Source organism: Cynocephalus volans, chromosome 7, assembly GCF_027409185.1.
Source record: "Cynocephalus volans isolate mCynVol1 chromosome 7, mCynVol1.pri, whole genome shotgun sequence".
In the NCBI taxonomy this organism is placed as follows: Eukaryota; Metazoa; Chordata; class Mammalia; order Dermoptera; family Cynocephalidae; genus Cynocephalus; species Cynocephalus volans.
This window is the reverse complement of record NC_084466.1, coordinates 159,021,939-159,094,027: the sequence shown is the minus strand read 5'-3', so window position 1 is coordinate 159,094,027 and position 72,089 is coordinate 159,021,939. Positions and strand designations below refer to the sequence as shown.

At 45.1% G+C, this 72,089-nt stretch overlaps 1 protein-coding gene and 1 pseudogene across 1 annotated transcript; both read right to left on the bottom strand.

The window, feature by feature from the left end:
• Positions 1 to 35,480: 35,480 nt before the first annotated feature.
• GLRX3 (glutaredoxin 3) lies at positions 35,481 to 69,432 on the bottom strand. Its single transcript, XM_063102825.1, has 11 exons — positions 69,332 to 69,432; positions 62,323 to 62,431; positions 53,153 to 53,227; positions 52,206 to 52,407; positions 46,953 to 47,125; positions 46,655 to 46,716; positions 44,277 to 44,334; positions 42,357 to 42,409; positions 39,652 to 39,691; positions 39,466 to 39,558; positions 35,481 to 35,732 (listed from the first exon to the last, which is right to left on the bottom strand). The coding sequence occupies exons 1-11, from the start codon at positions 69,421 to 69,423 to the stop codon at positions 35,682 to 35,684; spliced, it is 1,008 nt and encodes a 335-aa protein (XP_062958895.1). The 5' UTR covers positions 69,424 to 69,432; the 3' UTR covers positions 35,481 to 35,681.
• LOC134382887 (5S ribosomal RNA) lies at positions 45,939 to 46,056 on the bottom strand (annotated as a pseudogene).
• Positions 69,433 to 72,089: the final 2,657 nt, after the last annotated feature.

Here is a 72,089-nt window from a genome sequence, read left to right as displayed (position 1 = left end):
AGATAAAAAGGGCCAGATGAGAGAATCCTGTCTGGCAGCACTACCCAGCCAACCCGCTGAACCTCAAGAAATATAAAAGCATTGTTTCTTCCAAATGAATGAAGGACATCATGATTGAGGACCCCAGTAAGGCTGGGAGCCCTGTGAGACCAGCTGAGTGGCCCCAGGGCTGTCCCTTACAGAGCACCCTACAGATGCTGATATTCACCAGGGCATCCTCTATTTCAACCTGGGCTGATCCTGGGCATGCAACACGGACCCTGGCACAGGCCCAGGCTCACAAGGGCCCCCCACTGGGTTTCATTCTCTATCTTTACATTGTCAACAGTTTTTGAAAAGAGGGCTCCACATTTCCATTTTGCACTGGGCCCCACACACTAAGGAGCCAATCCTGATCTGATAATAACGCTCTGTGGTGGGCAGGGTGGCAGCCCCAGGAGCACAGAAAAGCCACTACAGGCTGCTACCACACTGGCTACTGGTCCCCGAGGTCCAAGAGACCTTGATCCATAAGCCATAACCAAGTGCCACCTACCCTAGGCCTAGCCCAGGCCTAGACAAACGTCTGCTGCGTAAGTGCCACTAAGCAAACACGAGGTAGAAGTGTGCATTCCTTTCAGGCCGTGTCGAGGCAGACTTGTTTCAGACTAGTGAATGTGGAGTATACATAAAGCAAATGTACTTCACAGGGCCTGGTTTTCCAAAGCCTTGCAGTTTCAAATATTGACCTTGCAAAGGACAGGAAGTTTTCCCCAGGCTATAGTCTCTGTTGTAAGATAAAGAATTGTAACACAGCAAGGTTGCTGGCTCAAAGACAGACAGGTGACTGATTGATATGTAAAGATACTGGGAAATTGCTATAAGAAGAGAATGTTTGCTAAAATCAAGCTTTTGTTGCAAACTGCATTATAGAATGTGAACCTTGCCTGTCCTACTGAATGTTACCAGCTTCTATTGTTAAACTTGTTAAACTTTACTTAGCAAAAACCCCACCTATGTTCTCTTCCTGTAACTTCCTGGTCTGGAGAATAAATGTGTGAAGAGAACCCCAATTCATGATTAATTTCCCAAATGGAGGGGATGCCTCTATCTTGAGGGTTCCAGGAGATTAACCCCTTTTCGGGGCTTCTCACTACTCAGAAGAGATGGGTTTTGAGTAATCTTTGTTTGCTTCCACCCCAGGGGAAGAGGGGTGACAAATCCGTGGGAGGCAAAGCAACAAGTGAACATGGAGATGAAAGGCAGACCCTCCTCCCAAACCCTGGTGCTCTGCTGGTGGGAATGTGAAAGGGCACACTGCTGCAGAAAACGGCATGGCACTTCCTCAAAAAATTAAAAATAGAGTCACCATGTAATCGAGTAATTTCACTTCTGGATATAGACCCAGGAGAATTGAAAGCAGGATCTTGAACAGATAGTTGTACACCATGTTCATAGCCACATTATTTACAATAGCCGAAAGGTGGAAGCAATGGGAGCATTTATCAGTGAAGGAACGGACAAGCCAGCTGTGGAATATGCATGCAATAGAATGTTATTCAGCCTTAAAAGGAAGGAAATTCTGACACATGCTACAATGTGGATGAACCTTGAAGACGTTACACTAAGTGAAATAAGCCAGTCTAAAAAGGACAAATACTCTATGAATTCCACTTATCTGAGGTACCTAGAGTAGTCCAATTCAGAGACAGAAAGTGGAACGATCAAGTAGTGTTTTAGTCCGTTTTATGTTGCTGTAGCAGAAATACCTGAGATTGGGTAATTTATAAAGGAAAGAGGTTTATTTGGCTTACAATTCTGGGACAGCTGCATCTGGCATGGGCCTCAGGCTGCTTCTACTCATGGTGGAAGGTGGCAGGGAGCCGGCAGGTACAAGCAGATCACATGGCGAGAGGAGGCAAGGGTCGGGGGGGGTAGGTGCCAGGGTCTTTTAAACAAGCAGCTCTCGTGGGAACTAATAGAGTGAGATCTAACTCATTACTCCCTCCACCTAGGAAGAGCACTGATCCATTCATGAGGGATCTGCCCCCATGACTCAAACAGCTTCCAACACTGTCACATTGGGGATAAAATTTCCACATGAGTTTTGGGGGGACAACAAATCCAAACTCTTTCAAGTAGCTAGTGTAGAGGACATTGAATGTCCCAGACACAAAGAGGTGACAAATTTATGCTAAATACCCTGATACGATCATTGCACACTGTATAAATGTATACACCCAAATATCATGTTGTACACCACAAATGTGTACAAGTATCATGGTTCTATTAAGAAAAAATAAATTAAAAAGAAAGTTTTTCAGAGATAGAAATAGATTAGAGGTTACGAGAAATGGGAGGAAGGAATAATGCGAAGTTATTTTTTATGGGTACAGAGTTTAAGTTTAGGATCATGAAGAAGTTGTGGTCACAGCACTGTGAGTGTAGTTAATTCCACACAATTGTATGTTTAGACATGCTTAAAATGGAAATTCTTATGTTATATATGTTTTACCACAATTTTTTTTAAAAGTAGAATTAAGAGATTTTTTAAAAACAGAGAGTAGAATGGGGGTTTCCAGGGGCAGGAAGAGGGTATAGGAGCTAGTGTTTGATGGGGGCAGAGTTCCGGTTCAAAAGATGAAGAAAGTTCTGGAGACGGCCAGTGGCGACGGCTGCACAACAGTGTGAATGTACTTGACGCCACTGAACAGTCCACTTACAAACGGTGAAGTGGAAAATGTTGTTATGTGTATCTTAGCCCCATAAAAAAAGAAAAGAAAAGAAAACAGGTAGAGAGACAGGTGGGGACGGGGAACAGAGAAGATGCTGGGAAACGTGCAGACCAGAGAGAGGAGGCAGATTCAGACGGGCGCCAGGTGATCCAAGGGAGATCCCAGCAGCTGGGGGCCAGAGAGCCCCAGCAGCACCCCAGGAGAAGAGCCGACACCAGGCAAGAGCCCCGCAAAGAAAGCCCGGTGTCAGATGCGACCCCGCGGTCAACAGGAACCCCCTCCTCTTCCACGCCCGGCGTGGAGAGCCCGCGGCCACCAGCTGGCAGGGAGGCAGGGCGCCCAGGCCCGCGTGCCACCCTCCCGCTCCCTAACGTGCTGCCCGGCTCCCCTGCACACACACCTCTCCAAAATTAAGTGGGTTCTAGACAACAATGCCTACTGTGGGCCATCTTTGTATTACAATTTTTAAAACCTACATTTCCAATAAATAAAATTTTAAAACACACAAGAAAATGGAAGTTGTTAGCAACCACACCGCCCGGAAATGATCACTCCAACTTTTTGGCATAGGATATAAACTTCCAAACACACACATACATATATAAACCCATAGACATATTCCAGCATATTATTTTTATTTCTTTTCTTTAACCAATATGAGATTTACTGTATCTGCTCTTTTGATGCCTTTTAAAACTTTATCTATGACAAGCTTTTACCATATGATTAGCTCTTTTTTATTTTTTTATTTTTTTGGCAGCTGGCTGGCATGGGGATCTGAACCCTTGACCTGGGTGTTATAGCACCACGCTCTAACCAACTGAGCCAACCAGCCAATCCCAACTCTTCTTTGAATGTTGTATGGTAGTGACTGTATAATATGCCATTACATGGTTCGACCATTTTTCACTTGAACTAATTAATAACACAGAACATTTAGGTTGTTTCCAAGTTTCCAATATTGTGAACACTGCAGGGTTCAGGACTTTCACAAAAAAATTCCTAGTTGAGGAATTCCTAGGACAAAGCGTGTGTGCATGTCCCTCAATGTAGGTCACTAAAATGCCCCCCAGAAAAGCTACCCCAATTCTCACTCCACCAGCAGTGTGATGACATCAAGAAGTGAATCGGCTTTGACTCAGTTAAATTCCCAACGAATGCATGAGAAGCAGGGGTACAAAATGAAGGCAGCTGGGGTAGGATGTGGCCATGATGGACCCTATGGGGATTCCTGACGTTGTCGGTCCAAAAGCTGACCGGCTTTTGCTGTAAACACGGAACTGATGTCTAGTGCAAACATGCTGCAACAGGTCAGGGAACCAACTTTGGGGGAGGTGCCTCTGCACCTGCTGTGCCATGCCAGGGGGACACCAGGATGGCTGGGCCAACCAGCCTCCTCCCATGCCCTCTCGGACCACTCAGGAAGCCAGTACTGGTCTGCACAGGGCTGCCAGTGAGTGGGGTTGGCACGTGAGTCCAGCCCATGGGGGCGCATCAGAGGCCCCACGTCCCAGGCTGCTTCTGCTGGTTTTGACAGCATTGATTTTGTGTCAGAAGTTAGCAGGATTCTAATTTAATTGATGGCCTCGCAGCTGACCCTGGGAATGCATTATTAACAAATGCCACGTCATCATCATCTGTTCTCACCCCTCGCAGGGCTGTGAGCATCTCCTGGGCCATAGGGCACAGGACCAGAAGACCAGAAGGACCCAGGAGGCAGCAGTCTCCAGCCACTCCAAGTGCAGCGGGGCCTGGGCTGCACCAGGCAGCATGAGGTCTAGAGACTCTGGGTGCTGCGCTGCCCACACTAAAAGAGCATCCTGTGGTCCTTGTCAGGGCTCAGGCACCTCCATCTGTATGCTAAAAAAAATGGTGCACCCCTGCTTGTGTGGCGTGGGCCCTTTCTAATGACCACTAGACTGAAGTGAGCTCTGAAGTCACAGCTGGTTTCCCTATTTCACACCGCCCGAGCGTCTGTGCCTGCAGCCCCCAGCCTCTGCAGTGGGGGGCTGCACAAGCATCACAGCCAGGGCTGGCAGCAGGGTCTCGCACCCGCCTCACACACCTCCACGGTGCCCTCTGCCTGTAGAATCAAGTGCTCTTGCAGGGCGTTCACGTGCTGAGCCCAAGTTACCTTCCCAGCCAAATAACGTTCACCACCTCGCTACCATCCCTCAGCCAAGAAACCAGCTCCAGCCTCCACACTTTGGATATTCACTTAGAGTCTACAATTTCATATGCATCTTGGTTGATTTAGTGCATTGAATGGTGGCCCCCAAAAGATACGTCCCCATCCTAACCCCCAGAACTGTCAGTGTGACCTTATTTGGAAATAGGGTCTTCGTGAATGCAATTAAATTAAGGATCTCAAGATGAAATCATCCTGGATTTATCTGGGTGGGCCCTAAGTCCAACGACAAGTGTCCTTCTAATAAACGGAGGAAGAGAAGCCAGTGAAAAAGCCACATGAAGACAATGCAGAGACTGAAGCTATCCTGACAGAGCCAAGCTGCAGCCACCAGAAGCTGGAAGGGGAAAGGAAGGACCCTCCTCCAGAGCCTCGGAGGGATCACGGGGCTGCCACACCGAGATTTCAGACTTCTGGCTTCCATAAATGTGAGAGAATAAATTTCTGTTGTTTTAAACCACCCAGTTTTTTGGTACTAAACTAACACAGTTGAGAAACACGCGTCATGGCCAGTGGGAAAACACAAATCCATTATTATATCCCTGCCTTGACAGGCACATCTGGGAGAAGAAATACACACAAGAAGAAAGAATGTGGAAAACTGTTTCTGCCGAGCCACAGGCGAGATACCAGCAGTTCCTGGGCTAGCACCAGAGCAAGTCAGGGGAAAGCAAGACGCCCCCGTTGAAAGCAAAGGGATTCAAAAACTCTAAGTCTTTGTGGGGGGCAGGCAAAATTCCAGAGCCTCCTTCTGGAACCCCAAGAAATCAGCAATTCAAAATTGCTGATTTCAAGTCAGGATTTTCATATCATTGGGGTGGTGTTTTTATGACAGCTACACATTGCAGACCAACAAGCACCTTAAGGTAACCTGAAATCACAGAGCGTATGCTGGGTCTGGGTATGTGGCATCCAGAGGCTGCAAGGTGAGGAGGGGCTGGGTTCCAGTGGCTAATGGCCCCAGCTGTGCTCTGGCACTGCTCCATGGGCTCGGCCTGCTGGTGACACACTGTAGTCATCCCCACAGGCCAGAGACACCACCACGTGGCCTGGGGAACAAGTAGGAACATCCAGGCAGGTGCCTTGAACTAGAAATCCTCTGTGAAATACACAGCAACTCTTCTGAGATTCCCACTGGTTTTAGACTATATTACTTTGGGGATCTTTTCACAGCAACAATTCCTATTTTTCAAAAATGTGAATGATTTCAAACAAAAGCAGTGATGAAATATACATGAACATTACCATGCATGACTTTTTAGCTGGAAAAATGTCCTCTTAGAAGAACTATTCACAAGGTTGTATTGCTGGGAGCTATTTGATTAGGTTATAATGCAAGAGAAAGAACATTTACAGAAAGCACAGATCCAGTAAGCACATCTGGACCAGGAAACAGCACTGTGTTCGTCAACAGGAAGTGAGATAGCTGGCCTGGACACCTAACTGGAGCCACAAAAGTGTCCACAAAATGAAGACTTGGCGTCATTGTGTCAAAATCACTGCCCAGAGTAGGCACTAAGCCCCAAGCCCGGCTGAAGACAGTTGTTCTGCCCACGGGTACGTGTGTCCCCTGCCACACTGGGGACAGCTCTGAGCTCCTCGTGGGCTCACCTGTGGTCTCTGTTGCAGCTGTGCAGCTGTTCAGCCCCTCTCTCGGCTCTGGCTGCCCCCAGACCTCTCATGGGCATTGCTCCTGAGTCTTCTCAATAAACGCCCTACACAAAAATCTTCACCTCAAATCTGCTTCCCAGGAATTGGACTTGTCCTGGATAAACAACCTCCCGTTCCCATTTTGAGGATTCTGTCCCCTCTTTGCACTCCTTGTTGTTTTTGGATTGTGTTATTATTTCTATTTCCTTGGGCGTCATCTCCTGATCAGGGCCGGGAGTTTCTTCTCACGGTTTGCAACTTCTCTCGAGGACACTGTTCCGCTCGCCTGACTTTCTGCAATGCCTCCGCCTGGCTCTGCAGCTTGAATGGTTGCAGCAGCTCTTCCCATGAGAATCTGGGGCTCAGAGGGTCTTGCCAGCTGCTCTGTCTGGTCTACACCTCCCTTGAACCTACTGCTTCAACCTCTGCTCATAGCCATGGCCTCCCCACTCCTGGGCCTGGACTTTGCCCCTTGCTTTGTAATGTGGTTTCTTCTTTTTTTCCAAAATAGTTTACTTTTCACACCCTTGTGTTAGAGGCAGAGGGGAGAAGATTACTCCTGGATTCACTCCCTCATCTGGGCTTGGAAGTCCAGCACGGTCTTCAGAAGACAGATCTGCATGTTATAAGGTCCACCTGCATTTTGAGTCAAAATCAGCTCCCTCTAAGTTGCATTCATGTCTCGTCTTTGCTCTTCAAAGCCACCTAAAAAAAGTCCCATTCCTCCTCTGTGTGAAGTCCTTCCTCCACATGACGACTGACGGTGGTCCCACGCCTTTCCCAGGCTAAATATCACTGCTTTGCCTAAAGCACGGTTTTGTAATCTTTCGTCTTCCTGGAGATCCTTCCCTGGATCTCACTTGCAAATTAATATTTAATTTTCTTAATATAATTTTCTTATAATTCTATTTCCTTTTCCATTGACAAGTCTATTTAGACTCCTAATTCCATTGCCAAGGTATTTCCATGTGCAAAGAGCTATGTGCCTACAGCCCTGCAACCCCCACCAGGACACCCCTGACATATGGTCCACCTGCCCTTTCTGGAATGTCCCAGAGATGGAGACTGCTGACTTAGCAGCCAGCTCTCGCACCACTGGGAGGACACTGAACGTGCTCGCTTTTTCTTTCATCGAATCCAAATCTTTCTCCAAACTAAAGATATATGCACAAGGACGTCTGTTACGTTTCTTCTCATTGAAAAATGGGGGAATGGGAGGGGTGGAGGACAGATACCTGAATAGCCATCGAGTAAGGGGATGATTAAATAAATTGAGGTAGACCCAGCCACGGAAAAGAAAACATTCGTAAGTGCTGACGATATATCTCCAGTGACACAAACATGTCCAGGACATGCCGCTGCCATATGTGTGTTGGTGGGAGGGGTGGGTGTAGTATAACAAGCACGAGTCATTCCAATGATGTAAAAACTAAATAAATAAAAGAAAATAAATGTACATGTTTGTATTTGTAAATTCATAGAAAAATGGCGAAGATATGGGAAGACGCCTGCCAACATTGACTAGAGGGAAGGGCAGCACACAAGGCAGTTTTTCAGTTCGTTTTATACATAATGACTTCCATGTGGTTTGAACATCTAAAATGACCAAGGATTACTTTTGTAATTTATAAAATAAAAGAAAAACATATTCTCCAAGGCCATGTGCAGTGAATAATATTTCTGATAGTCCAGGGAGTAACTGCCATCTGTAGCTGTGCTAAAAATGCCACTGCAAGCCCCTGCTGCAGGACCTGTCACCGCCCTTCAACAGACAGGAAGGCGGGAGCTCAGAGAGGTCTAGTAGCCTACCCAGGCCACAGATCGGGAAGAGTTGGGGCCACGATTGCATCCCAGGGGTCCAAACAAAAACCCACACACCCAACCCATGCTCTGTGTGACCGCAGGAGCCCCCGCCTGCCAAGGACCTCTTCAACTTGAGCTTGTGCAGATGGTGCTGAACCTCAGTACGAGAGGCCACCCAGTGTCCGGCCAGCTGCCCCTCCTGCTTGTGGCCTCCCCGACACCCAGCTCCCACATGGGCCAGATTCTTCTCACTCACCTTTGCTCATAGAACCCAGCACAGTGCCAGACAGCAGCAAACCTTCCATAAACCCTCATTTCAGAATGTCCTAAAATAAATGCCATATATGCATTGACATGCATCATGTAGGAAGCCTACTATTTGGAATCTCTGCTCTTTCTGAATATGTGACTTATTAGTTATGTGACTTTGATCAAGATTCTTAAATTCTCTAGTTTTTCAGTTTTCTCATTTCTCAAACATGACTAATAATACCTCGTGAGGTTGTTCTGAGGATTAAAGGAGATTTAAATGTATGGAAAGACTTAGCACATGTAGCATTAAATATTTGGCATAAGGGTTCATTGTTGCTGTGGCTATTGTCATCACAGTTTTACCTTCTCTGCTGAAAAAGAGACTGGGGTGGTAGGTGTTGGTACATCATGAAGAATCACTGCCATTTAGTGACAAGTAAGAACCTGAAGCCCCACTCCCCCAAGGCAGCCCCCAGGCTGCACGCAAGGCAGGGCTAACCCGGTTCCCCTGTCTGCGGTAACTGTTACACCAGAGCTTCTGAGGCCATGTGATGTCCCATTCACAAGGTTCCACTTGTTATTAAACATCTGCCACACCTGCTCTGCCAGCTGTGACACAAGACAGAGACCAGCCTCCAGCAGGGACACCCCTGCAGGCAGACGGGAGAACTCCAGCCCCCTCCCCGCTGGCCTGGACTGTCCCTGGCAGGGGAGGCAAAGTGAGGACAGCCTGGGCAGACGACCCTTCCACCTGCCCCTCTTGTAACCACCTCTCGCAGCAAACCCAGCTGAGCCACTTTCCCAGGTGACTGCAAACGTTCCTGCACCAAATATTCCTGACGCCTTTGATAAATGCCGCATCTGGCTTGTTGACTTAATGAACAGAAAGAAAATAATGGTAAAAACAGAACAAGTTAACACCATTCACCACGGCAGCGGCGAGAGGAAGACGAAGCCCTTCAAAATTCTGAACAAGACTCAAGCGAGCCTCCCTGTCGGTGCCTCATTAAATACCCCCATTCCTTTGAAAAACAGATTTCCATAATTCTTTCCTCGATTAGACCAATAAACTGTTACTTGAGTGTTTCTGTCTTAAAAGTTTTCCTAATTCCTCACTCTCAGCTTTTGAAACTAAATGCTGACATGGAGAAGCTAAGTAGGCAGGGACAGAGATTTTAAACTCTCTCTGTCTGTCCTCCGTCCCTTTCCCTCTTTTCTCTCTGTCCCCTGTCCCAGTCTCTCCTCGCTCTTTCTTCCATCTGCTCAGCCACCTGTACTTGGCCGGTCTGTGGTGCTCAAGGGGCCCTGACAGAAGAGGGCTGGGGTGCAAGGCCCAGCCCCCACTGACTAGCTGGGCAGCCAGGACCCTGTGCAACATGAGTCCCCTTGGAAGATAGGACAATGACCTCGGCATTGCCACGAGCACCCAGGGGACCTCCGATGAGATACCTGAAATGTTTTGCAAACCAAACATATTTTACAAAGACCCAAATTGTTCCTGGGGCTCCCACACTGCCCAGCCCCACACCTTGGGCTCAGGGAAGCCTGTGCTTTAAGAGAAGACAGTCAGGCTTTGGGCTCAGCTGAGAGACCTGGGCTCAGATCCCCGCTGTGCACATGCATGCCTGTCCTACCTCCCTGCATCTTTGTTTCTATCTGCAAACAGGAGTTCCAGTCGCCCCCTCAGTTTTGCTATGAGGCTAAAGTGCACTAAGCTGGCAGCTCGGAGCCTGGAACACTCAGGCCTCAAAATGGCTCCATGACTAAGTCTGTGCCTCCAGAAGCCTGGAAGAGGCAAGGTCAGCGTGAGGACGGTCTCCTGGATGCATCCTCAGCCTTGGCTGTCGACAGAGAAGGACGGGGGAACCCGTATTTGATGAGGATACTCTAATTGCCAACGCTGATGCATCTTTGCAATATCCTAAAACCCCTAATGTAGATGTGTACAAGATTAACAGATGCAATTAGAAAGAGAGGCTTTTCGTTTCATCCCATACACAATCAGCTTTTTATTGCACTTATTTATAATACCTTCAGTCTCAAAGTCAAGGAGCACAGAAAGAGGAACACAGCATGCTGGAGTACATCACATGTGATTATCTTTGCAGGCAAACGAGGACAAAGTATGAGATAAATCTGATTGTCCGCTAAATAGTGAAAATCCACAAGAAACGGGAAAATATCCCTAAGTTTGTGGCCACAAGTGCCCTTTTAAGTGGGCTTCATAAACGCTTTGTGATCTTTGAGCATGAGGTTAAGCTTCCAGGCCAGCATTTTTAACAGAAATGACAAAATGACAGTACTGAAGGACTCTGTAATATCAGGTTCTCAACACATTGTACAGCCTTGGCTGCCAAGGTCAGAAGGTTCGGGCAAGGAGCCAGAGCATCTTCCTCCACAGGTGGGCTGGGGGCAGGGCCACCATGCGCTGCCACCTGGGAGTCTGCAGGGACACCATGGGGCTGCTGTGACTGCCCCCTGTCCAGGAGCCCAGGGCTGGTCAGCAGACCGTGCCTGGCACCACCCAGCTCAGAAGAAAAGGATGCCTCTTGCTCTATCCACTGCCCACCACAGCCAGAGGCATGGACAGCGCTGCTTCCCTGAACACAAATGAGGTAAAAGTCCAGAAAATCACTGAAAGCTGGGGTCAAATGAAGGATGCTGGACTTCTGGCCCCTGCAGCTGGGCAGAGATCTCTTAGCTGGACACAATCTCTTAGACGGCTTGGCAAGACTGTAAGTGCTGGATGTGTGCCTCGCTGTGCCAATGAGGGCACCAAGAGCACCCAGGGAGTGCCCAAGCCCAGGTCTGACACTGGGACTTGCGGTGGGCACAAGAAGATAGCTGGACACCCACCAACCAATGCACAGACCCCAGAAGGACCCCTGCCATCCAGAGCACTGGGCATGAGACAGATGCACATGGCAACAGCCACTGTGTTATTAGCCTGATACCTGCAGGCCCTGAGCCACCAGACAGGGAGGGGGAAAGGACAGACATGGACAAGGGAAGAGAGGACGAGAAGGAGGGAGGGAGGGAGGCAGGGAAGACGACTATGGCCAGTCTTTGAAATGACCAAGCAAAGAGAAAGAAGAGCTGGAAGCTTGAAGAAGTTTCCCAATGCCGTGTTGCACTTGAGGAGTTAAGGGTAGGCTTACGGGCTCAGGTGCTTTCTCAGCCGGCACAGCAGACTGGCCAGGAGGGGTCCATCCAACCTCTGGGGTTGGGCCCATTGCCAACAGAGAACCACAGACAATTGCCATCCCTTTCTGGCCCCCCAGGGGCCCTAGAATAATCCTGGTCATGAACTCACCACCTCCTGGTGGGACCAGCATCTTCCAGGGGCTCATGCTGATCATAAACTTCTACCAGCCCCCTCTCTCCAGCAGGCCAGAGCTGCCACCATACAGCATGGCTGGGGGTCCCAGCCCCTCCAACGACACCTGGCCGACCACCCACCTGCTTGGGTCCTCTACTCCCTCACCAGGGAAACAGGAAGATAAATCCCCACCTACTTCACTGAGTTCTATGAGTCTAAAACTGACCACATGGAATATGTCTTGGTAAATTGTCATGGGTGATGTAACTATAATGAGGCATTATGTCAGAAAACAAATGATAGCATGCTTCCAGTTGTCAATACTACAGACCAGATCTCCTGGAAAATCTCCCATTAGGATCACCCAGAAATGCTAGATAGCAAACACAAATAATCTTTAAATATGTACTGGAGCTCACAAGAAATTAAGGGAAATTCTCAGAGGGCAAAAACAGGAGCTGGATCCAAAAAGAAGAATTGATTACTGTTGGGTGTTAATGTCACTACAGGAATAAAAGATAAGTCTGTACAAGCCTGTGTCTCAAAGGCTACCCTCAGTGCAGAGGAGACTGGAAGAAAAGTCCTCAAAAGCAGAGGGAAATAGCAAGGAGCTATATCTCTCCTGGCCTGGGCTCTAGGCAGAGGAAAAATGTTTCCTGTGAAAATGCAGAACCGTGGCCCTCTAGTGAGTTTGCAATTTAAATTTACATTACCACGCAGTCTAGGAAATCCCACATAAGAAAATTAGAGTAGCCTCAGGTAGGTAGTGCCCTAGGGTGCCTGGCAGAAACAAACACAAAAGACTCACCCCCAACCAGGCTTCATAACTTTCCCACAAGTAAAGCCCTGCCCTGGCTGGCTGGTTAGCTCAGCTGGTTAGAGCATGGTATAATAACACCAAGGTCAAGGGTTCAGATCCCCATACCTGTCGGCCGCAAAAAAGAAAAAGGAAAAGCCCCACCCAACTAAAATCGCAAAATGCACAAGAAACCAAGCCATAGTGAGCAAGAGTCAGTGGAAACAAACTGCAGAATTTGGTCCCCAAGGACTTCAGATGGTGGAATCATGAAGTACAAATATAAAACCCTTATATTTAAGATCTTGACACCAATAAGAGACATGCTGGGAGAAGTGCTCAGGCATGCACCATAGTCAAGCTGGAACTCACAACAGGTGGCAGTAGATGGCATGTTCCTGCTTGTCCAGAACAGAGGCTTGCTGTGTTTCCAGGAGAGGGACCTGCCCCTCCTGCATCCTTGTTCCGAAGCTCTTTGGTGACAGTGTGAATGGGGATGCAGGCATGAGGAGGGTCTTGGTAGCAGAGATAAACATCTTGTCCTGATCTCCTGCTGCCCAGGGGAGTTGCACAAAAGTACTCACAGGCCCTGGAGGCCTTGTAGGAAGATGAGACACCCCTCCCACTAGACCCAGCTACCTCACTGCCAGACTGCCCAGGTAAAGCCTCTGAGGTGTCCAGTGGGCCATCCTATGTGCCACTCCTGAGATGGAATTGAAAGCATGAAGAAAGAACAAGTTTTTATCAAAAAAAAAAAAAAAAAAAAGGCCAAGCAAGATTTGGAATCACATAAAATTTCTAGAAGCAAAAAATATAATTATTAAAATAGAAACGTAATGATGTGTTAAATAGGAGATTGGACACAGTTAAAGAACATTAGTGAGCTAAAAGATCAATCTGAGGGAGTTTCCCAGAGAGACCAAGAGATGAAAAAGATGAAAGGAAGGATAAGAAACAAGGAGAATAGAATGAAAAGTTCTCAAATAAGTCTATAAAAGTTCCAGAAGAAGAGAACGGGGGAGAAGGAATAGCTAAAATTTTCCAGAACGTGTAAAGCATATGAATTCTCAAACTTAAGAGTTACATCATATCTCAAACAGAATAAATAAAAACAAATTCACAATTAGACACGTACTGAAACTGTCAAACACCAAAGACAATGAAAAGATCTTGCAAACAGCCAGTGGAAAAAAAAAGATTATCCACAGAGGAACGACAGTTATGACAACAGCCAACTTCTCAATGGCAACAATGAAAGTTTAAAAGAATGGAACAATATTTTCAAATGGTGAAAGAAGATAACTGTCAGCCTACGTTTTTATACCCAACTAAACCATATTTTTAGAATAAGGGAGAAATAAAGACATGCTGAGTCAAACAAAACTGAGAAAAGTTGGTACCAGCAGATTCCAAAAAAAATAACTAGTCTGAGACGTTTGAGGGAAGGTAGAAATAAGTTACTGGAGAGAAGACGGAAGAGGCAGGGGAGGTTGGGCACGGCAGGACCCTCCTGCTGCAAGGGGAGGGTGACGTAGCTCATGACCACATACAGTTATGTGTTACTTAGGTAGTAGTTGAGTGTTTGAACATTCTTTTGCTTGAATATTTCAGAACACATTTTCAAAATAAATAAAGAGCACTTAAAGGGAAAGAATAAAAAGAAAGGAAAAGGCAGCAGTGGACATGAATGAGACAAACCTCGGACAGTGACAGAGAGGACAAAACAGCAGATTATCCTTGTAATTTTCACACCTGCCCTCCCCAGAAGTGAAAGGCTCTGCCAAGATCCGGGCACCATCTTGCCTCTGCCCTCAGGCCTGCCGGGGGTGCCCAGGGCTAAAGAATGGGTAAACCAGCTGTGGTCTACCTGCAATAGAATAGTGTTCAGACTTAGAAAGGAATGAAGTCCTGGTGCGGGCTGCAACGTGGAGGAACCTGGACGATGCAATGCTCGGTGAGAGAGGCCAGATACAAAAGGTCACATAGTGCAAGATCTCATTCACATGGAGCGTCCAGAACAGGCAAATCTACAGAGACAGAAAGTAGATTCTGCCTGGGGAATGCAGAGTGACTGCTTAATGTGTATGGAGTTTCCTCTGGGGGGGATGAAAGTGTCTCGGAACTAACTAGAGGTGGTGGTTGTACAGCACTGTAAATGTACAAAAAGCCACTCAGTTTTTCACTTTAAAAATGGTGAATTTTATGTAACATGAATTTTACTTCCAGTGGAAAAAAAATAGGAGACCCTGATAACCTAAAAGAAGAAACTGAGGCAAAAATATAAAACAAAGAGTCTTACTCGGGAGTAGGGCATTGCAATGGGAAGATGCATGTCATAGTAAACTATGTGCCTACTCAGGGAAGTAAACAAAGACAAAGAGGTTTAAAGGCAGAAGAGAAAAATACATGAAATTTCTTTTGAAACAAAGAGAGCACTGGTCACAGGGGCTTATCAAAGAAGCTGATGGCAGTTCTTCAGTAGACCCAGCATCAGGCAAGTGGTCTTGTACATCTTGCTAGCTGTCTTTGGGATTCTGGCACCAAGTTGCAGTTTGAGAAGTCCTTGGGAAAAGCTCCTGTCCCAGGGGTATGTAGGCAAGCATCTCTGTTCTTAGTACAGGCATGTGTGCATGAGACTCTCCCTTCTAGCCTTCCGGATTCATTTATTTTTGCTGTTGTTAGAGTTTGACATGCATGACCCCATTTTGATTCTAACAATTTTTGCAACCCTGATGGGTTTGGGGAGGTTGAGAGTAGGCCATCTGTCAGGCCCTCCACTCCTGGGATTCTGGGACCACCACCTGTAAATAAAATCTGGCATCAGATCCTCCAGGCAAGGACTGGAGAGACCCTCACATCAAGACAACATCTTGGGCTCCTGAGCAGCAGCCTTGCCCAAAGACTGAATTTCAGGGACAGGTTCTGCTGGAGAAGGTTTCAGGATAGAAAAAGTGGAGAGGGGGCAGGAGGGAATGAAGTCGGAACCAGGAACAAATGCCACCCTCTCCCTTCAGGGGTCACCTGCCCCCAGTGTCACCCACCACCAGGTAAAGAGGTCTCCTCCTAGGAGGCTTAGGAAACCTATTTTTCTCATATTTGCTGTGTGTAGATGTTTCCTAGCAACACAGAACGGGGTGATCCTCCACTAGCAGGGGAAGGGCCCCATGCCATACTTGTGCCAACCTGCGGGGTCTCCTGTGACCTAATTGAGCCTGTGTGAGAGCTCTCTGGGCTGACCACAGGCCCCCAGAAGTGATGCTGTCACACACAGGCAGCGTGGGGAAGAGCTGGCCCTCATTGAAGCAGGATCCAGCCCACAGCGGGTGGGTGCTCAGGCCCAGTGTAAGTCCGCTAGGGAAACTGAGGCAGAGGCATGGTCAGCGAGCCCAGGGCTGTCAGCTACCGAATGTGAAGATGCCTGGCAGCTCCCCTGCTGATACCTGTCTCCCCATGCGGCACTGCCAGAAGTGGCTTGGTCCTGGGGGAGGCTGGCAGCTGTGGCAGTCAGGGCAGGTGGAGACGGACGGGGTGAGCGGGGACAGCTGGGTTGAGTGGCAGGTTGGGAGGGAAAGGAGGCAGGAGGGGCTGGTGGGAATGAATGGGGTGGGGCTGCGGGCAGGTGGGACAGGCAGGGCTTGCCCAGGCTGATAACCCTGAAGCTTTAAGGAAGACCCACACTCGCCCGCTGAGCATTCTCTGTGCGCTCCGTGCAGCGGGAGCATTAGAAGTAACCCGTGGGGATGATTTCCGCACTCAGGCAGCCTTCTTAAAAGGCTACTGAGATGACAATGTCCTCACAGGAAGTGAACCGTGAGGTCGTTTCATGTATTAAGAACTGATTAGGAGTTAGGAACGAATGGTAATTCTGTTCTCAACAGGAAAGACGTTAATTGTGGACAGTTCGGAGAAATCAGAAGGAGGTCAGGAGTTTTTTCTCTGTGATCGTTAGCGACTGGCCACAGCCACCAACAAAGCCATTAGTTATGACAAAGCAGTGTTGGCAGAGGGCTCCTGAAGGACCGCAGGACACTGCACAACACGTGAAGAGGCGTGACACTACTGAACTATGCACACACTTAAAAATGGTAAAGATGGTAAACTTTATGTTCTGTGTATTTTGCCACAATTTTAATTAATTTATTTATGAATTTTTAAAATGCTTTGGGGTCAAAACATGATCAAGCGGAGACTCCTCACTGCCTCAGTGTTAGTCCTCACCTCCTCACATCAGTCCTCACCTCCTCACGTCATTCCTCACCTCCTCACGTCATTCCTCACCTCCTCACGTCAGTCCTCACCTCCATCCTCACCTCCTCACGTCAGTCCTCACCTCCTCACGTCAGTCCTCACCTCTTCACGTCAGTCCTCACCTCCTCACATCAGTCCTCACCTCCATCCTCACCTCCGTCCTCACCTCCTCACGTCAGTCCTCACCTCCTCACATCAGTCCTCACCTCTTCACGTCAGTCCTCACCTCCGTCCTCACCTCCTCACGTCAGTCCTCACCTCCTCACGTCAGTCCTCACCTCCTCACCTCTGTCCTCACCTCCTCACGTCAGTCCTCACCTCCTCACGTCAGTCCTCACCTCCTCACCTCTGTCCTCACCTCCTCACGTCAGTCCTCACCTCCGTCCTCACCTCCGTCCTCACCTCCGTCCTCACCTCCTCACGTCAGTCCTCAGCCCCTCAGCTCAGTCCTCGCCTCCCCAGCTCCATCCTCACCTTCCCAGCTCCGTCTGCGCCTCCCCAGCTCCGTCCTCAACATCTCAGCTCCGTCCTCACCTCCTTAGCTCAGTCCTCACTTCCTCAGGTCTGTCCTCTCCTCCTCAGGTCTGTCCTCACCTCCTCAGCTCCATTCTCACCTCCTCAGCTCCGTCCTCACCTCCCCAGCTCCATCCTCACCTCCTCGGCTCTGTCCTCACCTCCTCAGATCTGTCCTCTCCTCCTCAGGTCTGTCCTCTCCTCCTAAGGTCCGTCCTCTCCTCCTCAGGTCCGTCCTCATCTCAGATCCTCCCTCCTCAGATTTGTCCTCCCCTCCCTCCTTCACCGGTTAGTGACCCATTCGTCCTGGCTTACCTAGGATTTTCATGGTTCAGGCACTAAAAGTTCCATGTTTCAGGAATTTCCTTGGTCCCCAGCAAATTGGGACAGCTGGCCCCATAGTCACTGGGACTTTTTCCTCAGAATTGGTCATGATCCGCCCCCACAGAATCCCCTCCTCATCTCCCCAAGCTCGGGGTGCTCGTGTCCTGCTGTGGTCACTGTGGAATCCTTGGGTTTGGGCTCAGGCTCCCTCTGGGCTGGTGCTGGCACGCCACCTTCTCCTCCCCCTGGTACTGTCTCCAGGCGACCCTCCTTACCATTGCTAAGCCCCCTTCATTCCTCCGGCACCAGTGAGAGGGTTTCCTTCTGCATCACCATCCCAGCTCACCACGTGACAGTTTTAAGAAGTGAGGTTGGGTCGGGCCAGGCTCTCCACCTACCAGGGCTCCCCGGCAGCCTCAGCAAAGGCTTCTCCCTCCCACAGGGAGCCTTGACACTGAGATGGCCTCCACACCCCAGCTGACACCTGGGCAGCTGTGTGGCCTTAGGCAGGACAGTTCTCTGCAGCCAGGGCAATTCCAAGAGAGGGCCGATGGCAGAGGGCAGCCTCCCGGCAGCCGGGGGCATAAGTCCTTCCAACCCAGAGAAGAAACTGGGCATATCACAGCCCCTTCTACACAGGACAGCCCTGTCATGTGCCATCCATGTAAAGAGACTGTTAGGAGAGTGGGGGATCCCACTAATACCCGTGCCTGGCATGAACTGGGGTGAGCAGCCACGCAGGGCACGCAGTCACTGTAGCCTAGAATAAAAACTCATGTGTGACAGGGACAAACTCACTGCTCAGACCCATTCCTCTGTGCTCTGCTTCTGCTTGTGGGAAGATGGGAGGTTTTAGTCCCACCCAGGCCTCTCAGGCAGGCTGTCACAGGAATCAGCCCCACAGGATGGACACTCCCTTCTTTACGGTGAGAGCATCCTGCCCAGCATGCTCATGTGCTCAGCACACCCTCCGCTTTCTGCTCCGGGCTTGCCAACCTCGCACCTCTAAAGAGGCACCTCTGAGCCAGCTGCCCACGGTTTACAGCAGATGCACCTACAACCATCCCTCAAGGGCTCGGCAGGCCAGCAGTCACCAGGAAGGCTGGGGGATGACACGGGCTCTGCCCGCAGGTGCCCCCGCAGCTCTTGGGGTCCCAGCCCTGGGGCTTCTGCCTTCCAGGGACACTCTGCTCAGCAGCCCTTGCCAGCCGCGACTCCTCCTGCCTGGCATCTCCCCTGTGCTCCAGCGTGGGGCCTCCAGGCTGTACTCTTCGTGGATGGCAGTTCTTACCCACCCACCACGCCCCTGCTGGCAGCTGCTCTCGGGCCCCGGGTAGCACGCCCCCTTCCACCCTCCACCCTGCCCGCCCCACGGAGCCCAGAGCCTCTGCTGTGTCCACACTACTGACTCCTCTGCCTGGCACACCCCAGCCCCCAGCCCCAGCCCTCTGTTTCTCTGGCTCCCTCTCAGCCCGGCTCCTCCTTCTCTCTAGGGTCAACCTCTCCTCCCCATGGGTGAACACAGACCAGCTTCCCTGACACCCCCGGGGAGTGGGCCCTTGAGAGGTCCACCTCAGCGCCCCGTCCCTCACACCAAGCCCCCTCCTGCAAGCCCTTCAGTGCTGCTAGGACTACTATCCCCATTTTCCAGATGAGCTAACCGAGGCTGAACCCGGTCAGTGACCCCAAGGGTTGCACAGGTAAGGCCAGGACTAGCCCGTGCCAAGGGCTCTGTGCACTTCCACATTCACAGATGGGAGGGTGCTGGGTAGGGGCTGCTCTCCGCCAGGGAGCCCAACAAGCAGGCCCCAGCCCAGCCAGTGGGAAGGGGGCAAGACTCTCAGTGCACAGATTCTAGGCCAGAAGCCTCACTGCCTGTCTTTTCTTTAACTCATGGGAACGTTGACTCAGAGACAGCATGGTTCCCTGTGACAAGATTGCCCAGATTGTCCTCAGAGTCACAGCCCCACCAGGAGAGTCCTCATTTGCCTCAAGCGTTCCCGGAGTCCAGTCGTTCCCACCTCCCTCCATCCCTCAGAGTTGGCCCCTCCTTGGGATCCTGCCACCACCATCGGGGAGACTCCAGTGTTCTCCATCTCCCCTCCAGCCCCAAAGGATCCTGTCTGGGGGCAAAAGTCCCCTCTGCTCCCCTCCCCAACCCCACCCTCCCCCTTGAGGGTCGTGACCCTGGGAAGCAGGACTGGTATCCCACCTGCCCCTCTCCCTCTCTCCTGGGCACAGACATGCCACAGGGACAATTAAAGGCAGATACCTGCTGAGATGGGGGTGAAGGGACATTGAGGGACAGTGTAAAAACATAAATTAACCTCTCAGGACAGCCAGCCACATTGATAAGCAAACATTTTGAAATCTGACATCTCTCTAGGTACAAAGCAACTAAAACGTGATTGGAGCAAAGCGTCCAAGGTTTTTAGGCTCAGTGACTCCTTGTCCTTCTGAGGTAGGAGTGTGACTTTTATAAAGCTCTGAAGTCCACTTCTAAGTAAAGTCCAGACTAAAAACCAGTGCCTTCTACAAACAAAGCTTTAGGAAATGAAGCCACCATCTGTTTTTGATGCAGACTCTCAGAAGGAAAGTAGGTCTTCAGTGCCACCTGACCAGCTGTCATCTAGCCCAGTGGTCACACCAGGAAGGGGCCAGCCAGGGTCACCCAGACCACACGAAGCCAGGACCCACCCTGGAAACTGGTCCTGGGCAGCAGCGCTTCCTTGTAACCTGGGCTTCCAGGAACTCACGATTAAAAGATTGAAGGTGTTTTTAGGTATAACAAGATTTTTATATTTATGGTTATGAAAAGTGCATCGTGAAATGAGTCCCTCGAGTGAAAGGGCATTTCCATTACATCGCCCAGTGCCTCCTATTTCCACCTGAGTCTGCAGTGCAGTGCACAACGCACTTAAAAGTAATGAAGCCAAATTGCTTTCTCAATGTTCCGCAACTCAGACTCTTCACTGAGAGCCAGTGAGCTTTTTATTGGAATATCACCTCACTGAGTACCTCTTTAGGAGAAATGTTGTTACAATAAATCTAGGTGCGCCATGGAACCTCTAGATGAAATTTCCTCTCCCATCTCTAGCTTGAGAATAAAACAGAACACATTTCTCAGAGAGAGCCTAGCGCCACTGGAAAAGAAATTTCTACTGGCCAAAAATCTGGTGTCTAACCGGGGCGGGGGGGTGGTGGAAGAAGATATAACAACCACAATTACTTGAAGTTGATACAACAAGCAAATAGAAAGGACATTGTTGGGGGGGAGGGGGGAGGGAGGGAGGTTTTGGTGATGGGGAGCAATAATCAGCCACAATGTATATCGACAAAATAAAATTTTTTAAAAAAATAAAAATATAAAAATATAAAATAAATAAAATAAAATAAAAAATAAAAAATCTGGTGTCTTTTTTACAATTTCTATTTTGAGCTATATTTGAAATCAATTACTCACATGTTTGCGCATGTAGCCAAACATGTTCCCAGCACAATTCCTGATGAGCACCTTGCCTAGATCATGCTAACTTTTGTGCTTAGGGAGGACACCCCTACACACTTCACACTTTACACTGGAATGTAAAGGACAGCCAGAGCTCCTGGCACCTCCTCCAGGCCACGCTCCTCCTCCAGGTGTCACCTCCCTTCCAGGTGTCACCTCTCCTCCAGGTGATGCTCCTCCTCCAGGCGATGCTCCTCTTCCAGGTGTCACGTCTCCTCCAGGCCACGCTCGTCCTCCAGGTGTCACGTCTCCTCCAGGTGATGCTCCTCCTACAGGCCACGCTCGTCCTCCAGGTGTCACCTCTCCTCCAGGCGATGCTCCTCCTTCAGGTGACACAGCACTTCCAGACAACGCTCCTCCTCCAGGAGTCACCTCCCTTCCAGGTGTCACCTCTCCTCCAGGTGATGCTCCTCCTCCACATGACATACCACCTCCAGGCAATGCTTCTCATCCAGCTGTCACTTCTCAAGGTGTCACCTCTCCTCCAGGTGTCACTTCTCCTCCAGGTGACACTCCTTCTCCAGGTGACACTCCTCCAGGTGACACAGCACTTCCAGGCAATGCTCGTCCTCCAGGTGTCACCTCTCCTCCAGGTGATGCTCCTCCTCCAGGTGTCACCTCTCCTGCAGGTGTCACTTCTCCTCCAGGTGACACTCCTTCTCCAAGTGACACAGCACTTCCAGGCAATGCTCCTCCTCCAGGTGTCACCTCTCCTCCAGGTGTCACCTCTCCTCCAGGCAATGCTTCTCGTCCAGGTGTCACTTCTCCTCCAGGTGATGCTCCTCCTCCAGGAGTCACCTCTCCTCCAGGTGTCACCTCTCCTCCAGGCAATGCTCCTCTTCCAGGTGACACACTGCCTCCAGGTGATGCTCCTCTGCAGCTTCTACCCAGCAGGATAGCTGCTCGATAGAGCTAGACGTCTCCCCACTGTTGCTGCTTGTGAAGAAGCAGGTGGCATATTATCCTTTTCCCAACAGAATAACTTCTTATGTCGGGGGTCTCAGCCATAAGCACTAAAAGAAGTCAGTTCTCAGTGTTTATTTCCTAATAAAGAAAAGATTCTCTCAGCTCACACTACCAGTAGGCCATGCCTAGAGAAGACCACTCGATTAAACCCCTGATTTCAGGCTGACATGGAGCTTTTGGGGCAGACGGGCACTGTGGGGGACAGGGAAACATCCCTCCACTTTCAGGGTCCATGGGACCCTCCAGCTGGGGAGGCAGTCTGTCGTACTGCTGCTGCCAGGAGGGCAGGGGTGCCCTGCAAGCCCCTCAACTAGAGCCTCTGACAGATGGAAGAGGTCAGGCTGGACGCCCACCACAGCCATATCAGATGAGCTTGGGCCTTAGGGCCTGCTGTGTCCTGCTGTGTCCACAGGTCCCCACAGGATCCTATAGTGGAGGACAGTCACTCCAGAGCAGAGCCTGCACAGACACGTACCCCAGAAACGCTCTGCAACTGAGGGTCATGTGGAGCACTGTGGAGTCTCTTCTGGGTGGCAGAGCCGGGCTATGCTCTGTTGGAAGCTGGAGACTCCAGGCCGGCAGCTCTGGCCCTGGCCCCCATCTGGGCTCAGATCCTGACTCACCACAGAACGTCCCAGAGGTTACCAGCAGGAATGCAAAGGAGACGTGTTGGGAACAGCCTCACACCTTCCCACACACATGCATGCACACATGTATGCACAAACACATGCACACGTGTGTACCTGTGTGCAACCCTGCACATGTATGTGTACATACACAAACGTGTGCAAACATACACAAACATGATTTGGGTGTGTGCACCTACAGATGTGCATTCGTGTACACTCATCCCTGCATGCACATGTGCATGCATGTGCACCCGTGTACGCACACACACATGCATACATATGCATGGGCACACACACACACACACACACACACACAGGCCTCTCTTCCCAGCCCCTGCCTGGGGCACCAGCACGGGTCATCCCCCTGAAGCTTAGCTGTGCTGGTCAGGAGAGCAGACCCCAGCTCTGCTCCCTCCCCACAGCTGGGCCCTTTGCAATGCACCTGTGCAGCCCCCACTGAGGGGCAGGGCCTCTCCCCGCCCCTGGAAGCTAATTGGCTTTGAAGCTGCAGAGGAAAGGACAGGGCACCAGCTCCAGCCTGGGCTCCTGCAGCCCCACACATATCCATTCACTGTCCTGGACCCCTGTGAGCACCCTGAAGACCAGTCCAGGCTGGCTGTGGAGGAGGATGAGAGGTCAAGCAGAGCCTGCTGAGCCATCAATCAGAGCTGTCCCAGACCAGCTGGCTCCCAGCCAACCCCATGCAGGTAAGAGCCCCACCAAGATGGACCCCGACCCCCCAACCCCCACCCTGCTGGCAGCAGTAGGGATCAGAGGCACCAAGGCTATGGCTTGTTGTTATTGTGGCCATGGGTACTTGACACAAGGGTGACAATAGCAGGTTTCCTACTTACATGACAGCATGCTGAATACGAAGCACCCCCAGAAACAAGAGAGTCTTACTATATCACCAGGCTGCACGACATGGTGCTGGTCCAGGTCCCCCACTCTGGAGACCACAATCCCTGCTGAGATCATCTGGCAAGCACCACCATGCAGGTGCCGCCTTGGAACCGTGGGGGTGCCTCCTGGGAAGGCCTGGCCCACACCAGGGATGAGGACTGGCCCTGTGTCCTCTCCGGATCCTTCAGGCCTGATACTAAAAGGAAGAAGTGGCCTACAGGACACCTGACACTGACTCGCCACACCCCTATCCGAGAATAGCCTGTGGCCGGGCTCATACCAGGGGTGGCCTTTACCTCTTCTGTCACCTCACCCATGCTGTGTCCAGCAGGTGTCCAGTGCTGTGGTCCTTAGACCCTCTCTCCCCAGGCCAGGCCCACAGCCACCACTAGCCAGCCTGCCGCAGTGGGTTTCTGCAAGGCCTCCTGGACACCAGCCTGTACTGCGAGGCTCCTCCTGCTGTCGCGGCCCAGGCGCTTCTCTTTCCAGCAGAGCTGTCCTTTCCTACTTACCCCTCCTCAGCAGCCTGAGGGACTCCCAGTTGCTCTGGGGGTCAAGTCCAGCCCCACCTTATTTTGGAAAGATCTTCATCCACTGTGGGCCCGCTGGGGTCCAGCCACTGCACTGGTTCCCCTGAGTGACCAAGTGACCCGGTGTGGAGGCTGGATGCACACAAGCAGGACAGGGCCTCATGCCTCCCTGGAGCCAGCACTGGGTGATACAGCAGGAGAGGATGCTGTGCACAAGAGGGGAGTGGGGGAGGGACCGCTGGAGCAAGGGGTGCCACGGAGGCACTGTGTGACTTGGAGACCCCCAGCTGAGGACCTCCCTGGTCTCGTGCCTGCTCTGGCATCCTCCCCATCTCAGCATTCCCAGCTGACCACTCCTTCTGGGCCCACCTCTGCACCCACCCAGGCAGCAGCTCCCAGAGAGCCCGGGTCCTACAGCAGGTAGGTGAGGGTCACGCTCACCTTTCCCTGCCATGGGCATCCACACTTCAGTGGGCGCCTTGCCAGCCCCTGTGCACATGGTCCTTGTCCCTCCTTCGGTTGCCCCAAGATGGCCAGGAGGCACAGGGCCCAGCAGACACCTGAGAAATGACAGGGAACCCAGGACCCAGGAAGATCCTCCTCCACCTTTAAACCTGCACCAGGGAAGGATCTATAACAACACTCCTCTCGGCCCAGAGGTCGCATGAGCTACAGACCCTCTCTCTCTCCCGCTCCTATCTCTTTTCTCTCTCTCTCTCTCTCTCTCTCTCTCTCTCTCTCCGTCTGTCTCCTCTCTCTGTGGCACACACTCCTCAATGGTAAATGTCAACCCTGACTTGCCACCCTAGGGTGACCATTGGACAAGGGCCAAGGCTCTGTGTTGATCAGTGGTCACCCTGCCATTTCTGTCCCTGCTGTGGCCCAGGCACGGGAGACCCAAACACCACCTCAGTGACAACTCCCAGCTCTGCCCAACCCTAACTTCCTGCCTCTTTCCAGGAGGTGCCTCCAGGGACCCTGGTGGCTGCCCCCACATCCCATGTGCCTGGTCACCAGCCTGGAACCCCAACATCAGCAGGTTCAAAGAGGAGACTCCAGGGCCGGCAGGCAGCAGGAGAGGGCAGGGGGAGGGGAGGTGACAGAGGGCACAGGTGCCCAGCCTGCCTCGTGCAGAGCCCGGAGCAGCTTGGGAGATGCAGAGACAGGAACAGGAGCCAACCCGCTGGGCAGCCACTTTGCTCTGGGCACTTTCAAGTGCTGGGGACACAGGAATGAGGAGGGGACAGCCGGAGCTGACAGCCGGTGGGACTGACAGAAAGAGACAGAGACAGACAGACAGAGGCCATGTGGGAGAGGTGAGGCCACTTGCAGGAGGCCGGGGCCCAGCAAGAAGGACATGTGGAGAAGGGGACCTTCGGGTGATGTGGGGCAGGGGATGAGGGGGCCGCCTGGAGGAGCAGGGACGGGGGTGGCAGATGGGAGACTTCACATGGAGGGGGGAGGGAAACGGGCTTCCCCAGGGTGCCCAGCCTCTTCCCAATACTCCAGGCTGAATTCCCTCAAAACAGCGAGGTTTGTGTGGAAATTAACCAAACTTATAACTTTGACAGATTATCTGAATTTGGGAACAAGGCTAGTTTGCCAAAATGATTCTTCCCTCTTTAATTAAAATCCTTTATTAACTGCCAAGCTAATATCTTTCCCCAGGACAGATGAGATAATGAGCCCACATCCATCAGCAGCTGGGCTCAGGAGAGGGGAGCCGGGCCCCCACAGGCACCCCTTGCTGGTGCTGTGGGCACAGCCCGAAACCCAAGCACGAGCCGCATTCGGATGCAAATCACGCCTGTCAGACAATGCCTCCAGCCCTACACTCTGCAAAGCTGCATCCTCCTGCACACTGTCCTCACTGATGGCAGCAAGGGAGGCAGGGGCTTGTGCCCGGTGGGGGCCACTAGGTCATCTGGGAGGCAGAGCCCTGGCCCAGTGGGTCCCAGACTTGCTCTCACTGTCTGTGTCAGCTGAGCAAGGGCACTGGATGGGGTAGGTTCCAGATGCCAGCAGGGGCCACTGATGTGGCCACAGCCATGAGCACAGATGGAGCCAGGGCAGGGAGCAGGGGCAAGTTCACCAGAACAGCTGACCCGGCCGGCTCAGCCCTCCCCACCATGGCCAGGGTCTGGTAAGTGACTGTCCACCAGCCTGGCTCTGCCCCATTTCTTTTCCTTGTCATTTGAAACATTCCAAACACAGTCCACACTAGAGACCCATGCAAAAGTACCCATGTATCTACCACCAACCTTCTCACAACTACACCCCTCCTGCCCCTTAATTACAAAATAAATATCCATGAGTCCGCACTGATAAAAATAAATGAGTGGATAAACAAATAAATGTGAAAAAGAGACAAATATCCAAGAATGTCCATACAGTAGAATTCCAAGTAATTTATGTGGCTACGCCCCCTCAAGGACACTCCTTAAGGGCGGCCTGCACACAGTGACTTCCAAAGAGCACAGTAGGAAAAGGGGGAAAAGGGTCACTTGACAGTGGAGACACCCGACACACACACCTCAGCCGGGCGATCACTGTCAGCGTCAACAGAGATGAGTCGTGTTACTGGTGTGCAGCCTTGATAGGACGTGGTGAAATGGCACTTCACCTCTGTCGCCTTCCCCCCAGAACACCGCTGCCCACGTCTAATCACGAGAAAAACCCTAGACAAATCCGCAAAGAGAAACATCCTAAAAATACTTGACCACAACTCTTCGAACTGTCGAGGACACCAAAACAGGGAGAGTCTGAGAAATTGTCACAGCCAAGAGGAGCCTAACGAGACACGACAGCTAAACGTCATGTGAGATCTTGGGACAGAAAAGGCATATTACGTAAAAACTCAGGATTTCCGAATAGAGTGTGGACTTTAGCTAATACCAGTGCATCAATATTGGTTCATTAACTCAGCAAATGTGCGGTACTAATGTAAGATGCTAATAAAAGGGGATGTAAACTCCCTGTGTTTGTCCAATCTAAAACTGTTCTAAAAAATAAAACCTGTTAATGTTTTAAAAGCCTAAACTCCAGTTGTCCCCACTGTCCCCCAAGGTCCCTCGGTTACCCCCTGTGAAGGGACACTGAAGATTCACTGGGGCTAAATAACAAAAAATCAGGGAGGAGCCGTCCCCAAAGAGGCAGAGGCCAGGTGTGTGCACAGACGCCTGGACGGCCGTGTCGCTCGTATCCTGAGACACGGGTGCCACTGGCGGGCGGCGGCGGAGCTCCACCTGGAGGTGGTCCGAGGTGCAGGGACCGAGCCGGGACTGTCCAGACCCCCAGCTGGGAAAGCCCCGCGGGCCTCCGGCTCCTGGCCTGGAAACTGAGCCTGACAGTCCTGCGCCCTGGCCAGGCTGCAGACAACAGGTGACATCCGCACAGGTGTGCGGGCGCTCCCGAGAACCCTCCCGCTGCTCGATCTGCAAAGGGGGGACTAACCCCCCACCCGCGCGCGCACACGGCGCGGGAGACGCGCGCTTCGGGCTCCGAAGGCCGGCTCCTACGCGCTCCTCGGTCCTCAAGCGCCCTCTGGCGCCCGGAGGCCACTTCTGCAGGAGGCGCGACCGGATCGGAGCGCGGTGCGCAGCGCCCCCGCGTGGACACGCGCCGCCACCGCCCGCCGCGGAGGCCTGCAGTCCCCGTGGCCTCCCCTGCCGGCCACGCGCCGACCTCGTCGATCCAGCAGTGGCCAGGAAGCGAGGGCACGGGCCTGGGCTGTTGTGCATTCGTGGGAACTGAGACTTTAGACGTTCCGGAGCTGGTGCACTGCCACTTTCTGTACATGACAGAGAGGAGATTCCTTTCGCGGGGCCTCGGCCAGGCCACGGCTGTGGGAAAGCTCAGGCCGCGCGGCTCCCACACCTCAAGCCGGGCTGGAGGCAGGGGGGCGTCCCTGCAGGCCCCCACGTGCAGGGCACCCAGAGGTCGGGGACGGGGACCCGACCCACCCAGGCAGGGCTCGTGACCCTCGCATCTGTTTCCAGGGCTGGTTTCTGCACGCGGGGCGCGCGCTCACGCGGACTCCCAAGTGCGCACGCTTGGAGAGGGGATGGGTCGGTGGGACCGGCGGACAGAGCTGGGACGTCCAGCCCCATGCACACCAGGGTCCCTGAGGAGCGGGGTGGGAACTGAGGGTGGGGAGAGGGGAGCTGCCAGGACCCAGAAGGGCACTCGGGCGTCTCTGATGGTTCTAAATGCACATGGCAGATCACTGGCAGGCATATTTTTCAAGATAAGAGGACAGGACAAAAGGACGCACTCTAACGTGGATGTAGAACTTCTAATGTTTGCAGACGTGGGACTTGAACTCTTGCTCCGTGAGCACGGGCTTGCTGCTCCCCGGGTCGTCTTCGGCACGTCGCCCTCTGGCATCCCGAGTAACACGGCACCCACCCAGGACCCCGAGCTCCGCGCCCAGCACAGGGGCTCCTCCGCCCACAGCCGCCCGGCCAGGCCAGCCGTGTGCAGGACTCACCCTCGGGGAGGCCCGTCTCCCGCCCCCGGGCCTGAGCACTGCGCTTGCTCCCAAGAATGACCACTCGCTGTATCCGGGAGCTCGATCCAGCCTGGTCTGAACCCTGGCCGAGCCGCTCACTGCTTGGGCGAGTGCTGTGGCAAATCTCTGAGCCTGTTTTCCCTCCGGCAAAAACAGCACCATGACACCCTGTGCTGGGTCCTTTCTTCGCAGAGGGCAGCTCTGTGATGGTCAGTTTTCTCTCTCCTTCCTGAGAAGGGGGTCCCAGCCCCCACTTTCCTCACCATTAGGACCCTGTGCTCAGTGCCCTCTGACCTGGCCACCCAGAAGAACACGAGTGTCCTCCCTCCCAAGTCACAAGAGGATGAGTCAATTGACTCCTCACACCCTGCAGGGGTTGGGAAAGGAACCCTGGAGCCAGGGTCAAATCCCAGCTCCACTGGGGCTGGTGACCTGAGTAGTTTGCTTAACCTCTCTGTGCCTCAGTTTCTCCATCTGTAAAGGGAGATTGATAACGCCTACTTCAAAGGGCTGTTACAAGAATTAAGTGATTTAATGTGTCACATATTTAGGACAGTTCCTGACACACAGTAAGCACCAGTTGTTATCCTTCAACATTAAGTGGAAAGTGTATTCTCCCAGGAATGCAGAGTTCAAGATGACGAGGTCACTGTGTGACCATGCAGAGGGTAATGTGTAAGTTTTTGTCTCCAGTGAACAGTTTGATCAAATTCAAAGAGAAGAATCATTAGGAGGACAAGGGTTAAATTAAGTGGTCCTTTAACAGAATCTCCAGCAAAGAGATTCCTTTCGTTTAATGCTCAGCTGTCATCATCTTGAAATTATTAATAATTACATTTTTGAACTTGAGCTTTGTACGTGAAGTCCAAGGGATGACAGAGCATGCCCACGAGCAGAAATTCGGATGTTCCTGCCACCCTGTTGGCATATGGCACTCCCGATGCCCCAGAAGCAGATTCCACTGGAGCCCAGCACATGGAGGTGCAGTGCAAAGCCAGCGTGTCACACCTGTGACCAAGCAAGCAGGAGCTGACAGCCTGAGACCGTCCTTTCCAATCAAGCCAGAGCCTTCTTCCAGCACAGAAAGAGGGCAACCATATTCTGAGAAACACAAATGACCAGGGAGCCCCATCATGTCCTTCCGACTCACTTCCCTGAACTAGCCACCACACATTCTAGAAATGACAAGAGGGGTGGGCAAAGGCGGGGCCACATGCAGCTCCTCCTCTCACCCTAAGCTAAAGACAGTGTTGAGAGTGTGCACAGGTCAGGAAGTGAAACCAAGTCTCCTGTGCAGCGTCCCCACCATTCTTGCAGAAGCTATGACACAAATGGGCCGTCTCCAGAATTCCACATACAAGTTAAATGCTCGTACACTTGCAGTTAAAATTGACATTGCACAGTGTAAAGAAAACTAGAAGCAATGATGCTGATTTAAATTTTTAATTTTTCTTTCCTTGAACAATATTAAATAGCAAATAAAAAACACCATGACAAGCAGGTATAGAGAATGTGGGGGAAACCTTTATATATTAGTCCTTTAGGGTCACCTTTCCCCAGCTTCTTAAAAAGAGGCCCTGCAATTTGCGCTGCTGGCCCTGCACATGGGCCCCACCTGGACTGTACAAGAGGCTCCAGAAGAGGAACCGAGGACTCCAGGGCACAGGTCTCAGCTGCAGGCATCAGGAAGGCAGAATCTGTCCATCGACCCCCCAGAGCGTGCCCTGCAGTGTCCTCTTCCTCAACAGGAATGTGCTTTCCTACCTCTAAGTGTGCTCTCTGTACCACAGTATACATATTCAGGAAACAGGACAGAATGCTGACACAGAGGCTGACCTGGAAAAGCCAGCGTGGTAACCATAGGCCAAACCTGGCCTTCCAGCTCAGCACCAGCCTGGGCCAGACCCTGCTCTGTCGCTACTCATCAGCAACACCTGACAGACAGGTGTGTGCAATACGGACATACTCCCTGCCCAGCAGGAGCTTAAGAATCTGGGACAAGGCCCTCATGACATGAGGAAGACCACAGGCACATGAAGGACAAGCGCCCTGGACTGCTCCAAAACTGACAAGGTCTCCACTGCTGGTCCAGAAACAGCTTGTGCTTCCTCTACCTGCATCCATCAAGGCCAAATGTCCTGAAAACTTCCTTCAGACCTAAAGAAAAAGAAGGGAGGGAGAGACGGATAGCAGGACTCTGAGGGCTCCTTCCGGCTTTTTCTCATTGTAGTATGGCTCTTTCTTTTAAGCACAAAACACAGGGCAACAGCATTAAAAACTATATTAATGCTTATAAAAATACCAAATACCCCTTTTCCTGAGCAGACAACATCTCCCATAACCAGGTTACAAGTCTTGGCTGGAAGCCAGGCTGTGTATCTGAGGGGAGCACTTGTTCCTGGAGACAGCAGACACCTCGCCTCAGGGCCACATGGCAGGCATCCCCAAGGCAACCCCCCCCAAAAGCAGGCTCTCTCTCCAAGGATTCATGTGGAAAATCTGTAACTTCCCCAAATAAAACTTCAGGTTTTAAGAAAAGATGAAATACAATTAACTACCCACCTCTAATAACCACTTAGATGTAAGTGAGGGAAAACAGGAGGGGCCTTTTACAGTCAGAATTTGCTGAGTCCTGACACAATTTTTAAAAGCCACACTACTTCCAACATGAAGGTAAAAACACCAGGTCCCCTCAGAAGCCCCAGACCTGCTGTTCAACTCAACTCACTGACACAGCTCTCGCCGTGTGCTGCCCTGGGTGAAGCCAGCACAGTATCCAGGGCTGGACCTGGGGTCTTGGTTTGAATCCCAGCTCCTCACCTGGAACCCTGCAGAGGGTTAGCTTACATGCACCATGACTCCTTCCTCAAAGGAGTCCAAGTCTGAACACCTAAAAACATCAGACAAAGCCGTATGAAAAAAGCCCAAGACAGGAAAGCCAGAAGGGGGAATACCAATCATTAAAACTTGCCTTTAAAATTACCCATCTTGGCAAATGAGGAGTCAGTAAGTTACTTCAGCCTGTATCCATTACTAGAACTCAACATCTGAAAGGTGTATAAAACAGTGAATTTACCCGCAAAAAATCAAACTACTTTTATTTAAAGAAAAGGTTTGAATTTTGATAACAAGTACCAATTGTCAAATTTAAGAAAACCAATCTTAATTTTAAAATTAAATCAGTTTCATATTAATTACAAGTTTCATAATATAACCTTAGGCTTTTAACTTGCAATTTAACTGCTGGGATAGGTCTTATTTGTATAATTCTTCTCAATGAGACAGGTAATGATTACCAGAGCCAAGTGCTGTTTCAGGAATTAATTAAAGTTATTTTCATAACTAGAATGTAGTTTTAAATTATTAAAATGAGATTTTCTAATTATAAAAATATGCTTACTGATTTTAAAATCTAAGTCTCAATTTCAAACTCCTCAATAGGATTAAATAAACATTTTTCTAAGGATTGAAAACGGCAAGTGATTTTTTTTCTTCCTCCTTGAGAAAATGAACAATCAGTCCAGATGCTGGGGATAGAGCAGGGGCCACCACCCTCCGTGCAGTTCAGGGGCAGCTCTGCAAGGCTCAGCAGCCCAACAATAGAAGGCAAGAACACCTGAGTTACATGGGGGCTAAGCCAACCCACACGACCCTGTTATTTTAACAAGAGGCACTGGCATTATTATAGCAATGATACAACATGCCCGGAAAAGGAACAAACTTCGGCCACAGCGACAGCAAGAATCCTGGCAAGTCACCAAGCTCCTCACCACAGGTATGAAGCAACTTGCTTCCACACACCTCTGCTGGGGAGGCCTCATGGGAGGTGAACCTCAGGTTTGGGAGTCACTCAATCCTGGACAGAAATCCCAGCTCAACCCTACAGCTGTGCCCTTGAGCAAATCACTCTATCTCCCCCAGTTCCTCCCCCACAGAGGAGAATTTCACAACCTACCTAGGCTCTTCCATTGGTTTCATTTTTTCTTTCCATTTTTGATTATAAAGCAAAATCAGAGTAGGGGGAAAAAGTCCATTCCTGCAGGCTCATGTCTCCAAAGTGAATAACAATTCCACAAGAACACTTCCCTCACAAAGAAGTTACTTCCAGGCACCCACAAGTCAAGAGGAGTTAACTATATGAGGTTCCTATTTAACAATTCTTTACTTTCTAGAAGAGCAATCCTGACAAGTGAGGTTTGATGTCCAAGAGCTAACAGGCACATAGAGTCGTAACAGCAGCTACCCTCACCAAGAGCCTACTAGACGGTGCCAGCTCTGTCCTACATGCCTTCCACGTTTCACTTCTTTACTGTCCCCAGTCCCGTGGCTTGTGAGGAAGAGCTCCATTGCACAGACTCGAGCACAGGAGGAGAAGAAGCGAGGGGCTGGCAGAGGTGGCACAGGCAGCCCAGCCCCAGGATCCCTGCTCTCCAGTAGCGTGGTGGTACCTGTCAGAATTCAAGTGTGCCCAGACATGTACTCCTTACTCCTCCAAAATATCCAAAGTCACCAAAACCCTCCATAAAACACCTACCTGGAAGTTCCCTCCCACTACAAGCACCCAAATGAAGCATCACGCTTGGGGCAACATCCAAGTGGCACTGTCATCTCTCCTTGTGAACTGAAAGGATTTCTCAAATGCTAAGAACAACTTTGTCTCTAGGATTTGTGAATCAGCAAGAGGACTTTAATTCTGAGAAGACATTTCTATAAAGGCAGGCTGGCTCAAAAAACCATTCACAAGTTCTCTTTTGTTAGAAAACTTGATAAAGAAAAGTTCAGCTGAGCCCCAAAATCTTACTTTACTTTCCAAAATATACCTAATAAAATCAGGTTAGGAATGGCTATCAATCAGTTTGCATGAACAAGATCTCTGGACCTTCCCAACATTTAGCCAGAAATATCTGTAAATAGAAATATGCTTTACTGTCACTCCAACTTAACTGAAGCCAGCGACTACCAGAATTTAAGAGGAAACAAAGGATAAACTGATGCAAGAAACAGTGACAAGTCCCAGCAAACTCTCAACACTCATCCTGACTCAAACCAGTATGCTCAACAGAGGATGACATCAATGATGTCTTGTGTCACCCAAGAGTCAACCACAGGGAACTGAGGTCTTCCTAAAGTGCACCAACCACATCACCTTATCAGAGCAACAGCCTCGGGCTAGAACAGCATTTCCCAAATTGGAGGTAGGCATTTATAAGTTACACATTTTGTGTATTTGAACATGCATGGGGGTGGGCGAAAACTAGCTTATCAAATCTGTGATAGCAAAGATATTTTTGCTTAGGGTAAGGTGAAATTAAAAGTAGACTTAGTAGAAAATATAACAGGACAGGTGGTATTTGTAGATAGAGAAAAGCAAGATGTAAGTAATTTAAGTTTGGGATAAATATACGAGAAAATTATGGACCCTCCTTCCGTGGCTCACACACATCCCTGAAGCCAACAGCTTAATGATATTTCAATTAGAGTTCTATTTCCATCTGCATTTTAAAAGTTTTACTTATACAAAGATTTTCATTTTAAATGAAAAAAGTAGTTCTCATGGGCCTATGCCCAAAAGAGCCTTATCTACTTACACACAGTAGCAAGAACACCCACCATCGTGGGCCTCCTAACTCCTAGTAGGAAGCAAGGCCACATCCAGCTTTATGACTTGAGCAGACTGCCCCCCTTGTAACAGCACCTGACACAAATCAGCTCTCTCATTACACAATCAAAACAGAGAAGGGAGCTGTCTGAGCTGAAGAGACAGCGACAGCAGTGCTCTGGCGATGGGCTGGCCCTCCCTAGGAATGTATGCATTTCCTCCTCCTCTGCTGCTCTGAATTACTGAGTGTTGCTCCTCTTTCCTTACCTCCACCAAACAATACTGCAGAGTCTTAACTGCCCAGATCAAGAGGCTGGGGTAATTTAACGAAGACAATATGTGCCACAGGTATCAAAAAAAACTGGAACCATGGAGGTGAATTTAGCCATACTGTTTAAGGCCTGCACCATAGAATCCTAGTGCAGCAACTAAGTTTCAAGTATGTTAGATCCAGGATCAAAAAACACTGTTGAAATTTTCATGGACCTCAGAATGTTCTCAAACTATTTGAAGAGCTAAATCGTTATGTTCATAACAATGATCAAAATAAGTTGTGATGCTTAAAACAAACTGGCAACACCTTTCTGATTTTTGGCATGATGTTATGACAAAAGGGCTTGCTGCAACATACTCGATGCGAAACCATCTCCCTCAAATGTTTCTTGGTGATGCATTACTGCTGCTTTCTTAAATGAGCCTGAATATGCAGACATTCTACACTGCCTTCCCAATTGTACCAGTGCCAAGCTCAGCAATGCCATCAGAAAAATATGTTCAATTTAATTTTTCCAAAGCTGTAAAGAGCTCTTTTGCCAGTGAGGGGAGCCATTGGCTTGGCAAATGAGTTGTTCTAAACACTGCTGGGTACTGTTCTCTGTTGCAAGTTCTCCATTTTCTGAAGACTGCCTTTCTTAACTGCTACAAAATGCCCACATTAAGAAAAAAAGATTTAAAGTGGGTTAACTGTATGGTAACATCACTGTAAAGATACACTTTTCTTACACAATTATTTTTAATTGACTTTAAAGATGTTTATTGCATTCTATTTTTGGTGGAAAAAACATAACATACATTTATTTAGCACAACCTTGTGAAATACACAAAGCATATTTGTGTACTAGGTAAGAAGCATTTTTCTATTCCTAGTCCACTTCTGAGGACTAAATCATGAACTGCTCCATGGTAATTAAATATTTCTTGCAATAATTGGGCACCAAGTTTAACATTTATTAATTTTCTCCTTTCAGTATAGGCAGCAATTCACCATTTTCTTTCAGTTCCTAAAAATAAAAACAATAATAATAATATGTACATGCATATATAAAAAATGAAAACATCTAAACAATCACAGCTTGCATCTATATACGAGACCAAAAGAAACACCTACTGTATTAAAACTCCAGTCTTCCAGCACTCTAAGTATTTTGCCATAAAACTGAATACACGATAAGATTATAAAGTTAAAAAGGTATTCTAAAACCAACAGGTTGTTTAGTATTAGCAAACACAGCAACTGGAGCAAAAAATAAAGCCCCCTATTTAAATTATAGCAATAAATAAGTAAAAAGAAAAAAAAAAAATCAAGCAATGTGCAAGGTGGAGGAAAGCAGCAATGTGGTGTTGAAAGTCTACCTGAACACAACACCTGCTCCTCGAGAGTAAAAAGGCTTCACTATTTCATTCCAACTGGGAATATGTCCATGTCTCAGGAAAAGCTATATAGTACCAGTAAAATGTAAAGACCAAAAACCACTAAAAAGATGTAATAATTCAGAAACAGAGATGCAGCACCAAAAGAGCTGCCACTAGGTTAATTCAAACTGTAGAGCAGGCTGTATACTTTTTGTACCTGTTTTTCAGATTTAAATTTAGAGTACAGCCATTATGTTTAAAATGTGCAAATAAAGGATATATAAGATTTTCTAGTTTGAAACAAACATTTAATTTGTTGTAACATTTCAGGTTGGCACTAAGCAGCAAAAACATCCATCAATAAAACCACTAAAATCCACACAAACTCCTCTCTGGATTAAAACCAAATAGGCGTGATTTTGTCATACAAAAATCCAGACAACTTTCAGTAATGTCTTGGGATCCTCTTTTGCCTGCTTAATAAGGAGACATTCTGCTGCAGCCCTGGACCTAGCGGGACTTTCCTGCGCACACACTGAGAAGGCAGCAGGCCACGCGGCTCAGTGGGAAGAGCTGGCTGCCCTCAGGTAGACTCTGGACTCTACAGCTCACTAGCTACAAGATGGTGGACAGCTCACCTGACTTCTCCTTGTCTGTGTTTCCTCATCTACCAACTGGGAATAAGAATTCTTCTCTCGGGGCTGGCCAGTTAGCTCAGGTGATTAGAGTGCTGCTTTGTAACACCAAGGTCAAAGGTTCAGATCCCCATACCAGCCAGCTGCCCACAAAAAAAGAATCCTCTTGGAGGCTGCTGAGGGAATGACATGAGGTAAGCCACGTGAGCACCTGCTGTAGGTGCTTTTAAGCCATTCTCCTCACTGTCATCACCAGCAGTTGACAGCAGCCTGATCTAAATATCCCAAATATCTCCCAACAAACTGTCTTAAGTCCAAACATCCTGCAATTGCAGTAGTGAACTGTTCACTCTTCACAGGCAAGATTACCTCGCTCAGAACATATTACTAGCTATTTTTTTTCAGGACGCTAGATTGACTGAATCATTCATTCATTTATTCAATCACTTGTTCAACAAAAAAATATTCAATGCTTCAACAGAGGCCAGCCAGAATTAGCCCATCTGGAACACGGTTTAACTGAACTAAAAGATGAAGAACTGCACTCTGCAAGAAAGAGACCAAAATGGCAATGTGAAAGCTTTCCCACATATCCTTTCTCAAGGAAAAATGTTAATATCACAAATTTCCAAATGTATATGTTCTTAGGTGAATATAACTAAAAAGAAGTTACCCACACAACTTAGCTTTAGAATTAAATGAGATTTATTGATTTTATCGTCCCAAGAGTTATCAATGGCTAAGGTACAGGCTTTCAAACACTGAGACAAGAGCAGGCTCAAGAGTACTTGGAGTTTGAAGACTGTTTGTGTCTTATAAAAATATGTTTATGGGCCGAGCCCGTGGCGCACTTGGTAGAGTGCTGCTCTGGGAGCGCGGCGACACTCCCGCCGCGGGTTCGGATCCTATATAGGACTGACTGGTGCACTCACTGGCTGAGTGCCGGTCACGAAAAAAAAAAAAAAAAAAAATGTTTATTACACACACATAAAAAGTAACAAATGCAGATCTATTTTTGTTGCTTCAGGGCTATTCAAAAGCTACAGTGTTCAACATTTTTTTCCTCCAGGAATGAGACAGTTTACTAGGAAAAATGCCTCACTGACTTGTTTAAGAAATGTGATATCAAACTTGGAACTCGGCAGGAAAAAAAACTTGCACAGATGCAACCAAAGGATAAAAACAGCCTCTGCAGTCAAAGGAGCTCAAGCCCCGTTTTTATAAAACATATTGGTCCAAAGTATTGATGCCACTTCAGCATTCGGCTAGAGGTTCCTTCACTTTACAAAAGCCTATGTCAAAAACTTTTTATTTTACAACATAACTAAAAGTAGTACTACTTACCACTTGCTTTCCACTTAAAAAGCCAGAGATCTGACCTCACAGAAACTCTCTGACCAACTGGACAAGAAGAAGGCCTGAGGCACTCTCACGGGCATGGGCCCTGGAGCAGCCTCCGCCAGCCCACATTTGGTGACAGTTTGGTTCACACTTCTCAAGCGGAGCCCTGCTCAGTCCTCTGCTATGCCCACTCCATTGCCACCCTCCTCCTCAGCACAATGCCCAGGGTGGGTCTGGGGTAGGGCAGAGAGTTTGGGGGAATAAAGCTACAGCTTCCACTTATTGTTTTGGGCTAACCAACAGAGCAATGAAGCACACAGGTGCTAGTACTTGGAGCTGCCCTAAGTTAAATCAAATGTAAGAAAATAAACACAAGAAAAGTCATGTCCATGTAAAACTCAGAGTTTACTTAAAGCAAGCCAAAGAAGTAAATTAAAGTCTTTCATCCATCCAACAATCACTTATTGAGCTCCTAGAATGCACAGAGCATCAGGAAAGACTCAAAGGTGTATACGAAATGAAGTCTTTTCTAAATATGCTTACAATGTAATAGTTAACAGATTTCCTAGCACCTGAAAACCAAAGAGGGACTCGCATTTTTCTTTTGGGAGACCAAGGTCAGTGACTCTGGACAGCAGGCAGGGCCGCACGGGCACTGGGTCTCGTGCCTCCTGCCAAGGCCGGGTGCTCTTCCTCTTCACCCCACACCCCAAGTGCATGTAAGGCAGATGCAAATGACACAAGAAAACAGTAAGTATAATGTAAAAATAAAATAATATGAAAATGTCAGGCTTTGCAGGCCAGGCAAACATTTCTGGCTGGAAGAATCTGTAAAAGATTCATAGACAAGTTGGGCCTCAAAGGATATAGAAAACAGATTTACATATAGAATATGCAATGAAATCCAAAGCCAAGAGAACAGGGCAAAGAAATGCTGAAAGGCAGGAAAATATGGAAAAATATTCTGCAGGAAAATATAGAAAAATATTCTGCAGGATTTAGTGCCGTGTGAGTAAAACTAAAATTTTATAAGCTTGGCCACAGTCTAAGCTTCTCTGAATGCCAAGTTACAGAGTTTGGACTGTGGCCAGCAGTTGACTGGGAGGGAGCTGAAGGAGGATCTCAACAGGACCCCAAGTGACAGGGAGGATCACCCCATGGGAAGACAGACCAGATGATCTGCCTGGAGCAGGTAGGAGGGAGTAAGAACAGTTGGGCATGGAAGGGACAGTGCAGTGACAGGGTACTATGCACAGACACAGGAACACTGGTCTAGAAGTCCAAATATGAGGCTGGAAAAGAAAGGAGTCGTGGACAACCCCAAAGTTTCCATTCAATATGTAATTATAATTTTTTAGCATGCCAAAATGTTCAGTCTTTAGGATAGCAGATGAACTGATCTTACCTTAACAATATCCAATCCTCCAACAAGCTCCCCTTTTACATACAGCTGAGGGTATGTGGGCCAATTTGAGTAAGCTTTTAATCCTTGCCGAACCTTTAAAAAAAAAAAGAGGAACCCTGAAACCTTCCTATCAGACTCTTATGATTAAAGCTAAGACAAGGACAACACATAAAACACGGAACTTACTTCTTCATCTTCCAATATATCAAATGTTTCATATTCAACACTAAAAAAGAGAAAACATTTTAACAGGAAATAGTTTTAAACAAAATTGTAAAACTTATCTGGTTTTTTTAAAATAGTCAAGAAACAAACTAGTTCACTGCTAACAAAATTTACTGATGACCAACAAAAACGATTTTACTTCTTAATCTGTCTGGTACTACACAGAATGAGTCATCCCAAGACACAAACTTATCTGGATTTTTCTCTAGACAATATTGGGTTAGAGCAGGGGTCAACAAACTTTTTTCTTAAAGAGTGAGATGGTAAACATTTGAGGCTTTGCAGGACAGGCAGTCTCTGTTGTAACCGCTCAACTCTGCTGTGTCGTGCACAGAGGCAGCCGCAGACAGTGCACCAATGAAGTTCAATACAACTTTATCTACACAGATAGCAGGCCAGCTGCAGTTTGCCAACCCTGGGGTTAGACCCATACTCACCATTCACACAAGCCTGTCATTAATGGGACAGTCCCACCCCACTTCTAGCTCCACCCCACTGTGGGCTGATGCTTATTGAGCAGGATGGAGAGGGGATGCCCGTGGATGGATGCTGGAAGAACTTATCAGCCGACACAATAACAACACTCACTCCACCTTAGGGAGATGTGCTTCCTTCTGAACACATGCTGTTCTTAATATACATAAGATCAAGGAAAGTTTTGTGGCTTTATGATGTGTAATGAACAAGACTTGTATAAAGAACGGAAAATCACTGCATGAAATCCAACTGTTTCTACCCAGAAGTATTTTGCTGTAAGGTGGTCAGGGAATCAGCAAGCATGGATGACTGGGAATCAGCAAGCATGGATGACTAAATCCTTGCAGGGCTACTGTGGGCATAGGTGCAGTTCCCAAAGTTGGCCAAAAAAAAATCACCACATACAAAAAACAACCAGACTTTCCATAAAACTGAAACCACCTTCATAGGGAAGTTCTGCTTACTTAGTAAGTTCCTAAGAAAACTGTCCATGATGCAGGGAATAGTCAAAAAAAAATGAGATGACAAGATAAATCAGGTGGAAATAACAAAAAAGAATGTTTAAAAGAGCAAAAAAAGATTTGAAAGAAAAAGAAAAAAAAAACACAATGTAAGTCTTCATTCAAGTTGAACTAAAGGAGGCATATTACTTAACAATGATAAAAATGAGTTACGGAACTATCTATAAAGGATCTAGGAGGATCTAGGAAGTATTGGGCACAAGTGTATGTAAGTATGTAAAGTCTTATCAGCCAATACATCTCCTAAAAATTTATTTGTAAAGGGGGCCTTTCACACCTCAATATATGAGGGGTCTTCAAAAACTTCATGGAAAGATTCATATTCTCTTTGAATTACATTTTCCACATACTTTTTTAAGTACTCTTCTACGCTTGGTTCTCAGCTCCTGAGTGCATGTATATTTTGGCTACTGAAAGAAAAGTAAAAATGGAGAGTAAAGAATAAAAAGCAGCTTTCTCCATGTACTTATGGACTCCCAGCAAGATCATAGACTGTTCAAGTTAGAAAAAGCTCAGAGGTCCCCAAAGGCTTTGCTCATCATAGAGCCGATTGTGTTTAGCAATTCTGGAGCTGGGACGTCATTATCTCCCAAAACAGTTGCCAGCTCTGGGATTAGACAGGTGTGGGACAGAAAGCCAAGTACAGAGGCATCCCACTGAAGAGACAAGCTGTGTTGGGCCCACGTTGTCTGGTTCAGAAGACACTTGTCCCCTGAGCAGGGATGGACAAGTGTGTCTTACTGTGGAGCTGCAGCAGAGGGACAACAAAGAAAGTGGGCCATAAAAAATGACCAGAACAAGATAGCCTCCCCTCTACAGCCCAAGATGGGCGAAGATGGGAGCAGACTCGAGGCCATAATTACAATAAATTGACTGTACTCTCCTCTATAAAATGTCACAATAATTTGAGAAATCAACCATTTTTCTTTTTATGTCCCTAAAGTTTTATTCAACCTGTGCTGCTCAACTGACTACTTTCAATCCTGCCCAAGAATGCCAAAATATTTCAAAGTTTACTTTCCCTGTAATTTCAAGGGTTGGCTAATCTATTTAAAGCTACAGTCAGAATACATAATATATAAAAAGAAGTAATAAATAAGGAAGACATAAGCAAAAACATTTGACAAAACCTACAGAACATGTGTTAAATATCTCTAAAGGGTGGTTTTGTTTTTAACCACGAAAATCAATGGTAATGTTCTCACCTGGCAGTTTCATCCTGCACAGATAGAGGCAGAAGTACTGCAACCTCACTGCCCTGCCTCTCACATCCAGGCAAACAGACCTTTAACATGTGCCCAGCAGTTTCGTGTATTGTTTAAAACCTGGAATTTTTTTAAAAGAAAATTTAAAAGCAACCTATAGTATATTCTCCCTGAAATATCTTTGTGTGTGGTGAGAACTCAGTTACTAACTTTTCTCTGGGAACGAAGACAAATAGTTATTTCAAAGGTTGCCTAAGAACATCCTTTATGTTATTAATAGGTTGACACCAGCCAGAAAATTCTATTTTGGTCCAAGTTAAAGCATTCACAGAACATTTTAGCAGAAATCGATAAACAGATAAAAATATATAAGTAGATTATATACATTATAACTGAAAAGCAGTGGCAGAACTGAAAAATTGCAACTTTTAAGATACACCATGTGAAAACAAGATTTACCTACCCAGTACTATTTAGTATTTCCAGAATTTGTTTGCTGAATCCACATTTTGCTTCCTAAATTAAAAAAAAAAAATTATGAAGATTATGTATTTTTTTATATGACCCAATTGCCATGGCTGTATCTAATGCTGTCAACCAGCACGTCTGTCCAGGGAAGCCTGTAGCTAATGCTCTATCAACCGGCCCAGCGCCTGTCCAGTGCAGTCTGTAGCTAATGCTCTGTTAACCAGCACAGCACTTGTCCAATGTAACCACTACTATGTTTACTAAGCTCTTAGGGCTTTTTCACATCCCCTCTCTTTCAAGTACTGACCCATCTAGACATCATCCCAACACACAGCCCACAGATTTACTTTGGTTTGTAACCACTTGAGATGACATGTGTTCTAGTAGCTTATAATCACTGTGGTCAAAAAGATCCTCTAAGTCAAACCTACATTTTCTACAGAGACTTCAGTTCATTCTTTACTTCATTCATACAAAATGATCTTAACTCACTTAATCTTTTTGCAATGAGTGCAATATCTATTTTCCTGTTCCCAACTCAGCTTTTACTTCCATTTTTTAAAATTTATCTCTGCATTACAGAGTACCAAACTTTTTTGAGGTTACAGAAATCTCATGCTTTTTTTTCATGCCACCAAACCCCAAAACCCAGCAATCTCATAGGAAAGATCTGGCACCACAGACATTTTAAGAGCTCTAATAATTCTGTTTACAAAATGTATGAATACTTTCTGGTCTTCCAGAAAAAAAAATTTTTTGAGAATAAAATCTGCTTCAAACAATCAAGAGGAAAAAAAATGTTACTTTACCATTACTGGAAATTATTAACTTCTATTTTGTTTTAATAAATACACTAAACCAGTCAAAGAATCTAGGTCCAAACCTAGTGATTCCAACATGTTGAAGTTTATATTAAGATTTTCCTTGTTATTATTACTTTCATTATACAACATTAGCTAATTAGCTACATTAGCTAATTAGTTTCATTGTATCAGTTATATTAACTTCCACACTAGTTATGGCAACCTGATTCTCAAAACAGCCCTGTGAGGTATTACTATGTCCATTTACAAAAGGGGGAGGTGAAGCTCTCTGCAGTTAAGTCACTCACCCAGCGTGTCTTGGATAATAAGTGAGGCAGTTTCTTTATCCCATCAGCCTTACCCTTCAGAGCTCTAGTTTCCATATCTCTAAAATAGGCCAAACTCTGTCCAGCCTTGCCTACCACGACTGGTTAAGTAAAGTAACAGAGATTCAATTCCTATGAAAACTGCAAAATACAATATAAATGCACATGGCTGGTTTGGGGAAATTATCACTCTAATCCCAATCTGAAAGATAATTCGTTTTGTTCAAACCATCAGTGGGAGTGATCAAACTTGATATTCAAAATGATGCACAATGAATATGCACTTTCATCAAAAAAGCTAAGAACCATCCCATTATAAATAAAAATTGCTGATTGTTTTACTCATTCATCAAACACATACAGATCACACATGCTGTAGCCACTTCCAAAGGATGACCTAGCGGTGCAAACCTGAATACTGTCAGGTTCCCTGCACTCAGGAAGTACAGTGACCTACTTGCACACTATACTAGGCTTCAAACTCAAACAAAGAGTAAGGGAATAGCAACTACAAGAACCAGTAAAGTGTGAACAGTGTTGACCATAGCAGTTGACAAAGTTTGGCAGCAGAAAGAAATGCACCCCACTGAGATGTTGATGATAAAGTCAAGCAAAATGTAGATTACTTTGTTTGATCTCCATAAGCACCAATTAAGGCCTGGATAACTTCCTGATACCACTACAGTTTCATTAGCTAAAGCTAGGAAAAAAAGATTTAACCGTCCCCTAGTTGTAGATGTTAACATCAAAAGAAATTACAAATAAAACCATTTTTGAGTTCTTTACCTGTTTGTTTCCTTTCATAAAGAGCATCACAGAAGCTTTATTTGTCAGCACTTTCAGCCTAAAGAGAGAAAATTGATATAAAATGGCTCAGCTCAATTATTAAACACCACTCCTGCTCCGCTCCATGAGTAACACACATATTTGAGGGATAGCAGGACGACAGTTCACAGCTTTGAGTGGTATTAAACAAGCAAATGCACTGACATTTTCCTTTATTTCATTTTCTCCCTAAGCCACTATAAAACACAATATGGCTTTTAAGGCAACGAATGTTCCTTCAAGTTGCAATTTAAGCCCATCAACTCACAGTACTAAAAAGATATAATAATAACCAATTCAGCAAGGAATTGTTCAATAAGGGGCCTATATGTTGAGCCCACCCAGAAATCCAGGAACTAGATCCTGAGTGCTCCATTTTCCATCGGGAGGCTATGCACTGCTCTACACTCCTAAAGCTCACAAGGTCACGCTTAGAGGGTGAAGTGTTAAATCTTAGAACATCAACTACCACCACCTACTAAAATCAAATGCTCTCATCTTAAGTTTATGTTTAATATTTTACACAATCTTTCAAACATCATAATCTACTTGCTGTCAGGAATTTTAATCATCTGTACATGGCCCAAAGTTTAGTTACAAATCTCAGGAAAAGTTAATGTTGGGAGAATGGGTCGCTAAAGAACCTAAGCCCACGGGGCCACATCACCATGTTCTCCTCATCCCACTGGGGCTATAGGTGATTATTCATGACTCAAAATCTCCTGATAAAATAAAGTTATCACAAATGAAATGGACGATCATGCACAAAGCTATGTCATTTGCACTTCCAAGAGAGTATGATTAGCTCCTTCTCAGAAAAATAGTAAGAGAAACAGGAACGTGATGCTGACACAAATCACTCTCCCAGTGACCCAGCTACTTGATCCAGGGAACCAAGGGTCACTCTGCACTGCCAAAACAGGTCACAAGTCCATGAACTCCAGATTCTGCACCTTACTCAAGAGCAGCCCTTTAAATCATTACTCAGACGATACTGTATTTTCTTTCTATATAATTCTAGCCAGTTATCTTCTGGTGCCTGAGAGCACAGGATGTTTAGAAGCAGCAGATTAGAAAAACAGAGAGGGTCTAAAGGAGATGAGGACATAAACAGCAGCCAGAGTACATTCAACAGAAAAGAGGAAAATAAACTGAGAGCAAATACAAGCATATAAAAAGCGCAGCTGTCCATGGAGGCATCACCAGGCTAAAGCAACAAACCACAAGCAAGGACACCCAGAGTCACCAAAGGACTAGGAGCACCACTTTCTCACTAAAAAGCCAGGAAAGGGTGCAAGACAATGCGTAAGAAAATTTGGCACCTAAAGGTCAGCTTGACACACATGGAATACTATTTATGAGGATTATTTTATTAAGGACAGATAAATGAGGTGTTTATTATTAACCACTTTTAGAAATTCTCAAAATGTTAAAATGGCAAGAAAATTTCAAGAGGAAGATCAACCTTAAAAACTTGAGTCTCGACTACAAATGGCTGACCTGAGGATGTATTTCAAAATAAACTCCATTTCTACATTAATTCACATTTATTACAATGAAAATCCCTTTAAGTCTTCCTACATGCCGAAGTCCAAAATTTCCTTTTTTTTTTTTTTAAAAAAAAACCTACAGCACCTGGTATTCCCAGGCAGTTTTGATCCAAGTGCTAACCAGGCCCAACCCTGCTTAACTTCTGAGATCAGACAAGATCAGGTGCTTTCAGCATGGTATGGCCATAGACCAAAGTCAAAAATTTCTACAACTTCTCAAAAAGCTGACAGATCCTTCATGAAACAAAGAAAGAAAGATTTTACAATTCCAAAATGTGCTTTAATTTTAAGTTTAGGAAGGCGATAATTGTCCAAAGCCTGTTTAAGAGTGTACTACACAGATGATGGCATCAGCTTTTCCCACTCAACACCTATTACATTCAATGTCCTAAGGTGGGACAGTGACTACAGGAGTCATTATGACTGCATACAAAAAATACAAGTATGCCGAGTTTATGCCAATGAGCAGTTACCAAGACAACCAATCCTGGCTTCCAAATGCAGAGAGGTAAGCAAAATTTGGTCATTCCACTGAAACAATGACACTTCTATAAAAGCAAAGAATATCCTCCACATAATCACCAATAGGTGCTAAAGTTTCTCCAGTCCAAATTAGATCTTCCCAAGTTTGCATGACCAATTTGACTACAAACAACAAGATTATGATCCCTGGCACACAAGCACCAAATCCCTGATTTCTATATAGAAAGAGCAATACAAAAATTGTGTATTGAAAACTATTCTTTAAATAATAAATGGCAGACTACTTGAAACTTTTAAAACACTTACCTTTCCTCTAAATTGGGAGCTTTAGGGCAAATTGTATCTAGTTCTTCAGATGCTTCTAGTTCCTGCAATAAGCACATTTGTCAGTTTAAGAAAACATTCATTACAACATAAATCTCCTTGATCATACCATAATACAGAATACTGATCAATTATCTAATCAGAAACATTGTGTATTTATTTCAGGATATTAGTTAATACAGAGATTCTAAGAAATTTGTATTTTAGATTTATTACAGCATTTTAAAAAGTATGCTCTAAATGGAATTTCTTTACAAGGTACAGACTTCTCAATTCTAACCTTAATTATGTCAAGTCCTCCTATAAGCTCTCCAGAAACATAGAGCTGAGGATAGGTAGGCCAATTGGAATAGGTTTTGAGTCCCTGCCGAACTTCTTCATCCGAGAAGATATCAAAGCTACTAAACTGAATATTATGTTTTTGAAGAATTTCCACCATCTGCTTGCTGAAACCTGCATACAGAAAAAGAAAATAACTTAGCTTCTCTCTCTCACACACACACGATTTACAAATTCAGAGTACACATTATCTACTGAACATAGATGTCTGCCTCTATTTTGCCAGTGATTTTAAGCAGCATGGCTGAATAGTACATAAAGAGAAAATAAACTCTAAGAACTCCTTATTTGAGCTTGAACCATACTACATGACCAAATATAACTTTTTAACAGAATTGTGAGAGGAAAGAAAAGTGTTGTGTGTGTGTGCATATTTATCAAAGCTCCTCTTCATGTGAGAAACATTTGCTGTTGTAGGAGAAACAGTACTGGCCAAAAAGCAGAGAGCCAAGGTTTGGCGCCTGCTCTACCCATCCACACCAAGAAGCTACAAGATGAGCAAGCAACATGATGGAGGGCTGGCCGGTTAGTTCAGTTGGTTAGAGCGCAGCCTTGTAACATCAAGGCTGAGGGTTTGGATCCCTGTACGGGCTAGCCGCCAAAAAAAATGCAGGAAGATGAGGCCTCGGGTGGCCACCTCCCTGTGCTTTCCTACCAGTCAGGGGACTGACCTGGACACCCTGGACAGTCCTCCCAGCTCTCCTGATCTGCGATTTATGATAATCAACTTGGGTGGAGGAAAAGAAACCTGCAATTGTTATTTTTAACTACAACTTGACTATACCAAAAACTTGACTGGTTCTGACTAGTTTCTCCTGCCATTTTATTACTTCCTGAGCACCCACTTCAGCAGTGCTCAGTCTTCACCATCTCTAAGCAGGATAAATTAAAAATCAAGAAAGAATGTGTTCTCTTTTAAGCTAAAACAGGTAGAGCACATTGAATTTTAAAGCTATCTTCTCTGTTGTTATAGATGAACTGTCAATAGACTGGCAGCATTCTTTCTCATCTCATGTCATAACCTGACAGTTTCTTTTTTAAAACTATTTACTTTCCCCAAAGTATGTAATGTGATTTGTTTCACTATACTGTAATGACAATTTTATGTTCCATGATTTTATTATACTTTTGTGACACATTTTTTGTTCCATACTCTTTTGACATCATCTTATTATGATATTAGTACTGAAGAATAAGAGTGTGAGTATCAGTCTTTTATAAACCTATTAGTCTAGTCTGAAAAAAGGATATTTTTCTTTCCATAAAATAATTCTTCTCAATTTTTTTCCAATACTTTGTACAACCCTACTGTTTCACACCTCATTCTTCTTTTCAAACATAGTCATAATTCATTGGAAAATAACCTATTCTTCAGATTCAAAATTCTTATAAGACTTAACAGTATCGGCAATTATTTTTAAGTAAAATCAAATCATAAAATTCAGTATAAGATTAATTGCAACAGGTTTTACCTGATGTCACCCAAAAGCACATTTACTTTTAAAACATGGATCTACAACTGAGCTCCAAACACGTTCCAGATCTGCAGTTTATTGAGATGAAGCACAAGTATTTATTTGTATAGTACATAAGTTGCTTTTCCTACAACTGAAGTGTTAAGTTCATGTACAGCCTGAAGTGAAACACTGATTCTGAAATTTTTTCACTCATCTGGGAGCTCATTAGTAAACAGCTAACGGCTGATTGCTGATGGTTATTCTGCTGCCAATATATTAACTCATTTCTACCGTAACTCGCTGAGAAAAAGCTTTATTTTAGCTTTAGGCAGTTACATGCAGACTAGAAAGATTGATTGGTAGTTTTTCATTTTTAAGGGTTAAAGTGGCAGACTGGAAATGTTATGCTTAAGGATAAAATAGTAAGAAGGCTTTATTCTAGTAACAAAATATTTACACTTTTTTAAAAATAAAAATGCATACATGCAATAAAAATATTTAAAAGTAGAAAAATGAGGTTTAACTGCCAATTTCTATATGGAAATATTTCTACATATGACATGAATAATAAGTGTAATTGCCACATTTAGTCACCATCTAACAATAAAAGCCTAAAGAATACTTCTGAACCTGCTATGCTTTTGTGTCTGATTTAAAAAAATACCAATTAGATGACTCCCACTGCAGGCAAAATTTCTGTACGATTCAAACACCTTTCGCTTTGCTAAAAGCTTTTTTAACTGAAATAGTCACAAGAATTCCCAAATAACTTAATTAACCTGCTCAAGGACTTAGCATACTGTGTAAAAGACGTACATCTCAGTGCTCCTAGAAACTTCTTGAAAGATTAGCACCCTCTTTTTCCTGTCCTCATGAGGAGCATGGAATAAGGGTAATCCAATTCTGTGAGGACTTGGGACCCTATAAGATGCTGGGTTCAGAATGCACAACACAATTCCGTAGGTAGAGGATAAGAAGAGGGAGGCGTGACCTGTGCAGGACTGGCCAAGTCCAAGTAAGCTCCAGGACAGACCCTGAAAATGGCTTTCAAAGTTTCCTGGATATGAAATTTAAATGTTATATTCATTCCTGTTTTTTTTTTTGTTTTTTTTTTTCCTGATTAAGAGAAAAAGAAAGGTGGGGACCAGCTAACCAAAAATCAAACGTAGCTATATTCCACAATGGGAGTCCAATGACAGTAGTGCTTTCGACGTGAATTCTATGCAAAAAAAATAAGGAAAGCATAACCCCTTGAGTTCATGAGATTAGATGATCACTGTTTTTATAAAGGGGGCTTTGCCTACACCGCTTCTCTGACGTGCCAAGAGAGGAGCAAAAACAATTCTCCACTCAGCAGCAGAGAGTCAAAGCCACTTACAAGCGTACTTCAAAAAGTTTGTGGAAAAACAGAATTAAAAGATAACACAAATCTTTTCATGAATTTTTTGAAGTACCCCCATATATTTCTGTCAGAAAACAACTTAAAGATGAAGACAGTTTGTGCAGTAGTGCACACAGAAAGGGGAAAACACAATGAGAGCAGAATCCTTCCTTTATTGAAAGGAAGTGACAAGACAGTCACAATAAAAATATTTTCCAATTAATCTTACATATTTTATTAAAGAATGCAAACACCCTAAAACGATCAATTTACTATATGTGATAGAAAGACATGCTGTAATAGAAACCAAAATACTGGAAAACAGAAAAGCCTATTACAAATGAAGTTATACAAATTATAATGAATAAAACAAGTACTTATGCAGAAGAAACTGTAACTGTCAAATCATATGTGTCTAAAATTTCTTTTAATTCCCTAATGTTTTTTATTATCTAAATGTCTATAATACCGTGTTTTTTCAGATTGTTGTAAAATGTTTTAAAGCTTCTTTTTTATCCTAACTAATCATCTGTATAATCTCCTAAATGCCACTCAGACAGTTAATACAAAAACAGCTAGAAATACATCATAAATTCAGTTTAATGAAATAAAAGGTAAGCAGAAAAACGATTATTTCTAAGTTTACCTCTAATTTACTTGAATAATCATACGACATCTGCATTGAAAAGGCCCTCCAAGATTGGCTTCACCTCCAAGACCACCAGAAGGAACTAAAGGCACCAGGAGGATACCTGACTTTGATACCCAAAGTCACTGAGGCAGGGGCCATGGTGGGGCTGAAGCTCACCTGGCATGCCATCAGTATACCCTTCTCGTCTGGTGCTTTAGCATCCCTTCCCCAAGCTTCAGTTTTACCACCTGTCAATTTCATGAGGTTATCATTCAGAAAAGATTAAGAGAATGCTACTGTTCCACCCCAAAGAAGAGAATAATGTACTGATTTTCCTGTAGGTTTGCTGTGTATACCCTGTCATACAAGTTCACCCACATTTTGTAGCCAGTTCTACTGCACTTCAGACTTGAACAAAAGCAATGACTAAAATCCATTAGACTGATGTGGTAAGTCCTCATTATTAGGCTACCACATATAGTACCAGAAATGATTCTCATGCCTGATGGGAAACTGTGAATGTGAACCAGTGGCAAACCCCATTAAAAACAAAATAATAAACACAACACAAGACTGTCTGTTGCTAGTTTACTCTTGTATAGACTAAGTTAGCTTTGCAATACATAAATACAAGGCATTATCTGACACATAAATACTGTCAAGGACATTTATCAGGCAGAACTAAGAGATAAAGGAATCACTTCTTTATCTTTTAAGGTAGAATTCATCATGAAACTTTCTTTTTAAAACCAGACTTTTTCATAACTTAATATGTAATTTGATAACGCTATAGGGAAGAACTTAGAATTTTTATTGGAACCTTGGCTATTTTTGTAAAGTCACACTGGACATGCAGTAATCATATCAATAGCATACTCAATTTAACTGCAACCTATCTTAATAAATTCCCTCCTGAGTAGTTGAAACAAATACTCTTAGAGTCTCAACAGCATCATCAAAAGGCATCAAATGCTCAATTATGCAGCATGATAATACTGTACTACGCACAGTAAAAAGAAAACAACATAAACCCAATAAGAGAGGGGTCAAATAACTCTAAAACTTACTTAAGGACAAAATTACAAGCATCCATGTGTAACAGAAAATAAGAGTGACTATAAGCCAAGAATTAGGAGTCTTTCAATTACTAGCAGCTATAAACTGGTAATAACAGCAATGAACGAATAACGTAATCATTAGATACTGGCAGACACCAGGGAAGGCAAAGTACACAGGGTATACACAGGAACACTATGAAAATTCCACAGATTTTTAAATTGCTGAATCTGAGCTAGGTGAAGAAAAGGGGCCTGTCAAGAAGAAAAGACAGCTGTTAACAGCAAAAGCAACTAGAGACAAAAGGCTCGTTGCAGAGATGGCAATGTGGCAGTTAGAACCTAATCCCAACTGTGCTACCAGGTGACCTTGGGCAAGTCATCTTCATATCTTTAAGTCTAAGTACTCACATATAAAATAAATATCTTGAATTAGATCATTTCTAAGAACGCTTTGTTTCCAACATTCTCTTAGTCCATAACGCAAACTAATTCTTATCACCTAATTGTAAAATGCCATTGGGAATTCTAACCTTTGCACCATTCTACAGGTATGTGAACATAAGCAGAAGATGTATGGCATAGCCTGGAAAAAGCATGCCCATCTCAACTATACCCGATATCGCTCAAGTACCCAGTTGTTTATATCATCTTGAAAGCAGCTTCTTACCACAGCGTGGCTCTTGCGGAGTTCCTTTCATAAACAACATGCAAGGGGCAGCATGAGTTAATCTCTTCAGGCGAAGGCTGAGATCTTCTTTAAGATGCTCATTAGCCCTAGGTGGGAAGGAGCCACTAGAAGCATGTCGCTGAACTTTTTTGGTCAACTCTGGGGCATGTGCACCATCTAATCGGTCGATTTTCTGGGAATTCTAAAGTTTAAAAAGTCATTCAGAATACATATGGCATTCCTTCATCATCTCAATATTTTAGACTCTAAAATTATAACAAATATATAGTTCTAGCCAATTTTTAAAATTGTCAACACTATTACCAGAGAAGTTTAAAAAAATCTGATTCCCAATTGACTGCACAGCATCTCAATTTTTAAAATACATAATAATTTTTTTCCTTTTCTTGGGAATGCACAGGGAAAACACTGATATCTCAAAGTCAAACCAGATCAGAGCCTAATCTAAAACAAAAAGGATTTCCTCTATATTTACAGGAATGAATCTATTAAGTATAAATGAGGAATCTGGGGAACTACGGTAACACCCATGGGTACCCTGAAGCACAGACTTGCATCCACTTCTGATAAGTGTCATTAATCAAGCCAGAACCAGCCAGATGTTTCAGTAAATCCAGGCACATGTCCTAAAATACAAGGAACACTAGGGTTCTACAGCCACATATAAGGATTTTGATCAAGAAGCTCCATTTCTGGCTGTTGGCCCTTCACAGTCCATGCCACTTTTCCAGGGCCTTGGCAAGCAGCTGGCATGGTCCTCCTCTTCAGCATCAATGCAAACATGAGACTATCATAAAAAAGGTGCAAAGCCAGGGACAACCAAATGCCTAATATTAGTTCAAGGATTAGAAGAGAAGGTAAACGAATCAAAATAGACCCATGGTCCACTACAGATGAATGATCTCCTATACCATCTTTATTCTTACCTTGAAAAACAGAAAAGTGGGAACAGAACTAATTTCGTATTTTTCAGATACTTCAGGAACAGCTTCAGCTTCCAACTATAAAATAAAAGAATTCAAGCCTGATTATTAAAAGGTCCTCTTTTACTGCTTCAATATGTAAATCAGTTTTACATGCATTATCCCTTCAAGTAGCTGGCGTTTTTAAAGGGTATGGTACAAAAGTTTATGACACATTTACATTTAAATGAGACTCACTGGGCTGGCATGTCATCCACTGAGTCTGCAGTGTCAAAACAGGTTCAGAGGTTTTTATTTTGTTGCACATTTCAAAAGATGCCTGGAGGCTGTGAATAGAATTTTTGGTGCACTAGTGACCTAGTAAATTTTCAATCATATGCAGCTACTACTATATTGAAATCCATAAATCACTGACCCCAGTTATGTCATGATTACAGTGCTTATTTTCTGCCCACAGCAATTCTTGCTGTTTGCTCTATTGACTAATTTCAAGAGGCAGTACATCATGACTGACAGTTGCAGCCTTCTGCAAATTATGAAGCAAAAAGGAGTATTTCTTCAATAAACTATTGATGTCTGATGAATTTTGCTTTTAACTCCTGCAAGGCTGCTGGACACTAAGCAGACAGCTTGTAAGTTACTTGCTTCTGGGTCTATTCATACACATAAATGCATTTTAAATAAGATGACTGCATTCTGTTTGATAATTTCCTTGAGGTCCATCAACAAGGTGTGATGCGCTATCTGACTGATACATGGATTTAAAACATTTAATAACACAATTTCTAAATAATTAGAACACAATTACTGTAAGTTATTTATGTAAGTCTTTGCAAACAACATACTTTTTTGAGAAAAAACGATATATTATATTTTCCTCTCACAGGACTGTCAATTTAATATAAACTTTTTGAAACCAATAAAAATCTATATTTACATTATACCTGTAGGAAATAAAATTTATTGATAAATTATATTGTTAAAAGTTTTTTAAATATATACACTGTATTTTTCCAAGAGTGAAAGATTTCCACTGGGCTTGAGATACTATTTTTATCCAGAACGTGACCCAGTCGGGTTATGTCCGTCCAAATGAAGCCTGATGACAAAGAGTGAGGCAGAGCCATCTGCCTTCGGTTTGTATCTTCCATCTTAAATATTCTTGGGTGCTCTTTTACTATCCTTTCTTTATAACACCCTTTTGCACAATATTTTTAATAATTTCTGCTTTTTTAACTGTATTTGTGAAAAGTCTATCAATTTTAAATGAATGTCAACTGTCCAATACTCTGAAAAAACAGGGGGGAAAACACAAAGCATTCTGAGACAGCTATTTAGAACACATTCCGAAGTATTAGAAATGTCTGTCCTATTTTCTTTCAAATACACAACTCCACACTCAGACCAAAGATGACCAGAAAAGCTGACGGCAATGGCATGCCTCACTACCACCCTCCTGTGTGTTCTCTTCTGTCGACTAACCTCTACTGAGTGCCCACTATACACTGAGCATTGTGCTAGGCTCAGCAAAGATCCCTACCTTTAGTACTACTGGACTCTAACAGAAAAGTAGTACAAATCCAAAAAAAAAAAGGCAATACTAAGTAGAAACAAGGTTATATGGTCTTAAACCAGAACAAAACAGGTAGAATCCTGACTCATAAAAACAAATTCCTAAATGCTTTTAAAATCTGATCTCTTCTCATATTCCTACTGGTTTCCAGTAGGGTCCCTTACTGACAACTCTTCTGGGAAGCAAATGACCTCCTGTAATTCCTGCTGAAGCCAGAGGACCACCACAACTGCCTCCCCTCAAATCAGCTCCCAGCTCTTCATAAGACAAAGGCAATGGTAATAGACAACTCCTCCAGAACAAGGGACAGGAATACCATTAAAGGCTAAAGAGTTCTCTAGAACATCAAGGGCATCTGAAGTCCTAAACCTTTGCAGCACTAAAATTCTTTGAAAATATTTTTGTTGGATCTAATACAACACTTATAACAATGAAAACAGAAAATAAACATGTAAATATTAAAAAAAGATCTCCATTCAGAAGAGTTCACAGATGATGAACAATAGCTATCTTTCATGGATGGTGTATTCTGTGCCATAAACCATGACAGGCTCTTTACATAAAACTGCCTAACTACTTACAACTTTGAAAGATACATAGCATATTACCACCTCTACTTTATAGGTGGTTAGGTAAAAAGCGTGTGATGGTTAATTTTAGGTGTCAACTTGACCGGGTTAAGGGCTATCCAGAGAGCTGATAAAGCATATTTCTGGATGTGTCTGTGAGGGTGTTTCTGGAAGAGACTGGCATTTGAATCAGTGGACTGAGTAAGGAAGATCCGCCCTTACCCAATGTAGGTGGGCACTGTCCGACAGGTTGAGGGCCCAGAGAAGCAAAAGAAAGATGCATTGACTTTCTCTCTTCTGGACGTGGAACACCCATCTTCTGCTGCCCTTGAACATCAGAACTCCAGGTTCTCCAGCCTTTCGACTTAGGGACTTGCATCAGCAGGCCCCCAGGTTCTCAGACTTTTGGCCTCAGACTACTATACCACTGGCTCTCTTGGTTCTTGTACCTTCAGACTTAAACTGAGCTATGCCACTGGCTTCCCTGGTTCTCCAGCTTGTAGACAGCAGACAGTGGGACTTCTCAGTCTCTTTAACTGCATGAGCCAATTCCCCTAATAAATCCCCTCTCATATATCTATATCTATCCTATTGGTTTTGTTTCTCTGGAGAAACCTCACTAATACAGGAGGTAACTTGGGTAACTTGTCTAAAGACATGCAGTTCATAAGTGGCAGAGCAAAGAAATAAACCCAAGTTTGTTTGATTACAAAACCTGTGCTTTCTTCACTATACCATGGCTAACTTCTTCTACTACAATCAAAATGAAAGATTACATTTCAAAGTTAGGATTTATACACAACTTCAAGACAAACCAAATATACATTTACAGAATGGAATCCAGACATAACGTCTCTAGTGGAAACCACGTGCTTCCTATACCAAGAATCTCAAACTCTGGACCAAGAATCTCAAACTCTGGACCCTTCCCACGCAGTGTGCCGTGTGTCTGTGGAGAGGGTGAGAGAGGTAGGGCAGGCATCAGGTAAATCCAGAGGTAGGTGATTTCTCTATCTATGCTACTTCAATTCAGCAGGTCACCAAAGACCGCCATGATAGTAATGGCTGATAGCTATGATTTATTCTAGGCCAGATACTGTTCAAAGTGTGTTTCCTATGTTGACTCATTCAATCCTCACAATAGGTACTGTCATTAGACCCACTGTACAGAGGAAACCAGAACTTAAAAGAAGTACAGTAACTTGCAGAAGACTATTGCTATGGCTTGAATGTACATGTCCTTCCAAAATTCAAATATTGGAACTTAAACCCCAAGGAGATAGTAATTAAGACATGGGGTCTTTGGGAGGGGATTAGGCCAAGAGGGTTCTGCCCTCATGGATGGGATTAGTGACCTTATAAAAGAGCTTAAAGGAACTAGCCAGTCCATTTTTGCCCTTCTGCCATGTGAGGACAGCTACAAGGTGCTGTCTTGGAAGCAGAGAGCCCTTGCCAGACACCCAGTCTGAAGATGCCTGTATCATGGACTTCCTAGCCTCTAGAACTGTAAGTAATAAACTTCTGTTGTTTACAAATTACCCATTCTAAGGTATTTTGTTGTAGCAGCAAGAACAGACTAGGACAATTACAAAACTGTTAGTGGTGAAGCGAGGCGGTGTGACACCAGGGGCACCGCCATGTTGCCACTTCAGCAAATCCAATGGCTACTGCCTTTTTCTCATTTTACCAACCTTTCAGGACCACTCAGTAAGGGTGATCAGCCCCACATTCTTGTAACGCCCTTCACTTGGCTCTCCATGTTTTCTTTTTCCCTACCTAACAGCTCAGACCTGGTCTCTCTGGCTGCTTCCTCCCCCTCTGGCCAGCCTCTGCATGCAGGCATATCCCAGGACAAGGTTCTGAGTCCCCTTCTCTTCTTATCTATACTCATTCTCCTGGAGTGGTCTCATCCAATCCCATGTCTCTGAGTGACACCAGTATTTGATGATAACTCCTAAGTTCTGCCCATCTATCCTTATCTCCAGACTATACTGTACTCAACATCTGCACTCAGAGCTCCCACTACACTAAACATCTCTCACTACACCTGTTCCTCCCCAAGGCACCACTATCTCACGAAATTCATCCAGTTGTTCAAACCAAAAAGAAGACGATCTTGATTAATCCATTTCCCTCACATCCCACATCCAATCTATTAACAGGTTTTCTGGGCTCCCTTCCAAAATACAAACCAACTCTGACTTTCACATCATTTCAGTGTTCTCTCTCTGCTAGTGTCCAAGGCACCTCTCACTTGACATAATAAAATAGTCTCCTAACCAGTGCACTTACTTCTATTCTGCACTCTTCTCCCTTCAAACCATTCTCTACCCAGCAGCCAGAGTAACTAACTGAACTTAGGGACTTGCACCAGCAGAATCGGACTGTGACACTTCCACTGCACTCGGAATAAGACTTGACCTCTTTACCACTGCCCACAAGGCCACTTGACCCTCACCTACCACTCCAACCTCCTGCCACACCCTCCCCTCCTTCACTAACCTCCAGACCCACTAGCCTTCTGCCTGTACCTCTTACACTGCACTTGCTAATCCTCAGCCTAAAAGCTCTTCCCCAGCTCCCCCAATAGCTGGCTCCTTTTCATTTTTTAGATCTCATCTTATTAGATACACCTTCCAACCCAACCTAAAGCACCCCACCCACCCTAGTCTCCATCTTTCATAGCCCGTTTATTTCTTTTGTAGAACTTACTACTATTTTAAGTTGTCTTGTTAATATATTTGTTTACCCATTTATTGTCTGTAACCCTTAGTATTCTGTATCCCCAGTGCCTAGAATAATGTGTGGTGTATAATTAGTGTTCAATAAATTTTGACAGAATTTTAAACAAAGGCGGTCACTATACCAAAGTCAAGAATGGGAATGGCCACTTGCCAGTGGTGGCACTAAGGCTCCAAGGTGGAGGAGAGAATACTTTAACCTGACTTTCAAAAACACTTGGTTAGACCTCATAAAGAGGCTTCTTTCTACTCTGATTTCTGATATAAAAGAAACATTTTTCAAAACCGCATTCCTTGTCAGCCAAATATAAATTTCAAAATAAACATTTAAATTAACATTTTAATAGCTTTTTAAGACTTTTGCCAAATTTAGTCCTGAAACAGCTAATAAACCATGTTAACTGCGGTATTTTTTTAATCATAGAAAAATGCTAGGTTATTTTTAAGATTTAATAACTCCACCAAAGTTATCTGAGAGACATTTTTAGAATTCCTATAAAATGGAATCCTACATTTGCTCTTTAAGATGCCAAATAAACTGGCCATTATTCTCAAACAATGAAAAATTGGAATTCAGCTAGTTAATTTGTACCTAGTTATACAGCTAGTTGGTATTCTCCTAGAGATTTACCTACATCATCTATGTACACGCAGTAATTGTACATTTAGAAATTAAACAGTATAATCTACATTTATAATTATTTACACTGATTGTACAGACCTTTAGAAATTAAACAGTGGTACCTGTATCTTTAAGATAGTCACACATTTCAAAGAACAAATCAAACCATAAAGACTACTGTTTTTTAAGAAGCAAAAATACAAATTTAAGTATATAACTCCTACATACCCTTGTCTTTATATGTTACATTACAATGGACATAAAACACAAGCTACTATACAAACAAGATTAATACTAAACAAAATACAATAGTGTAAGATATCACCCACCAGCTGGTTGGTAAGTCTGACTTTGAGAGTTTTTGTAGTGAAGTGCATTACAGCAGACCCTTGAATAACATGGGTTTCAACTGCATGTGTCTCCTTAAATTATGCAGAATTTTTTCAAACAACCAAGGATGAAAAATACAATATTCACAGGATGTGGAACCCACGCGTACAGAGGGCCAACTTTTTTATGTCCGATGTTGCACAGGGTCAACTTTGGGATCTGTGCATCTACGGATTTCTGGAACCAATCCTCCACAGATACTGAGGGACAACTGAGTTAAAGTTGAGCAAAATCAGGGTACTAAGCTGGAAGTGGGATTGGAAATCTGGCATGGAAAGCAGAAGCCACTGAACACAGGAAGGCAATAAAAAAGAACGAAAACATAAGGTAAAGGTCCCTACCTCAAGTATCTCACCATCTAGTCAAGAAGCCAATCAAAACAGGAATCAGATAACAGTAAAGACAAAAATACAGGGTATTTCCTGACTAAGAGCCCAACCAATAGCACAGACTAAGTTCAGAGAAATAAAAAGCCATGACTTTTTTAAAAAAAGGAATGACTGCATACAAAATGGATTTGACTTGGACCTTGTATATACCCAGTGGTACCCAACTTTTCATCACCCACAAAATCTTGTACTATTCTTCCTCCTTCCCACCCACCCTACCAGATGCCATATTTTAAAAGATTCTATCAAACAGTTAATTAAATGATACATGTGTGTTCCCACTTTAGGTAAAGACATAAACAGGATCAGTATGAGTGAAAAAAAGTACTAACAAATCAACTATGTAATTTAGAAAGCAAAGGCACTTGACTTTTTAACTAGCTATTTTTTATTCTAAATGAATGGTTACTAATATAAGACTTTTAGCAATAGAAATAACTCATCTATCTCCTCTAAGCCCTTGGAGGTGTATAAGCATCAGGATCCAACCAGATATGGCAGTGATTCAGGTAAGTGGAACGTCATCTGTCATAAATGTGGCACCCCAAAAAAAACATGAATACACTTCAGTACAGGGAATGAGGGATTCAGATGTGCTACATGTGAAAACCTTGCCTTTCAGCATTCAATTCCAATGAGCACAAACTACTCTGATCAAAAATGTGTGACTAATTTCTCTAAGGTGGTATTTTATCATCTCCTACAAAATAAGATACGATTAGTATCTTAAAATCTGTTAAAAATATCTTGTTTAAGATCACTTATTTAAATGATTTTGTAAATATCAGTAAAAAAAATGGACTAATCCCTTTACTTCGCCTGTCAAAAACAACAAACTACTGCATGTTTAGAAAAAAGACTAAGAAATCAAAAGACACAGACGGGGGTAGTAGAACATTAGTTCTACACTCTAGAAATTTCTAAAAGCTCAGTAACAAAGGAAAGCTGTTTTAAAATGAACTGAATGCCTCTCTTACTGGGAAAGGCCAATGATCTGGCAAATATTTTACTTCTCAGTTGCTCACTATTATTCAGCAAGTGCCTTTTATCACCTACCTTATAAACTCCACACAACTTCTCTTTGCCCTTGGTGATGTCTAATAAAAGAAAAACTATGCCACAGAATGAATTTCTTGAAAGTGATGACCCCTGGAAGAATGACCAATCTAGCACTTTCGTGATCTCCATGAATGGCAGGTGCAGTCAGGCTCAGGTATCCCTGACAATGCCGATGGTTCCAACACTTGGCTCGCTGAGACTCTTAAGCAGTTGAACAACCCAAAATCTCACTGCCAAGTATGGTATGAATGTGAGAAGTAATCCTATAGTGACTTTAAATAAATCATTCAGATGGCAGTGAAGAACAATGTGTTACCTAAACCAGTAACACTATATGCATAAAAGCAGACTTGGAACAATTACCATCATCTTGATTAATCTTATGATTGAAATGTTTAATCATTCATTTCACTTGTAATCATTATCTTTTATCACTGACCAAACATGCAGTTTTAATGTTCACTTCTATTATTTATATTGGACATTTTAGGGTTACATTCTAAGGTTACATTACACGTTTCATTGGAATTTTAAATAAGTCCTTGAATTTTAAAAAGCTAAATATAATATTGATATTTGCTCTATCTGCATAAAAAAACACTGGAAGGATTCATACAAAATTAACATAAGCAGTTACTTATGGGGTAGGACAACAGGGCTGATAGGGAAGAAGTGGGATGAGCCTTCTCAATGTACACCTATCTATACTGTTTAGATTTTTGAGCCGTCTGAGTATAACACCTATTCAAAGCCAACTCATCTACACAGAAGCAATCTGAAAATTGTATTGCCTACTATATAAATGAATTATCCTGTCAAAATTTTGTTTTCAGTTTATACAAAAAGAGGCATAAAGTACAGTTGATGTCATTTTTAATCCCATATGTAGGTACACTTGCCAATATGTACTCTGAAATCACAAATTCTGGTTTTAAAAAACAGAGCTTTGGTTTCTTGTTTTTTAAATCCTAAGGATTCTGGCATTTGAATATAGTGTGTGCCTCCCTTCCCAATAATTCATTTCTAAGATCGTCAACTCATATTTTGGCCTTGTTGCCTAAACCAGTACTCAGTCCTGAATGATAACATTAAATGTGCTAAACCAAGTGAACTAATCCAGGGTCACAACTACCACTTTCCTAGTACTCACTCAAGAGTACTAGAACACAGGAGCATGCAAACAAGGAGTAAAAAAAACAAAGCAGGCAAGGAGGAGGCTGCCCGGCTTCCCTTCCATCCGCATTCTCAACAGGTGAGAGAGACTTCCCGTTCCTCCCACAGGTATGCAACTACCCAATCCAAGATGGCAACTTCCTGCTCTTCCCCTGGTCTCTAGCAGCCCTTACATACCTTTTCCTGAATCATTTTCCACATCACACCTAGCTTTCTAATGAAATAAGTCTTGATACTATTTTAATATCTTAAAACCACAATTATCCATAGTGAATTACCTAATCAGCTTTTGCTCTCAAACATTTCCACACATTGCCCATTCTGATATTTAGCAGTTATGTCCTCCCCCTGTGTTAGAGAAAGAGTGGTGATTTTTACACTATCTGGGAAAGACAAAATCATTTTAAGATTTTTAAGAATAATCTACGGCAAAAATAACACAAATCAACACCAAATATAAATATTTGGAATTTCACCTTATTCCTCTCTCATATTAAGTTAATAAAATCTAACCTAACACCTAAACCAGAATTAAATTCATAAAGGACCGGGCCGGCCCCGTGGCTCACTCACGGCAAAATACATACATACATGCATATATACATGCATACATACATACATAAATTCATAAAAGACATGACACTGAAAATACAATACCTTCACAAATGAAACTTGAGGGTGTTCTTTAGCTAACTCTGCCATTACATCATTCATCTGCGCACATTGTGGAGCCCATGGTGCCCAGAAATGGACCACAAGGAGGGACCTGTAAATCAACAAAATGTATTTTTTTTAATTTTATTAACTTTGGAAATAAGTAAATAACTGAGATAAATTCTATTACCAAAAAACCTTTAAAAGAACTGCCTGAATTGTACTATTAGAAATTTGTTGTGTTAAACAGACTGAAACATAAGAACACTCTGCAAGATCTTGAGACTCTTTGGGATGAATTTCCAAGTTAATGATATATCTTGAGTCAAGATTAGTCCATAAGAACTGCTTCCAGGGCCGAGCCCGTGGCGCACTCGGTAGAGTGCTGTGCTGGGAGCGCAGCGACGCTCCCGCCGCGGGTTCGGATCCTATATAGGAATGACCGGTGCACTCACTGGCTGAGTGCCGGTCACGAAAAAACGACAGAACTGCTTCTGAATACTCACCCACCTCAATTAACAGTCATGTAAATCAACTATGTTTCATACCCGTAAGGAAAGTGGAAACTAAACTTCTGTACTACAGGCACAATGTTTGTGATAAATGGTTGTAAATGCGTTATACCACTAACATCAGTATTTACTCCTTAAACATGGTATTGTGATGAAGAGGCACAACTGTGACCACAGAAGCAGCAATAAAATGTCGAAAGTGAAGGCACGCCAGCAGAAAACAGGAAAAAATGGAACTGCTTTTTAAAAAGACACCCTTTTATATTCCTTTATATTATGCTACAAAAGATTTTCTACACATTTATAGTATGAACAGATAGAACAGTGAATTAATAAACTCGCTAAATTCTTAGGAATCTCAGTGTATAGCCAATTATTTTCATACAAAATTATCTTAGCGAAGATCCCTTTAAGTCTATCCTCAAATCCAACTGAAAAATCCCTCAGTTTTATAGAATTCTAAGTTTAAATATAATCTCCCCACCCTCAAAAAAAATCTGAAAAATTGAGGGAAAAGTATGTTACACGGAGAAAAGAACGAAGGACAACTATCCTGCAGGCAAGGAAAGAAATAAACTATAAAAACCAATAAAGTAATACAGGTGAGAGAAGAAAGAACCTACAATAAATATCAGGAAAGTAGAAGCAATGGGAGGCATTAGGAGGCCTTCAGAGGTGGAAGGGGCAAGACTTGGTGACAGATGAGGCATAGTCTAGGGCTGACACAAGTTCTGGCTTACAGACTGATGGCTAGTGGTGGCACCAGCCTCGAATTATAATATAAAAGTTGTCGGCTTGAGAGGAAAGGAAGTCTAATAGGCTGTTACTACGATGTCTCGAGCTCAGGAAAGAAGTCTCCACTTGATCTACAGATTTAGGAATCAAGAAACACACCGTGTTGCAGAGGGATACAGAAGAGACCCAATGTCAGCACCAGAGGGGCTCACCAACATTAAGTTAGGACAGATGGAGGAAAAGGAACTAACGTTGCAGAGAAGGGGACCTAAAGGGCCTGGCAGAAGTTGAAGGAAGAGTATCAAGAAGGAAAGAGTGACAATCTTCAAATGCAGCAGGGAAGGACAATGAACACTAGTGAAAGGAGTTTCAATGGAACAGTAGAAACACAAGTCAGACTGCAGGGCATCAAGGACTGAACTGAAGATGAGGAAGTAGAGATGACTAGAAATACTCTTTAAGAGATTTGTACTAGGCAGAGGAAAAGACAGGATCAAAATATGTCCTTTCTCTTAATACAAGAAAAGTTTCACGTTTATTTTGTTAGAGGACAATACAAATGGAGAGGAAGTGGCAGCTGATGATGCAAGGTCTCAAGGAGGCAGGAGGGGGAAATTTAGAGAAGAGAACTCACCTTGCAGAAGAGAGGCACAGTCTCCTGAGTCAGGAGCCAAGGAATTAAGAAAGGGGAATGCTACAAATAAATGAGTAGATGTTGATGGAGGGGGAATAGGAAGGCTTAGGGAGATGCTACTTCAAGTCCTGTTTTCTCTCAGGTAGGAAGCAAAGTCATTTGCTGAAACAAAGGAAAGGGGACAACAGGGATTACAGATAGAATGACGAAGGAAGAGTTGTCCAGGGCATACGAAAGGAAAGCAGAAGGCTCTAAAGGAAATCCCTTCTAAGGCAGGAGAGGACACATTGTAGGGGCCCCCAGTCAACAGGTTATAATTTGCATCCAGCAGAACTTAGCTGCGTCAGCGGATGAATAGGTGGGCGTCAGGTCTATGGCAGAGACTATGTTGAGAGACTACATTTTTCAGTCCTCCTTACATCTGCTTAGGGCCCTGGAACTGAGTTCCGGCTGGTAGAACACAGGTCCGACCCTCAAAATCCTCCCTCATGAGCCTCTGCCTACACTAGCCTTTAATGCAGAGGATCCAAATGAGGCCCCAAAGCCTAAGGACAGCAAGAAGGAAAACATGTCCAAACAGGCCTGGTGCAAGAATGGTCACAGTAGTCTTATACTTAACCTAAAACTGGAAATAATCCAAATGTCCACGAACAGGAGCAACTGTTGTATACTCATACAATGGAATACAACTCAACAATGAAAAGAAACCAACTACAGATACATGCAACAACATGGATGAACGTGAAAAACATACGAGCAAAAGATGCCAGACATAAAAAGGGGAACTGTATGATTCTATTTACATAAAGTCCAAGACCAGAGAAAACTAATCTAGAGTGACAGAAAGCAGATCAGAGATTTGGGGACAGGGCTGAAGAACTTCCTGAGCTCAATATTCTCATCTTGAATGGCAGTTGCTGGTGTGTATGCAATTGTCAAAATGCACCATATCCAACAATTTTTAAGATCTGTGCACTTTATTATTGTATGTAAGTCATACCTCAATTTTTTAAAAGCAGGGATACCACTTTTCACCAACTGACATAGGACTTTAAAATCATAACATTCAATGATAAAAAGGATGGTGAGAGAAGCATTTTCATATCCTCCTGGTAAAAATTAAATTGGTATCTTTCAGAAATTTCTTACACATACACAAATCTATCTTAAGGAAGAAATTAAAGAAATGAAGATTTATGTACATGGATATTTTCCCATTATTTTACGTAACAAATAACTGGAAAAATCTAAGGTTCAACCATATGGCCTTTTAATGGTCATAACAAAATATTAAAAAGCCATTAAAAATCAAATTTTCAAAGAATTTTCTTAATGCCAAGGTAAAATGCTCACAATATGATTACATTTTTTGAAAATTAAAATCGGTTACCAAACTTTATAACAGTATGAGCCTGCTATGGGTTGAATGTGTCTCCCCAAAGTGCATGTGTAGGAAAGTTGATCCCCACTGTAAACAGTGTTAAGAGGATGGAAAATCCAATTACGGTATTTGAAAGACGGGGCCTTTGGGAGGTGACTGGACCGTAAGAACTATGCTGTCATGCACGGATCTATCCATTTGTGGAGTAATGAGATATAGTGGGTGTAGACTGATGGCTTTAAAGGAGAGCAAGTGAGAGGGTTAGCTCTCCTGCTCACGCCATTCTAGTCATGTGAAACCATGCGGCACTTGTAGAGTCATCACTCAGCAGAAGGCCTTCAACGGATGTGTTCCCTGGACTTTGGACTTCCCAGCCTCCAAAACTGTTAAGAAATAAATTTCATTTCCTTATAAATTACACAGTTTCGGGTATTCTGTTGTAAGAGACAGAAATGGACTAATACAGAGCTCAACCATGTAAAAAAGGAAAAAGTATGTGCAAAGAATTTGAACTAAGTTTCAGTTCTATTATTACTAACATGGCATGAAGAGTAATTTAACTTCCCTTAACTTCCACATCTTTGAAACAGAATACCTAACACCCTGGCATGTTGGGAAGATCAAACAAAAACATTAAAGTGCTTTAAAAACATTAAAGCATGATATTGTCAATCGTTATTTTAAATTGTCTACCACATTTTCATATTTAGATGCTTAACTTCCATTTTTCAATTAAGCAAAAAATGCCCAATATTACAAAGCCGTATATTGGAAACAACTGTAAATGATGTTATCCTCTGGAATTATATATATTTTCTCCATCTTCATGGATAGCCCAACATGCCTGGTGCATTGTTTGTGGAAAACATTTGGAGAAAGACCAGGTTCAAATGCTGACTAATGTGATCTTAAACAACATAATGAACCTCAGTTCTTCATCAGAAAAATAATTAGTGCTCAGTAAATACTTGTAATTGTTTTTCTGTTATTATAGTGTTCTGCTACTGCAGTTTTTCATCTGCAGATAACACCAGCTACCATTTATTAAACAGCATCATATACTGGACTCAAGTATTTTACAAATGGACAAAACTTCTTAATTACTCTGCAAATGGCTATTAATATCCCCATTGTATAGAAGAACTGAGGTTTCAGTAACTTATATAACATCTGATTAAATGACTCAAGCAAATAAAAAGTTTCAAATCATATCAAATTTTAAAATTGAGAAGTCCTACATTGTTGGTGGGAACGTAAATTGGTACAGCCATTGCGGAAAACAGGATAGAGGTTCCTCAGATAACTAAAAATAGATCTATCTTATGACCCAACTATCCCATTACTGGGTGGGTGGGTGGGTGGGTAGGTGGGGTGTGTGTGTGTGTGTGTGTGTGTGTGTGTGGGTGGGTGGGTAGGTGGGGTGTGTGTGTGTGTGTGTGTGTGTGTGTGTGTGTGTGTGTGTGTGTGTGTGTGTGTGTGTGTGTGTGTATCTCCAAAGGAAACGAAGTCAATATACCAAACAGACACCTGCACTCCCATGCTCAATGCAACGCTATTTACAGTAGCCAGGAGATGGAATCAACCTAAATGCCCATGACCCGACGAATGGATAAAAAAACTGTGGGATATCTACACAAGGGAATACTACTCAGCTACAAAAGGAAATGATATCTTATCATTAGCAGCAACATGGATGGAACTAGAAACCACCATGTTAAGTGAAGTAAGTCAGGCACAGAAGGATATATACCACAGGATCTCACTCATATGTGGAATCTGAAAAGCAAAAGAAAGTGGTGCTTACAGAAGTAGAAAGTAGAATAATGGTTACCAACGGGAGTGGGGGAGGAAAAAGTGGTGGGCTATACGGGCACAAAACTATGCTACCTACCCTAAGTCAATCATTGTGCAGTACATGCACGTATTGAAATAACACACTGTACCCTACAAAAAATAAAATCGAAAAAAAAATTCTTTAAATAAAATAAAACTGAGGAGAAGCAAGGATCTGGAAAGTAGATTTAAAATGATTACATCAACACCAGTACTATTTAATATTCTTAAATGCTTCCATTTTCACAAAAAGCAGCAGAGATTTGCTCCTTCCCCAAATTCCACACATCATTTGCCATGTGCCCATTTAAACTAGTCACTATGGAAAGGGTACATTGTTTTCTGGGTCACTGCAAGTACAGACCAGCGGCGAGGATACTCCGTACATCCAAGTGATATTTACATTTAAGCTTTTACCCATTGTGATAGTTTGAAGACTGTTTAAAACATGAAGCATAAAAGTAAAAATGCGAAACACACAGAAAATATCTTTCCAGGTGGTAAGTTCAAAACGTTTATTAAGGGCAGGTCCACACAAGCCCTGCTTATGTCAAGAAGCCACTCTGGTTCCCTCCACTGTGTGGCCTGAAGATGTGTTCATGTTGGATGAATCAAAACCCAGCTTCCACCAATGATTAAATGTCATTTCCCTTTTTTTCCCCTAACAATTTCTCAGGTAAACCTAACCTTCCAAAAGAGCCGTGTTAATTAACATTTCATAACCTCCATAAAGCATGGCTAACTAGAAGTCAGTCAGTAACTCTAAGCCCTCCCCACTGCCAGCAAAGGCAAAACTCCCCCATGTCACCCGCGCTCTCCGCTGCAACATCAGAGCACCGCCTGCCTCTCATTCGAACTCAGCCGGCGACGTGTCACTCGGAATGGGTCAAGAAGTATGTACCGCCCAAGAAGTGCACGAGCGCACCTGCTCTGTACTGAGGACGGGGCCAGCACACTCTGCTCCTGCACGCCAGGCGCCCCGGCAGTTCACAAGCACCGCCGCGTTCAGCCGCGGCAACACTAATCCATTTCAACGCGGAGGAGACTAGGGCTGGGCTCTGAGATGCGCCCAGGGGTCGCAGGGCAGGTAAGCGGCTGCGGTGGCGACTGGATCCCAGGCAATCAGACCCCGCTGGTAACGCGGCTGAGAACGACCCCGCCCGCACAGCACGCTGCAATCGCAGGCGGCGTCGTTAGGAAGCGCCGCCGCACACCTGTGCGCACTCACCTGTGCGTTTCCACGCCGGCCAGCGGCCACCTGTGAGCACGCACAGTTCAGAGCTGCTGCCACCGCCGAACGCGTCCTCCGCGCGTCCCTACGGCTCTGGGTTTGGGGCCTTCTCCAGGGAGAGAAGCACGTGCACCAAAGCACAACGACACCCCCCCCCCCCCCGAGCCAGCGCACGGAGGAGGAAATCCCTGAGCAGGGCGACAGGTTAGGCGAGAAGACGCAGCCCCACCTGCCAACCGACCCACAAGCTTTAAAAGCACATTTTAAGAGGGAGACGAAACTACCCGGCCCGGCGGGGCCTTACAAGACGGGACTCCCCGGTGACAGGGGCGCTTGGTAAACTGAGGCTGCAGAGGACGGGGTTGACGGCTGCCTCCGCCGCCTGCGCCGCAGGCCGAGTCACCGCGCCTCCCGCTCAGGGCCGTCCGGGCCGGGGGTCGGCAGGCGGGGCCGGCCTGGGGGCGAGCTTCCGCCCTGATGGCCGTCGCGTGGCGGGGTCCCGCGGCTCAGGCCCGTTGGCTCCGCAGGGGAGGCGGGTGTGTCCGCGGGCGGCGCCGGCCCGGTCCCCCGAGGCCCAGGCGAGCCGGACGCCAAGGAGCAGGGCCGGGCCGCCCGCCGTCCCCGCCGGTCCGGCTCCCGATCCCGGCGCCCGCCGCCTCATTCCCGCCGCTCGCCGCCCCGCTTACTTGGCTCTGAGGCGCAGCAGCTCCTCAAACTGCCGGTCCGAGCCGACCTCCACCACGGCCGCCGCCGCCGCCTCAGCCGCCCCCGCCGCCATGCTGCCGCCGCCAGACAGGAGCAATCGAATGCGGGGACGAGGCTGCGCGCGAGGGCGGCTGCGCGCGAGAATCCCCGCCCTCGGCCCGCCCACGGCCCGCGGCCCGCGCTGCAGAGGTTGCGGAAGGGCAGGCGCGGCCGCCGCGCGGGCGGGGCTTCCGGCTGGCGGAGGTGGGGGCTCCCGGCTGTCCGGGCTGCCGTTGTCGGGGCTCCTGCAGCTCCTGGGCCCAGCCGCAGCCTGTACTAGAAGGGAGAGTGTGCGTGTATGACTAGAAGGGGGTGTGTGCGTGCATGAGACCTGTGAGCGCACGTGAGGTCAGGTTTGTAAGTTTAGCAATGTGGAAACTACTTAAATGACATTGCACAAAGGGGGTGAACTGGAAGGTCACCGAACAGGAGGTGGCGCCGTCTGTGAACCCCAACACTGACAGGGCGTTTCCAACTTAGTCCTGGAAGACCCGAACCCCGCCCCCGCCGTGCAACGCCTCGCCGCAGCCCTTGCGCGGACCACCAGCCCGTGTGACCTCGAAGCAGCAGGGCCTGGGTGGTCTGCTCCCGGGCACTGCTCCAGGACCCCGCATCCCTCCTACTGGGGCCTCCAGGCCCCCACTGCCCCTCTTACCTTGGGGCCTTCCTTGGCTTTCCTGGCATCCCCTAACTGTCCCTCCAGATGTTGTCCTCTGCACCCCCTCCCATGCTTCCCACACACTTCCTGGCCTGGGTAATCTCCTCCGTTCCTGTAGTAACTTCACACCCTCCAGGGAAACCTCAGCAGCAAACCCAGAGCCCAGGAGTCGCAGCATCCATCTGCTTGGGGAGGGGGTATCTCCTGTTGGATGTCTCCGAACCACACTGGACCTTCCCTCCAAAGCGCTTCTTCTCTCGTGGTTCCAGTGTCCTGAACACCATCGCTCCACGCAGACACTGGGGACTCCTCCTGGACGGTCCTCCTGCTCTCGCTGGGCGTTGAGGTCAGACCCCCATGGAGCCTCCCCTACTCCCTTGGTTTTCCCAGGGCACCCTGTGCCTGCCGGGGGCGTATCTCATGTATTGGAACTGTGCTCCCAAGGAGGGCAGGAACTGGGGCTCCATCCCAGTGCCTGAGCTAGAGCCAGGCACACAGCAGGTGCTCAGCCTGTGCTCCCGGCCAGCAGCTGGCGGAGAACTGAGCTCCCTGGATTTCAGAGACTTTGTACGAAAAAGGAATGTAGCATGTCATTAATAATTTTGGTATTGATTGCATGTGGAAATGATAACGTTTTGAACATACTGGGTTTTGTGAAACATTATTAAAATTAAATGTACCTCTTTTTACCTTTGGTTACTAGAAAATTTTAAATTACATAGGTGACTTTAATCTGTGGCTCACTTTATATTTTCTATTGGCAACACTGTTCTAGTGATGCAAAGTGGCCTTTAGGAGCCCTGTTACATTTGTGCCTCACCTTGAGAAATAGATGTTGCTGAAAATGGTAAATTATTTAAAATGCAATAGGAGAGCAATGAGGAACTGTTTTGTATCTTGGCTGTGGTGGTAGGTACACAAACTTAAACATGTGATAAAATTGTATAGAACTAAAGACAGACACACAGGAGTACAAGTAAAACTAAAAGAGAAATCTGAAAAAGATTGGTGGCTTGTGTGTGAATACCAACACTCTGGCTGTGATATTGTATTACAGTTTTGCAAAATGTTACCGTTGGGGAAAAGTGTACACAGGTTCTACAGTTATTTTTAAATAAAAAGTTTAGTTAAAAAATGTAAATAAAGGGCTGGCCGGCTATCTCAGTTGGTTAGAGCGTGGTGCCAATAACATCAAGGTCAAGGAATCAGAAACCCTGTACCAGCCCACTGCTATAAAAACAAAACTAAATAAATAAGTAACTGTAAATAAAACCTCAGAGATCACTACGGGAAAAATTGCAGTAGGTGGGGGGGGACATTATGTCATAAAATGGTTTATATACTCCAGTTACCGTATTTAAACACAGAATTATATATAAATAAAATGTATGAGTATAAGTATATAGCTGAATGTCGCAAAGAAAAATGTCTCCAGAAGGATGCTCCCCAATGTATTAGGGAGCTTGCCCCCAGAGAGTGAAAAGAATGTTAAAAGGAGCCCCTTCATTTTTTACATTATACTTTGGGTCATTTGCATGTTTTCAAAGAGCGGACTGCCTTTGTAATTTAAAAAATAATGAAATTGTAATGCACAAGGGACATGTGCTATAGTGAATTTTTTTCAAAAAAAAAAAAGCAGTAACCACCTCTCTAATGTGGCTGTTTTATAAATCCTGATTTTTCCTTTAAATGGAATTTGCTGAATGTAGCATACACCAGCTGCAGAACAGTCTCCTTACTTAAAGAAAAATGTGATGAAAACTCCTGTATAAAATTTCCAATTCTGCCCTTGCCCTTTTTGCAGTTATCACTACTGATATCAACAGCCTGGGGTCAGCAGATGACCTGGTAGCTTTAAAACGCTCTGACTTTGTCAATAAAGACTTCTGGAGCTGATGAGGTGAAACCATCACTGCCCACCCCCACTTTACAACTAAGGAAACTGCCCAGACCCACGGTGGGGGATGGGGAGGAGGGGGCAGGACTCACTCCTGTATGCCTCAAGCCCATTTCACCTGCCTGTGCTCTGGAGAGTTCAGTCC

Excerpts from the sequence above, each read along its gene's own strand:
- GLRX3 (XM_063102825.1), bottom strand. The coding sequence starts at position 69,423 with ATGGCGGCGGGGGCGGCTGAGGCGGCGGCGGCGGCCGTGGTGGAGGTC. Across the intron at positions 53,228-62,322 it reads CTCAAGTTTCATTTGTGAAG|TTGGAAGCTGAAGCTGTTCC; the intron begins GTATTGTATTTT and ends TTTATTTTATAG. Across the intron at positions 47,126-52,205 it reads TCCGCAAGAGCCACGCTGTG|GTTTCAGCAAGCAGATGGTG; the intron begins GTAAGAAGCTGC and ends TTCTGTATGCAG.